This window comes from Melozone crissalis, unplaced genomic scaffold, assembly GCF_028551555.1.
Source record: "Melozone crissalis strain CALT ecotype California unplaced genomic scaffold, PUWL_Pcris_2 ptg000013l_1, whole genome shotgun sequence".
In the NCBI taxonomy this organism is placed as follows: domain Eukaryota; kingdom Metazoa; phylum Chordata; class Aves; order Passeriformes; family Passerellidae; genus Melozone; species Melozone crissalis.
In genome coordinates, this window is record NW_026535791.1 from 61,216,951 (window position 1) to 61,284,526 (window position 67,576).

The 67,576-nt window shown below is 39.4% G+C and overlaps 1 protein-coding gene across 1 annotated transcript; it reads left to right on the forward strand.

The window, feature by feature from the left end:
• Positions 1-7,563: 7,563 nt before the first annotated feature.
• On the forward strand, positions 7,564-48,223 carry MBTPS2 (membrane bound transcription factor peptidase, site 2). The gene is made up of 11 exons (XM_054271881.1): positions 7,564-7,691; positions 12,589-12,737; positions 14,434-14,572; positions 18,343-18,446; positions 20,765-20,892; positions 24,669-24,787; positions 25,623-25,803; positions 28,231-28,325; positions 30,559-30,754; positions 41,027-41,102; positions 42,381-48,223. Exons 1-11 carry the CDS (start codon positions 7,617-7,619, stop codon positions 42,601-42,603), a joined length of 1,485 nt encoding a protein of 494 aa, XP_054127856.1. The 5' UTR covers positions 7,564-7,616; the 3' UTR covers positions 42,604-48,223.
• The last annotated feature ends 19,353 nt before the right edge of the window (positions 48,224-67,576 follow it).

Below are 67,576 nucleotides of genomic sequence, written 5' to 3' on the forward strand. Positions count from 1 at the left end.
TCATAGATTGTAGAAAGAGTATCAAACCTCGGTGATTTTGTCAGAAAAAATATTGTTTGAGGAACTATCATCTACTGGTTGTATATGTCATCCTATTATGCCCAATCTCTATTTCTTAATATCAAGAAAAAAAATCAAGCACTTGCTCTTGAGTTTCTACTTGTACAGTTATGCCAACAACAATAACAGCAATTTATTTAAATAATGAATGACATAAAATAGCATGCAAAAATGTTTGCTGTTATCTAGTAGGCAAGAATTCAATACAAAACATATCTAAATTAGCTGATTTTGTTTCTGTGGCATTTCTGGGCTACTAAATATTAATTCAACTCCTGCACACTCTCTTTCTTTTCCATAGAAAAGCATGATGATTATTATCACAGACTGTCCCATAGAGAAATAATTAGTCTTGTATTAAGGAGATGGTCTCATTAAAGGCTCGCAGTGACCTTGTTCTGAATTCCAGAGTTACAGCATCATTAATAGTGTTGTTGGCATCACCTACCAGTTTGTATTAAGTTCTGAAAACTGCCTTATGAATGCAACCCATACAAATTCTAGAACATCATAGCTTTGACCACTATTACCCAAAAGCCATATTCTCTGTTGCTTGGTATTGTGTAAAATTTCTAGTTATCCAAATGTTTTCAGTAACCAAAAGATGATGATGATGATGATGATGATGATGATGATGATGATGTACAAGCAACAAATTTGTTTCCACTTTTCTCCTGGTAAATTTTAACCAGCATATCTGGCAAAGCTGGTAGCATAAGAAAGAGCAAGGCTAATGGCAGATTTTGAATATGAAATTTAAATTACATGCTGATTTTTGTAAGCATCCTGTCTACTGTAATGATTCAGAATTATTTGGAAAAGAAACCAAAAACATGACACTGTCCCATCAGATATTGTTCTCAGCAAGCGATTTTGACAAAACAGGAACTGACTAAATCACTGTTGAGACTTTCAACAGAGAGACTACTAATTGTTTTCACAAATCAGGATAATTCAAGTAAGCATGTACTATCTTTTTCAATCCCATCACACATGTATTTGATGATGCCCATCCCCATCAGCTGATCATATCAGCTGTGCACTATTAGATCTTGCTGGTTAGGACCTTACCTGACTGCAGCAGGGAATTTTGCTGTTTACTCAGTACAGAGATATATATATGAGAACTAGGTACAGATGTACCAGAGGACTTAGGAACTCAGCACCACAGAAAGTACCTTATTTATCTGCTGTGATAAAGCATGACAAAAAACTGCAGCTATGGTCCCTCTGTGAGCGCAATCATCTGCAGTCCAACAAAAAGAACAGTGACTAAATTCTCCTGATTTCTCATCTGAATGGCATATCGAGAGGAAAGAAATACATGTCTGAGACATCAAAAATCCGTCTGGTAGAAAGATGCACCCAGAACAAGTAAGATGAGGAAATGGGCTGGAGGAAACAGAATTTCAAGAACTGTATAAATAAATTCATGCCTTTCGATAGTTACCAAACTCAAGTACAACTGCACCAACCTGCTGAATTATATGTAATTTATCAGTTGCTATCTTTGGTTTGTACCTGTTGGACAGAAAATAAAAGATTAAAATAGTTAAATCGTGGGTGTGAAGATTTTAAGTGTTTGAATCAATATCAGGACACTAAGCTTAGTTCTCAAGAGTCATAAGGAAAAAATCCTTACCTTGTCACACCTCCAATGTTGTGAGAAACTAGAGCATTAAGAATGATTGCTTTCCATGGTGAAGATATGAATAAGTCATACCAATCTATGAAGCAGTCACACATGATCTCTATTTATTTGTAACCTTTATTTTATTGAATCAAATCTGCTACAGAAACATTTTTCAATTATCTGACCTCCTGCCATACAAATATTACAATGTTCAAAGAGAAATTGCCAAAAGAATTCAGTGTTGGCATAGGAAGACAAATCCTCCAGCTGCTCCACTGGGCAATAATGTTTTCCAATACAATATCAAATCTCTAGAATCAAAAAGTGTTTCTCTTACGAAATTACACACAGTATTTTATAAAATCTTCACATCTTACTTTACACCCATGTGAATTAGACTTGTGGACAGGCAGTATCTTCTATAAAAATAGCCTGGAAAAAGAAACTATGTTAAGCTGTTTCACTCCATCTCCTGTGACTGCACAACACAGCTCTTTAAAGTACAGTTCAGTTTTCAATATCTGGAGCTAAAAGTGATGCTTGAAAATCATTTGTCTTGGAAATTACTTTTGAGAACCCCAGGCTGCTCTGTGTTCCTGTGCCCACCAGCTACTGGTGAGGTAGCTGGTGGGCACAGGAACTGGTAGCTACTGGTGACTATACTCTGACTAGAGTCTCCATGAAGATGTTCCCTGTTTTATTGCAGCCAGCTCCCAAACTATTTGTTTTCATTAGTAAGAAAGGAAATGCTCTTAGCTTAGGCTCCTAACACAAAGGGGTCTGTGTAAGGCAAACCCACAGTTTTGTCATGGAGAGTTCACAGGTGCTCTGGCTGACAAGGGGCAGAGTGGATTTGTAGTGCTGGGACACCAGTTAAAATTAGTTATCCACTGTGTGCAGCACTATGTAATCACAAAGCTGCTCCCCTCTGTCCTTGAGGTAGAACAAAGCCAGTGCTGGTTTAACTGAGTGCTGTGCTGCATGATGAAGCGATTCAGGAGCTGCTTCAGCCATCAGTGAACAGTTCTGGGGATATCCTCACTGTTTATCCTGTGCAAGACATTCCTATTGTTCAGAACAGCCAAGTATCACATATGCACAGATTAATCCAGACTGGATGGGGCCCTGAGCAACCTGGCATAGGGGGAGGTGTGCCTGCCCATGGTGGGGGACTAGAACTGGATGGTTTTAAGGCCCCTCCCAACCCAGCCCAATCTATGCTTCTAAAAATGTTTCAGGCTTTAACAGTCTATGAAATTATGAACTACAGACTACTTTGTCTCAAACTCTTACCTCGCTTTGAATTGCTAATGCTAAGGGCATTTCTTTCCCTTTCCCTTTCCCCTTCCCTTTCCCTTTCCCTTTCCCTTTCCCTTTCCCTTTCCTTCCCTAAGGTTTAAGGTTTCCCTACAGGTTTTGAGGTTCAAAGTTGATAGGTCTAATGCTATCAGGTGCATTTATTTCAGGTTACAGTAGGCATGAAACAATACCTGTTAGACAGAAACTATTCAATTTATTTTGCATTCTGCAGTAGAATAGGTCATTGTGTCCATAAGAACTTCGCAGGTACTTTAAAGCAAAAAAAATCCCTCAAACCTTGAAACAATTTTTTTATATTATGCTCTTTTATGGTCTCCTCCTTCACTGACTAAGCCCTTTATTTCCTGTAATTTAGGTAAACTCACTTTCATGGATAGACTTTTAAATCTGTAAAGGGCTCCCAACATAAGAGCTAACGCTGAACAGCTGTTCTCCAGGAGATTTTCCTCATGTTTAACTTCTAAATTTTTACAGAGGATGCAAGCATGACTATAATCTAAAAATGGGTAGCATAAGCCTGAAACTAGTATTTTTATGGAACTGTATTCTAGAATAATATTCAAGCCACATCTCTCAAGTTCCTCCATTTCCTTTGCTTTTCTTTGATACTTATTTCTCCTTGGAATGCAAGAGCTTTGGAGGACCCTCTCTTAGATGTAATTCCAGCTGAGATTTGCCTAACAGAGTAAACACAGAGGGGTAAATGCTGCAAACTGACAGCAAGTAAGAAAAACCTATAATTTGTTTTGCCATAGGTCAACACTGTGAGACAACTGGTGAAAAGGCATGTACAACTATTATTTTTTGCATCATAATCTAGTAAAAGCATATTTCTAGAACACTTGTGCTTTACCTATGTTTTCATGTGAATAGTGATTTAAGAACAAATTTCATTTGTTTTAAGAATCAAAATCACACCTTTCCAAAAATACCAAGTATTTTTGGTAACCAGGTTAAATACTGCAAACAAATTCTGAACCTCAACAGAGTATTTTGACCTCATTTCTATTTAAATAAAGCAAGACTGTTTTATACTGTAATTGGAACATAAAAAACACCCAAACCAATAAAATAGTGTAACATCCTGCTATTATCTGTTTTAAACAAAGATGATATTTTTTATTTTCTTGTTTGGATTTCAGTTTAAAATATCACACATATCACCTATCTCCATAATTCCCACTACCTGAGTTTCTCCCTATCTTGAGATTTTTTTATACAATAATATTAGGAAGGTAATGAAACCAATTTTCCTTCATACTTTCACAACCAATGCTACACATCTCTGTAATGTGCCAGTCTCTGTATGTCTCCTCCTGTGTCTCAGATTTCTTCTTTATTCTGACTCTTTATTTCCTCCAGAAGCAATCTCCTAACCTGCAGATGTGCTAAATGGACCATCTATTTCATCTTTTCCCACGGATTTCTTCTTTCGTGCATTCTAGTCTGTACTTTAAATTCTCAGGTAGGCTTGGAGGCTCATTCTGGAAACATTCCTGCACTCTGTGAAAGCACCCCTTCACTTTAAGTTACAGAGGCACATAAACACTTGCAGAACCACATTTCATCCCAGCAGTCCTTTCCTGTCCTTAGCTCATCTCTATGCACAACAGTCTAGAGATGAAGACTACTCAGAATATATCTAATATCCCATTTTCTTTCCCTGAGGCTCAAACACTTATCCAATCAATTCATGTTCTGATTGTAGTATCTTTAAACTGGTAAAATTCACAACCTCTCCTTGACAAAATCAACATCTTAGCTGATTTTAGGTCTGAGCTTCTGATGAACTGCAATTGGGTACAATTTCCCTGAAGCCCTGCAAACCCCTCTATCTTAAGTTTTTGACAGTGCTGTTCATGCTAGTTTTACTTTTCATTATGCAACATGTCTTCTATGGTAACATCTGAATAATCACAGATCTACTTCAATAACAGATCAAAGTTGAAGATATTAATTATTAGACATATTGTTAATTAATCTCAAGATAAACGTATTTACCATGTGTAGAAAAAGATGCCTATGATATTAAATCACTAATTGAACTTGAATATCTTAATTATTGTATTATTAACAGATTCTATTTGGTATTTACTTGATAAATTACATTTAATCAGTAGTACTGTTTATGAGAGAATTTTTTTCTTGTCTAAGCTTTTTGCATGAACTTAGATACTCTTGTATGACAACTGATGTTTAACCTTTTCCAGCATTCTTTGATACTTGCCCTGTTGAGGTCCAGCCATGCCCTCCCCTGAGCTGTGACTGCTGACACTGTGACAGCTGAAGGGCTCTGGACAGCTTGGGGACACCGTGCACTCCCATGGTGACTGCAGGGCACTTTGCTCTGGCCCCTGCTTCAGCTCCATAACAGCTCTAAGCACAACCAAGCAGGGGGAGAATGTGTATCAGAGTTTGTGCTACCTCCTGAACCATTCTAAAGTGGGAATATTTAATCCTGAATACCTTTGCTTTAAAATGCAACCACTCTGTGTAACACAGTCCACAACAATTTAACTCCATGGGAACAAGGATAAACTTTGCCTCTCTGCCTTGGGCAAAACACCTGCTCAAGTTACCCAAGTCAGGACTGGGGCTGGCAGCTCACTCAGAGCTGATGGAACTGTTCATCCATCTTCTGCATTTTAGAAAATTCTTATTTTTGTTTTCTTGAGATAAACTTTCCAGCAGTGTATTTTATTTTCATTCCTTTTTTAGTTGCACTTCCAATTTCCATAAAAACTTAATAAAATTCAAGTCTATTTTTATGGTACACTAACTGAATGTAGAAGCAAAAATATAATAATGTTATTTTTTATATATAACCTGGTCATCAACTGGTTTATTTAAACATGTCCATTTTAGTTTGCTTTATTTCAGTGAGGATATGACACTAGGAAAAGTACTTGTGTTCACAATTGTTTGAATACAATTCCACTCCATTGCTTCTGAAGACCACCACTGGTTTACAGTCTGTATATTTATATTAAATTCATGTTGGTCTATGGAACAGCTTGAGTTTTCAACCAATAAGGTGTAGAATAAACCATATTTACATAATTTCTCAATGATTTGATAAATTTGTTAGACTGGGAACCAATGCAGAAAAAAATCATTATCAGATCTCAAAATGCTGTTACTGTCTGTAAGTCTTTTTAGATGCTGGGGACATCCCAAAGTCATCGATGTCAGTGCATAAACTCAAATTCAGCTGCATGCAGGGCTGGATACACTTCCTGTAATTCTTCAGCTTTTATGTCCAAACGAAGTTCTTTCCAACCTTCTCAAAAGGCATCAGTCAACATGGACAGTTTCCATCAAAAAGTGGGGTTGTTAGAATGATGGAAAATCTAAACATAAGGGGAAGATAAGCCCTGAGCTGAGATGAAAGACAAAGGAATTGAGTAAACAGAACAAATGAAAGCCAGCATGCACAACTGGCATCAACTCCTGCTCTGTGCCCACAAATGCCAGCGCTGAGAGGCTGCCCAGGGCTGTTTTCTCTCACTTGCTCTGCAAGTCAAACACTGTAAATAACAAACACCTCCTCCTCCTTTGCTTAGTGTTTTAATGTAATGCCACATGGTATGGAATATCGCTTTGGTTAATGTGGGTTAGCTGTCCCAGTAGTGTCCTCTCCCAGGATCTTGCCCACTGACAGGGACAATGTCGCAGGGACAGCGCTGATGCCGTGCACACCCCGGAGTGTCACCAACACCTCCGCAGTCACCGATGCAAAGCCGTGAGGGAAAGTGAGCTCCGTGTCAGCTCCGTGTCAGCCTGACCCAACACAGGCACAGGGCCCGAGAACTGGCACTGACCGCGGCCTGGGAGGGAAAGTCGGGGCCCAGGAAGCATCTGATAAAAGCCGCGCTCCCAGGCAGCCGCACGGAACGATTTCATGGTGCAACCAGGTCGGTGCTAATTTCTGACAGAACGTCAGCGGCTAAAGAGAACCCCGTTAACCTCTCGTTACTGAAGCGCTTCCACAATGCGCTTTCATCTTGCCACCACAAAAGACTTTTATTCTCCCGCGCAATCTCCTGATCGCTGCCAGTGGAGCCTCTCGGAAGAACCCACTGGAGCAGGCAGGTGAGAGAAATTTAACCAGAGAAGGGGCAACGGCCCTCGGCGCCCTCAGCCCCACGAGGAGGGGGAAACGCCACGATGACCTCAACCCCGGCCCCGCGGAGCCCACGGCCCCGCGGCGCCCTCAGGCAGTCCCGACCCCGACCCCGACCCCGCCCCTCGACCTCGACCTCGACCCCGACCCCGACCCCGACCCCGACCCCGACCCCGACCCCGACCCCGACCCCGCCCCTCAGCCCCGGCCCCGCCTCTCAGCCCCGCGGCGCTCTCATGCAGTCCCGACCCCGCCCCTCAACCCCGGCCCCGCCCCTCGGCCCTCCCGCCCCACTGCGCACGCGCGCTCCCTACCGCCCCGAGCGCTGCCCTGCGCCCCGGCCCGTGACGTCATGCCGCCACCTGCCCTCGCTCTACGCGCCACCCGGAAGCGTCCGCCCGGGCAGCAGAGCCGGTGGGAGAAAGGTTCCGGGCCGGTTGGGTTCCGGGGCTGCCGCGCTGAGGCACGGCGCGGCCCGCGATGATCCCGGTGCCGGTGGTGGTGACCGTGCTGGGCGGCTGGTGCGCCGTGTACCTGGCGGACACGCTGCTCAAGGTGAGGGCCGAGGGCGCAGAGCCGGACGGGGCCGGGAGGAGGCGGGGGCAGCCCCGTTCCCCCCGCGCCGGGCGGCCCCGGGCCCCGCTGCCGAGCCCGGGCTGGCGGAGCGGCCGGGCCGGGCCCGCTGCGCCCCGCGGGCTCTGAGGCGATCCCGGGCCCCGGAGCCCCTCCCGCCCCGCGGGCCCGCCAGCCCCTGCTCCGTTCCCCCGGGGCTGTGCTCCGAACGCCGCCCGGGACAGTGCACGGGCTCCGGTCTGTGCTAAAGGACCGGAGCCGCGGAAAGTTGGGGAAACCAGCATTTAATAGATTGCTTGAGCGGCTCCGTGGCAGCTTAACGTGGTGTCTGGAGTTTATTATTAACTAAACCTAACATACAACCTTGTAAGTCTGCGGTATGCGCCTTATAATGATGATTTTCCTAAAAAATGTTAAAAGCAATGCAATATTTATTTTTTTTGAATGTCTTTAGTTTTACTGGAGAAAACTTGAGACAGAACTCTATACAAATACTTTTTTAAAGAAATAATCTTTGCTCCTTGGAGAGTATTAGGAGACTCATTCTTTTCCTCCTGATACAGGGGGGAATTTTTGAAAAGAAAATACACCAAGACATCATTTGTTAAATCTGGGATGCAGCTGTGCATTGCTCAAGGTTAATTAAGTGGTGTGGCATTGTTTTGGGGTTTTGGGTTTTTTTTACAGATTCAGAGGTGTGATTTCTAAGACATGACCGAAATTGCAAAGAATGCATACAAAGTAGGCTGTGTGCTGGTTAAATATGAGGGAAAATGAAATGAGAGGTTTGATCTGTAATTCTTAATTTTACAGTCCAGGGGCTGCATCTGTTTCTGCCAAGGCAGATAAAGCTCAGTGATACGAAAGTACAAAATGTGCATTTTGTCACTCCTGTGAAATAGAGGAAGAAATACAAGAAAATTCAGGTGCTTAGAAAACTTGGAAAAGTGTCTCCCCCTGCAGCTAATTGGAGTGCAAATGTAGCTCTGTTAGTGATGAAAGCTGATAGTTGCAAAATACAGTCTGTACAATAATGACAATAACAAATACAGTCATTTACCTGAAGACTTCTCAAATTTTCTTGCAGCAAGTCTATGTTAAGTATTAAAAAAAACCAAAACAAAACAGCATTGTTTTGAAACACATGAGGTTAGCAAGGTACCAGAGGAACGTGCTCTGACTGAAGGTCAGCCAGGAGGCTGCTGCTTCTCTTTTGGCAGCAGATTTGTGCCTGGTGGAGACTCCTGGGCTGTGAAGCAAGAACTGAGCTCAGGTGCCAGACCTGTTGTGCCATGGTGCTGAGACCATTTGCATCTCTGAGATTCAAAGATCTCTTTCTGCATTAGACCATAAAATCATTTATTAGACCAAAAATTACTTCTGTAAATAAGGAGAGTTGCTGCATTTCTTGCAGCAGCAAGGGAAGGAAAAAAAAATCCCTGCACTGGAGCCTACTTAATGCCTGGTTTATGTTGATAAAGAAGTGGGGATGCCTAGAATTTTATAGCAAGCATGAGAATCCAGGAGTTAAATTTTAATTCTGATCTTTTAACTAAAAGTTGACCAAGGTTATTAATCCTGAGGAATTATGTGGGAGCTGTTGAGTTTCGGTGGTAGATTTCCTGTACATCTCAGTTGTAAGTTTCACTGTGAATGCCACAGCTGAAATAGAATTTGGATTAAATAACCAGATTTATATCATTAGAAAGCTCAGGTTGCTTGTTTTTTCTGCTGGTACTGTAAATCTCCACTACAGTCACAACCCAAGGCTGCCAGCAACCACAGCAATGTTGTACTGTTTAATTAATTGTACTGTTTGAATCTCAAATCACTTTCAGTGTAATTACACCAAGAGGATGTACAAGGCATGAGTGAAAAATAACATGGGAGCACTTTTCCATGTGTGATCATGTTGATATTTTTGGCAAGAGAAAGATGTGTGCTGTAACTTGCAGTTAATGTTTATTCTGTAAACCTGTTCAATATGCAATATTTTTTGCTCAATTTGTTCCCTTACTGGTTTTGTTCAGATTTTAAATATTTTATTTTGGCATTCTCACTGCTGGACTACAGTATAGAAAGTGTAACTGTATAAATATATTTTTATATAAGTATATACTTTTGGTATAAGTATAAATGTATTTTTGCCCAGATAAATGAACATTTTATAATATTGCTAGAATTAAAAGACATAGTTGTGTCAGGAAACTAAAACTGTGCCAAATCAAGCTGGAATTTTGGATGTTTAGTCCCCCTTGTTGCTCCGTGTTGTACCACTGCCACCAACATTTTCATTGAAGCCTGAATTCTGTGAGAGGGACTCACTCAGACCCCTGAATTCCTTCTCCCCAGCATCCTAAGTCATCACATTTCATCCTGCCTGAAGGATCAGGAGTGGGTGAAGTGCAGGAGGTTGTCCCTCCTTCTGCTGTGGGAAATAAAGGATGCATTAGACACGTTCAGTCAAGGTTGGTTCTTATTTTTTAAGGTCAGGAAGCTGAAATGATTCAGAGCCCTTGAGCAGATTCTGCCAGCAGAGAACAATGTTAAGGACTCCTGCTTGCTGGCAGGTTCCTGTGGAGCTCCTGGGGTGTTTAGCAGGTGTCCAGCATTTTAAAGGCGGCATGAATAAATGGGGCTGCTTTTATAGTAAAACTAATCTAACAGAGATCTCTTAGATCTCAAAGAAGCAGGGCCAAGGCCTGTGTGAAGCAACTTGAAATGAAACAAGGGCGTGAGGGTGTGTGTTTAATGTGGTGATCCCACTGGGATCAGGACAGAAGGAGCAAAAATTTGCAAAGAGCTTTTTAACTTATTTTGTGAAAGTTTGTAGCCATTTAGTGACTATGAATAACATTTACACGACTTGTGAGGAAAATACAAAAGGAAAAATTTTTGGTACCTTTCTTTTCCACATTTGACAGCTGTATGGTCAGTGATTCCATATTCCTCATGGAAAACTTTATATTTATTTGTCTTGCTGGGACAGTGGGGCTGTGATGTTGGAATGAATTCAAAGGGATGAATTTGTGGCAATTCTAGGGAAAAAAAGTGGGGTTTGCGTGAGATAGAAGGAGCACATTTTCAAGTGTCAAATCAGTGTATCTGATTAACTTTATTAGAATAATGTATTTGGGTTGTTCTGAGGTTTTTTTGACTGTGTGAATGAATAGGACTTTTTTTTTAAATTCATAGAAGACCGTTTCTCACATCAGGGGTTCTTAATGATATATGTATTTTTGTTCTTAATTATCTGGTAGATTATGTGAGGTCTTTTTCTTTGTTTCCTTGGCTTATGTATCACTAATTGTGTACAAGTCCAATCATCTTTGTGATCTCCTCTGTTAAAATTAGCAAAAGCTGATGTGATTGTGAGCACTAAACTTAATGGTGCCATAGGGAGTGAGTGGTGTTGATGGGAGTGCATTACAGTGAAAATTTCTGTTGGTGCCCTCAGCTGATGGAACAAAAATGTGGCTGAAATCAGTAGGGTGAAGAAGAAGGAAATGACAGAAATATATAGGCAGAAAGGATAAATGGTGTAATAGGTGACATGTGAACGATGGCTCAAGTAAATGGGTCTCACAGCTGAGCAAATTTGTTATTTGAAATAAACTTCTAGTGTTCAAGATTTAATTAATTTGACAAAATGAGAAAATCTGACAAAAGAGAAGTGTGCAGTATGAGATCCTCAACCCCCAGCACCGCTGTGGTGCAGGGCAGGAGGAATGTGAGGAATTGGCAAGTTCTAAATTTGTTCAAAGGACCACGGACAAGAGCCAGAAACTTGTGGAGTTCCTTGTCAGGGAGAGAAGGGAGCCTGTTGTGAACTACACACTTGGATGTCTTTAGTAGGTGCTACTGCTTGTGGGGATCCTTGGGAACAGTGCTCCACTTCAGACAGCACCAAAGACTTGTCTGGATTTTATCAGAGACACTCCTGCCTTGGGAGCTGCCCAATGTCAGAAGGCTCAAAGCTCATCTGTGCTTTTCCTGAGCTCTGAGTTCCTCCTGTGTCATTCCTTCATCTGGGTTTCTGACACAAGCTTCCATGAAGCAAGTGACTAAAGCCTATTGAGAATGCAAGCACCATAAAATAAAGTTAGCAATTGCAAAAACCATGTCTATTGGTCTATAATTCAAGATAGTGCTGCAGATAGGTATTCATAGGTCACATTTATGGGTCACATCTCTCATCAAGAGAAATCTTTGGAACTACTAGAAGTACCTTGAAATGCTGGGAAGTTACCATAGTGAAACTGCTATTGCAATACAGGTTGATAATTTTAAATTTCTTGTGGTTTTTTGTCAGCCTGATCAGATATTCCAGACCCTCTTTAGGCATAGTATTTGTGTTTGAAAAATACCCTGGTTTTGTCCTTACTAACAGGTATCTGCAATACTGAGCCATATCTCATCTGCATTAGAAAGTTTTTTTCAGCTGGAGACAAAGAAGCATTTTTCATTATTGTAGTTTTTAAAATGTTTATTGGAATGTAATTGCATGTTGAAAGACTACCATCAACAGTCTCTAGCCTTCTAACCAGAAGGTAGAACTACTGAAAGGGATTTAACACTAGGAAAGGTGATGCAAGACCTTGTTTGTCAGATATCTCTGGATACCCAGCCTCTCTCACAGACCTGCAGATGCTGGAAATAACATCAAAACAGTGATATAACTTTTATGACATTACATGTGACATAACTTTTTCACATTACATGTCACACCTACCTATATGTCAAAATGTAAATAAGGTGTAGGACATCTACTTGAAATTATATATCTGTTTTTATACAAACAGATCACATTTACTGCTTGGTCACATTACAAAATCCTCCCAGAATGTTTTGGTCCAGCTGCTTTTCTGTTGTTTTGCAGTCCTCCAACTCTCTGAAGGCGTCCTACGAGGACTGGCTGCTGACGTACGGCCTGAGCGTCTCTCCCTTCCACCTGCGCTGGCAAACCGCGCTCTTCAACCGCCAGTTCTACAGCTGGGGCAGATGGAAACCCAAATTCCTCTACTTATGGTACCACTTCAGCCTCCTTTCTCCTCTGTCAGAGTCAACAAGTGAACCACAGTGGTGCCTTTCAGCATTGAGAAGGGCAGTGGGTAGACATGGATATTTTAATAGGCTAATGATTAAACCAATTGGAGTGGTTGCTCTAATTGTACTGTGCCAGTATAAGTATTTAACCTCTTCTAAAAAATACATAAATGTAATACAAGTTGCATATTGAGCTTCTATAAAACTAGAAATCTTTAAGCTATTTTTATGTGTGGTTTGAAGTATGCGTAGTTCTGAAGAGTACAGCTGTAACATGCAATACTGCATACAGAAGTAGGTCTGAAGGCATTTGCTCAGATCCTAGATCATTCCCAATGGTGTAGACTTAGCTCTCCCAATCACTAGAATTTACAAAGTATTCAGAGCCACCTGTGTACCTGTAGTTAATAATTGCCCAGACATTCAGCAATGATACCTGCTCAGGAGCACCTTGCTTACCTTCTGTCTTTTATCTGCCTACACCTTTCCATGCCAAGGTTGCACAGTGCTGGGAGTGGGTAGATAAGTAGGGTGGTCTAATATGGGTGCTCCTGGACTGGTTTAGAAAACTATCATTCAGTTGCAGTTCCTAGCGTTACTTTGTATCTCCTCTGACAATATAAAATAAGTAAGGTTTGAATTTCTTTTCATTTCCTGTATTGCTACCCTCAGTGAGATAGTAATAAAAGAGAGGTCTGCTTCAAATTGGTTTCTCTAGTATGTAATGATTTTGTAATAATCAGTCTGAAATAGCTCTATATCAATTACAGTTTTTAATGTGTATAATTTATTACAGTATAATGTTTCCACTAGTCTCTTTAATTAACATTACAAGTACATGTTGCTTAAAATAAATCTACTAATTCCCAGTGAGCTTCATTAAGGCTGATAAGAGAACAGTTGAGCTGTTATGAGAGGAGGGAGGATTGGTAGTGAGGTGTATGTGCTGGATTTACATCATGGAAGTTTTTTTTAGTTAGAAAAAAGAGTTATCACATCCTTCAGCTATAGAACAGTGTAAAATAAGAATAATAATATTAATGCTGAATAAAAATTTGTCATTAAGTGGAGTGACATGAGTTGAAATTATTTTCAAAATTGATTTTAATGAAAAATTGGTGAGAAGAACAATGTAGCTTAAGAAATTGGTGTTAATGTGGTCTTGCAGTTGTACTTTTTAGTTACTCTTTAAAAAAGATTGAGTCTCATTTATTGTTCTTTAGCCCATTTTATTGTTTGTGAGAATGCTGCAAAATGTACAAAAGAAGCTTATATATATAAGTGCATTAGCTGCCCCATAATTTGATCCAGGTCTCTAAATATGTGATGCTGTCATGCAACATGGCCAATTATGCATTGTTAGTAAAGTTTCTATATTCTTATAAACTTATATATTCATTGCTACAGGCAAGTTACATGTATTGGGTAACAGAATAAAAGTATTTGAAAGTTGATCAGGATTAAACAAGGAGAATATAAGGTATTTGTGTATATTGTTGTTCTTAGTTTCCTTTAGCATTTTTGTACTGGATTGTTGGTGAATTGTGGTAGCATCAGGTAAGTTTTGCCCTGTGTTTTGTGCAGTAACTTGTGCTGTAAAGCAGAGATTTGCATAGCCAGAGATGACACCCTTTTTCTCTTGGCTGTGCATTGCTGAACTCTTTGCTTCTTTGTGTAGGTTCAGTGTAGGAATGGTGTTTGGAATCATTGCCATGTTTGGCTCTGTTATCCTGCTTGGGAAGACCCTGCTGCAAACACTGACCCAGATGCTCACCGAGGCTCCGAAAGCCCAGAATGATCGAATGCTGCAGGTTGTGGTGAGTGTTCCCTCCTCAGGTCTTTGTTTGAGAGCTACGTACAGATCTAAAGCAGCTTCTTAATGGGGCATGGGATGCCAAAATATTCCTATGCAAGAATAACCCAACTCCTGGTGTTCATCTACATGAAAATGTGCTGGTTTTTTACCAGCCTTAAAAATGGGAGAGTGGGTATAGAAAAAGGGAAAATGAAGGCAAACATGTGGAAGAGTTTATGTTGAAAATCCTCAGGAGTGGGAATTGGATAATCATTTTGAAAAGCCCTAAATTATAGTACTAAGAATAAAATTATAGTACTAAGCATATAAAACTGAGTTAAGAACTTGTTTCCTGTAAGCTGTGCAGTAGCTCTGGTGATCTTACAGTTTGCAGAGCTCATACATATGTAACAAAAGGAGACAAGTTCTGTTTCTTTTAATACAATAGAAGACAGCAGTGGAAAAGGAAAGAAGGGCAAAAAACTTTGTGTGATAGTAGAAGCAAAGAGTCGGTGAGGAGTTATTTTTTGATTCTTCAAGGACTTAGGACTTAATTTACTATGTGAAATTTCAAGTGCTGTTTCTGGCAGTATCAAAGTCCAATGATATATTTAATTGTTCTGTGCATTTCTGGTGCTGGACAATATATTGTATGGTTTCAGAATGGAATATTTCACAGGATGGGGGAGATTTCAAATACTGTCTTTTTAATCTCTTTGCAAGGCAGTAATGGAAGAACTGACATTGCCTTGCAACAGTTTTAACCTGGCAGGATTCCTAGTCACCTTTTTTATACCAGGAGGGCAATGTGGCCAAAATGTATGGTCATTTTCCTGAAATTCAGAAAGTGTTATGGGGTTGCTCTGCCTTCTGCTACATGGCTTAGAGCAGAGGTGCCCAGCCATGTTACTCTAGTTAAGTGCTCAGCTATTCGAGTGACCAGATGTTGAGAATTGTGTGCAGACACAACAGACCTTCCTGCAAGCACCAAACTGACTGCAGGAAGCCTGATTTAGCATGTGCCATAAACACAGTGCCTTTGGATGGCTGGGTGTGTTTCCCACAAGCAGAGTGAATATACAGAGTTCAGTGTGTGTTGGAAAAAGCAGGCAGTGAGACCTGAGGGGGAACCACTGTCACTGCCACTGCTGTCCCCTGTCCAGAGCCTGCTCTGAATTAACTGCAGGGGCAGACAGGAGTGGGCAGTCTGTGCATCTGGGAAGTCATGAGCTCAACATGGGACAGAAAATTTTGTAATTTACATTCCAACAGGATCTGTCCTAACTTTTCTGGAGTTCCTTTCCATCTTCATTTTCTGAGGTGATTGTATGGATCCATCCACTTTTGTGACACCAGAGTAAAGTGGTCATTGACAATATATTGCCTTTTGGAGAAAATAACACAGACACAACCGAAGTAAAGATGAGCCTTTGGAATCAATCTGGTGTGAACTGGAACAGCAAAAGTAGAAATGTAGGATAATGTTCACAATTTCAATGTGGACTTGTTTCCTCAGTGACTGCCTGCTGGTGATATCACTCCATTCAAACCAAGGATTGACTAGCTCTGAAAACAGTTTAATAGATAGGGATAAAGTAATGTCATGTGTGGGGATAAGGTTACTTCTCCTAAGCTGAGTTGTGGTTCTCTTCCTTTCTTACCTCATTCTTTCAGTTTTGAATGGTCACAGTTGTATAATTCTGCCTTTAGCAAGTTTCAGTATTCTTTTTAAGGGGAATGTGCTAGTATAAATTGACACCAAAATGAGATTTATGTGGTTGCAAAGAGGTGAAGAATGAATTAGGAGGACTGTCTCATTTAAATTATTTACTTGTATTTGGCTGTCTGGAAAAGAGCATATTGGTTTAAAAAAAACCAACAAAACCTCACTTTTCTTTGTAAACTTAATTTTAGCCTGTGACATAAAGCTGTTTAGCCTTTACCCTCTGGGTGTGGAGAGAGGGAGAAACAGTTGTACTTATATTTTTTTAAGATTTTTGTATGCTTCCTCTTTTGTTCAGTCATGTACTTGATGTAAAATACTGTCTGTAGGTAACTGGGCTGTTTCTCTTCGGCTGCCCTCTCCTGTGTTGGTTGCCTACTGACAAAAGTAGGAGAGAGGCAGATTAGTTACAAGCAAAGGATCTTCTTATACTAAAGGCATTTCCAGAAGGCCATAAAATACAAGTCAGCATGCTTTTTAACAAAATCCTGCTATTGATTGCAGAGCTCTTCATGAGAGGTAACTTCTGTTTGAGGTGAATCTTAAAATAGCTCCATTGACGTAAAGTCTGAAAGCATCTGGTGCTGTGTTCTAGCAGGCTGCAGTCATGGTGGAATGGAGATGGCAGCTCTTGCTGCTGCCATCTGTCCTCCCACTGCAGAGAGAGGCAACACCACTGAAGTGATGCATTAGTGCCACCAGCTGATGCTGTAATGCAAGCAGTGATGTTTCAGAAATGAAGTGTGGCTGTCTTTCATACTGTGAGTACCACAGCTGAGCCAGTTAAGGTGAATTCCTTGGTCACCATCACACTGGACAGAATTTGTGAGGTGATTAACATTAATGAATCCTTTTGAAGGATTTAATTCAGCTAGATTGTATCAACCAACTCTTGTAGAATTCTGCTACATGGGTAGGTAAATGCATATAAGTGAAGAATGTGCAGGACTGAGCAAAGGTAGAATCCAGCCTACCTAGCTGGATGTACAGCCTTTTGTTTTCCATGATGCTGGGTTTTACAGAGTTCTATAGACAGGCCAGGAGTTTTTGCCCACAGCACCTCTTTTGTGAGGCTGGATTGCAATTCAAGTTGTGTTCACATCAATTGTTGGTGAGCATACTGGAGTGCAGCCTGCCGTGGGTAGAAGAAGCTGCAGATGTGACAGGAGGAATGTCCCAGAGCAATCCCACTGCAGCCCAGCAGCTGAGGGTGATGCAGCTGAGCAGGATGAAGGTCCATCAGGAGGAAGGAGGGGATGGTTCCTCATGCTTTCATTAGTGACCACTTTGAAGCCTGTCTGGAAGCAGTTGGTGTCTCATGGCAAGCACAGTGAAGGACCTGGGAGTGGTGGGAATCCACAGCAATGGGAAGAATATGAGAGGCCTGCATATTATGTCTTAGATAAATTAAAAATAATTTCAAGGTTGGGTTTTTTTTAAGGTTAAATTGCCATATGTAGACTACCAAAGCCTGAAGAATAGATGAAAAATACTTTTTTTTTTTTTTTGACACTGTAAACTGAAATAATTTTGTGATTTCTATAGGAAGAAAGAAGAGACTGACTGTTCAGCTGTCAACTCATTTTTGCATTTTTCGTGTTCATACTTTTTGGAGTGCCTTACAATTTTTATTATTTTCTTTTGAAAGGTGGATCTTTTCTGTAGCTACGTGAGTGGTGGCAGGAAATTGTAAACTAATGCTCACAGTGGCAAGGCTGTTTCATTTGAATGGAAGTCTGTGTACATTTTTATAAGCTTCTCGAGCTTAATATAGAGTAGGATTTGTTTGGTCAGAGCTGTGGGGAATATATAGGGCAGGGAGAGGGCTTTTGTGCCTGGAGAACTTTTTAATGTTCCACAAAATAATATATATTTCATATACTTTAAAATACACTGAATAAGTTGGTAAAAGAGATGCAAACTAATCGTGCTGCATTGAGAACAGCCCCTGGTCTGCCATGGACGTGAAGAAGTGAGTGAGAGCAGCAAATGTAGGAGCAGAATGATTTGTCTTTGTACCTCTTGTTTTCCTCCTGTGTTTTGTTTTGTTGTCATGCCCACATCAACAGGTGCCTGGTGTCAATTTGCCCATCAGCCAGCTGACCTATTTCTTCTCTGCAATCCTCATCAGCGGTGTGATACATGAAGTCGGCCATGGGGTGGCAGCTATTCGGTAATTTCTGTTTTGCTTTTCTGCTACTCTGACAACAAAGCCAAATATTCCAGAGCAGTTACCTAGCCGTGAATGTTGTTAGCTCTGCTTTGTTTTATCTAGAGGGTCTGTTTAGTCTGTAATTCATAGCTTCCTTAGATTTGAAGTTTGTAAGGGTGTAGAAATTAGGGATAGAGTTTTAATGCAGTATCTATTATACAGATCATGAGAAGGGACTTCTGCTGTGCAAATATAGCATCAGGTTTAAAACAATTTTTTTTAAAGTGGCCCTGTTTTCTACACAGCAATTTGATTTCTGTGCCTGTGGCACCTGAACTCGTGCTATTGCACAGTGATACTTTAAAATAGGTTTTTAATTTATTTGTTTAAACATAGCTCATGAAATATGATATGAACAGGTTGAAGCAATAACTTGGTCAAACGTGATTTGTCCCTGTTGACCTCAATGATTTATTACATTTTTAATGTCCTTAACTATGATGATTACTTCACAAAAAATATTTGTGGGATTACTGGGCTGATGATCAGGTGTCTTCCACATTTCTCTTGGGCAGCATCATTCTCTCTTCTTTGAACATAAAGCCCTAAGTTGTTTCTCTGATTTTTCTGAGTGTAGGGAGTCATGAGTGCATTTTAACCCATATGCTGCCTCTTTTGTTCTCACTCAAAGGGGTGGTTTGAGAACCTCTGTGTTTCATATGCTCTGCTTGTCTTTCAGCTTTCTTCCCTCAAATATTCACAGGGAATTTTCTGTGGAGGTTGAACTTTTGCTTATCCCATCACAGGAAGAAGCAACAAAATTTTCTTTCTACTGCATGTTGCTGCAGACTGCAGAGAAGCTAGGAGTTACTACAGCACTCTTTTTATGCAGAAAGGAAGAATAATTCTTGTATCCTAATGGTGTGATATCTTTATTCAAGGTCTAGAGCAAAGGCTTTGAATATTCAATTTTGGATTATATTTTCATCAAAAAATTATTTTCCACTATTTCCAAAGGAGAAATTAGTTGGTCCCATGTACATTGGCAGCTAATGTTGCTGCTGCTGTTTTCTGCTTGACTTTTTTATTCTCCTTCTAGCATAGGTTGGGTCTATAGCGCTGTTACTGTAAATTCTCAGGGTTTCAGCTTCACTAAAAAGCTGTGCTGTGGGCAGATTTTATTATTCTGGCAAGCCACTTAGCCTTCCTGAAATCTAATACACTTTTTGCCAACTTAAGTTCTAGAAAGCATTAGCTGTGAGCTATAAGAGCTTAAATATTTGAGCCTTAGTTTAGTCAAGGTTCATACCAAACAAGTCTTTGTCTTCCTCCCTGTGTGTCTTCTACCCAAGTCATGAAATCCTGAACAGGCATTAAACTGCCTATTATTAATTGGTAGCATGGGCTGATTTAACTCCACAGTATTAGTGTGAGAATTAATTCTGAATAGTTTTGTATAATTGTCTTCTTTTGGTGTATATACACATTAAATAGATAAATGTAAATAAGGAAAAGGTTAGACCCAGTATATTGTCCAAGTAAAGATAGGGGATTAGCTGATCTGTGCCTGGTTTGTCTTGGAACATGATTTTGCCATGCCTCTCTTAAGTCCCTTGCACAATTTCTATCTTAAAAAAACCTTAATGTGTTTCTTAAAAAAAATTCCATTTAAAAGTAATTGTAAAACCCTTGGGAAAAATATATCTGTGTAATAGTGTCAGCTACTAATATATTTAAATAGACTCATTTAAGTGTAAAGGTTTGGAAGGGCATTAGCATTTGTCCTTTTAACCTCCTGACTTGTTTTCATTTTTTCAGATGACAGTTCACTCATTTTGTTAGCTTACAATGTACTCTAAGGTCCATTTATGAAAAACAGAGGAATTAAAAATTCCAGAACTGTGGAAGTATTTCATTAAATGAAAAGCAATTGATTCTTGCAAGTATTTTTACATAGATGAGTTTGAAACTGCTTACAACAGGCTGCCATTTTTTTACTTTAAAGAACAATTACCCTAAATGTTGAAATATATGTTAACATTGAAGTTAGATAGGTTTTTAAAAAGTATTTTATGTGTAACTGTTACCGGGAGACAGAAAAGAAGTTTATGTTTCTACCAAACTTAAAAATGTATACTGCTTAAAAGTGGCAACTAGTGCAGAAAACATCCTTTAGTTTAATTATCTTTCAATTACTGAAAATATAAAAAATAAATTAGTTTTATGATTAAAATTTAGTCATTCTTGTTGTCAATAACTGTGTGCTTTGTAGAATCTCTCAGTTTTTCTTTTGTTTGTTTGCAGTTACACCACTTCACTTTTCTTTCCTTCTTTTTAAGAGAACAAGTACGATTTAATGGATTTGGAATTTTTATCTTCATTGTCTATCCTGGAGCCTTTGTTGACCTCTTCACAACTCACTTGCAGTTGATATCTCCTGTTCAGCAGTTAAGGATATTTTGTGCAGGTAATAGTTTGTGGTTTTCTATTAAATCTTTGCTTAGCACCATTTCAAGAAATCATTGTGAATCTTTGATTGAGTATTTAAGGTTTAGAGTGAATAAGTACCAAAGCTTCTCTTTACCTAATGGTGATCCTTCTGTTCTGAACCTGTGTTGGCATTTGATCATTACTGCCCTCATTGAGCTGCATTCTGGGCTAGAGATGTCACTTTCTAGGATCTTAAATAAGTGCAAATTTCCTGTCTTGAAGAACTTTATTCTATTCTAGATCCAATTCAGAATAGTTGTGCATAAGAAATTCCAGTTGTGTGGTTGGGGAAAAATTGTGGTTTCTGATGTTCCTCTCATTAGAAAGAGCTCTTGCATTAGGTGCAGAAGTTCCTCTGTCTTTTTTTGTTTGTTGTTTGTTTGGGACTTTTCTGCACATTGTATGGCCTAAATAGCAAAACCTTGGAGCACAGAAGCTGGGAAGTTCTGAGCCAGAATGGTGCTATGAGGAAAGCTACTTCCTGTCAACACAGGTCAACATCCTTGAACAATTCATTACTGTTTTCTGCAATAGGAACAATCTGTTTTTCAATAGTATTGTGATTTTCACTGACCTGTGAGTTGTGTTATTGTACAGGTCACTGTGTTTTGATGTTGCCATCAGGAGGAAATAAAGGTTAAAACACAAACATCCAAAGAGAATCGTAGCTTATGGCTCCAGATAACCTCCAGATGTTTTTGAATTGATGTTTTCTGAAGTCTCTGGCTACTGTTGAGTAGAGCCTCATTGCTGTGAAAAGTCAAACTCAGACTGTTCTGCCTGAACCACTTGTATGATTATTTCTAGAGACAAGGTGCCTCCCAAAGAACTGAAATAGAAATAGAAAAGTTATAATCTTGGTTCAATTCTTGATACTGGTGTTTTTTCTGTTGCAGGCTTGCAGCCAGCCTGTTGTAATGTTTAGTTATTAACGTTGTTTCTTGAATATTGTATCTAAAACATCATATAGAGGGTGAACATACAGAAGCCTTAAGCAACCTTTTTTCAAGCTTTCTTAAATCAAGTAGATAATTACAAATATTTCTGTATTCCAAATATCTGAATCAACAAAAATCATTCACATACAATAGGCTAACTTTTAGGAAGCCCTGCTTCTTAAATTAATCTGTTTCATTTCCATCTGCTGGGAACAGAACTGAAAGAAAAGGCATACTGAATTTCAAAATGGTTTGCTTACATAGATTCCTGAGACATTAGCTAGAAAAATAGAATTCTAAGCTGTAATAGAAAATAATTGTTTGCATATTTGATGACAAGCAAAACCTGTAATAATTTCTCATGTTTCTCAGGAAACCTGAAATAAGGGAATACAAGGCAGGAGCAAACATGTTGCAAGACTGGTCAGCATGAATGGCTTGCTTTCAGTTAGGTATATGAAAGAAATGCATTTTGTCACAATTTATGATAGATATGCTTCAGAACTAGGATGTTTGATAATGATAAAATGCAATATTCAATAAACAACCAATTTCTTTTACGTTTATTTGTCAGAACAGTTGAATGAACCTATTCCTGGTGTTCAGAGATCTGAATTTAGGGAGATATGCTCATATTTTTGTATAGCAGCTAAGTAACAGAGCTAGACTAGAGGCCAATACCAAATATTCTTTTTGTAGTCCAGCTATAGTCTGGAGATTAAAAAATATATTTTTGTACAGCAGATGGCATCATATGTTCAAGAATAGGAAATGAGTGTTCTTGTAAGACTTGAGATATTTATAGCATAATTCCATGCCTACTAGATAGATGAAAAGAGATTCTGTGCTGCACCTTCTTGTAATTAGTTCAAGTATTTGTATTACTTTCTGAGATAATTTTTAATACATTTCATCTTGTCTTTAACAGGAGTTAAATGTTTTTGGTTTTCTTTTTTTAATTAAATAATAGTTAATAAATTATTTTAAGGTGTTTTAGGGTTGTGTAAAGTGTCTCTTCTCAGATGTAAGGAATTAGGTGTCCAAGGATGAGGTTTTTTTAGCAAGATGAAGTTGAGGGTAGACTGAGCAGTGTGCCTCTACAGGTATTCTGATTTAGAGCATGTTTATTTTTCTGTGGATCACCTGGGATGAGTTTATAAACCTTTCTGTTTTAGACTTCTTGCTGTATTCCACACAGCAAGTGGTGTCAATTTTGGTAGCAAGGCCCTTTTTTCCTAACTGTTTGAAAATATCCCTTGTCACTCTCTAGTAGTTCCATCACCTCTTATTATTATTTCAAGGGTTGGGATTTTTTCAGTTTACTCTTTGTGGCTGCCACACTGTTGAAAAGAATTTTGTTTCCATTTTACATTTTTTGTCTTTTGTTAAGCTGTTAAGCTGAAAAAATATTTTTAAGATAAAAAGGTTAAAACAATAAAGTTAAAATATTTACTCACTACTTCTGGATTTGTTGCAAATAAATGTGTGTATGTGAGATAAGGAGAAGGGATTACAAAAACATTTCCTGTATCTGAGTGCCTTTCCATGAGATACAATTAAAACTATTGAAAAAAATTACTTTAAGAAGCATGTACCAGTGGAAATGGCAACTTAATTCAAGGACTCCAAAAATGTCTCTCATTTCTGCAGCAATATGAGTGTGAAAGGTGAGGTGAGGTGTGGAGATAGACAGGGAGGGGACATAAGTCTGCCATATGCTATGATTTCTGTGTTATATACACTGCAGGAATGATAGGTTTAATACATTTGTGAATATATTTAATTGAATTCCTGTGCTGTAACTGCACTGTGAGTACAGAATTGAATCCAACTCCTCACAACAGGATGAAGCACTGTAAGAAGGAAATAAAGACTCTTCAACACTGAAAAGTTTTCCTGCATTGTTCATACAAAACTGTTTGTCCAAGAACACAAACGAATGAGAAAATTTGTGTAGTGCTGAATGTGGAAAGCCACAAAGCTTTGATGATGAACACCAGCTGTGCCTTATAATAGTGGTTCATTGCTCTTATGGAGAACCACATACTATAAAGATGGCAATTGCAAATATGTTCCCCAAAACAATGTGTCAGGAAGTGCTGCTATTTGGTTTCTTGATGGGCTTTTAGGTCCATATTTTCTTGTAGAAGAAGCCATTTTTTTCAAATAATTTCCTAAATTCATTTGGCACATATACATGTAATAATTTTAATTGAAATAATGTAGGTTACCATCATAAATACTGAACAACAAGTAAATTTCAGACATCTTGCTCTCTAGGACAAACAGTATTTATTCAAAAATAAGCCCATGTATTGAAATGCTTAATTTCAACAGTTTATTGTGGTAGAAGGTAACACGTAATGTATTTCATTCCACTGATTGTTTTTTTTAATATTTATGATTGAAGACAACTCTGTAGATAGAAACTGTATTTTAATAACTGATTCAGAAGCCCAGTTTCTCTTCTGGGTACACTACCTTCTCATACTTAAAAAAGTAGTGATACATGAAATCTTAATCTAGTAGAATGACACCTTAGAAATGGATTTACTGCTCTCCTTTCTTTTTTGATAGTGTAATTCTCAGGGGCTTAAGAGTTTTCTCTAAAACTCCCTTACAAAGGAGCATTATAGAAGCTAAAGTTTTTAATCTATGTACTCTTCTTTTATACCTGTGTTCACAAATTAACTTTTCATTTATTCTTGCAGTAATAATTTCAGGAAAGTTAATTAGAAGGCAGCTGTAGGATCATTTAAAAACTGGCTTTTTGTTATTAATGTTAATTTAGAACCTTTTTTTGCCTTCTTTTTAGGGGTGTGGCATAATTTTGTTCTTGGTGTTGCCAGTTTCATGGTGTTGTTTCTGCTGCCAGCCATTCTTTTCCCTTTCTATTACACGGGTGTTGGGGCACTTGTCACTGAGGTAGCAGAGGTAAGAAGGATATTTGCTGTTTCCATATTATATGCTTTGTGATCTGAAATGTACTTGTATCTCTGATTATCACAATCAGAATTGGTCAGTGCAGCTCTTTGCAGAATCTAATATAGTGAACTTCTTGCTGAAAGTTTTCCTTTCAATCTCATGTATCTTAGTATTAGTAAATAAAGGAACATGGTGTGAATAATAATAGACTAATTAGCATACTATAAAACTGCTGAGACATTTGAGATGAGTATGCAGGTTTATTTCTGGTTTTAACTTTTTTAGTATTGGCACAAAGCAAATCTACTGGAAATTGTGTTATCACTCCAGGTACTGCTATCTTTTTTCAATGTTAAAGATTATTTTGAGCTGATTTCCTTGTTTGGTCAGCTGGAAGCAAAGTAGAGATAGATTTCTGGGATTCTGGAAAGGAATTATTTTTTTCTGACTTAATCAAATAGAGCACAGTTGAACAGCAGAGCTGAAAGGATTCAATCTTTCTTGGACCTAAAAGTCAATTGATAAAACTCAGGAGAGAGTGACATTTATAATGCTTTATTACTTTTGAAAATATAGGTACGCCTGCTTTCTTGAAAAGTTCAGGGTATTAATTTAAGTTGCTTGAACTTAATATGTTGAGCATTTTCTTAGCATTTTGACCCATATGAAAATAATTACTCAAATCTGAAGATGTGTCCAGGACACTTGAAGACTTCTCTTTCCCTCCCCTTTGCCCCCATTTTTTAGTGCCTTAACCTAAAGATTTCATAGTATTCAGTGAACTGTAGACTAACACTTGTTTATCCTCCTATAGTAATATGATTGACTTCACTGTTCTTCTCAGGATTCTCCTGCCAATGGACCAAGAGGTCTTTTTGTGGGAGACCTTGTCACTAACCTACAAGACTGCCCAGTCTATAATGTGGAAGACTGGAATTCCTGTCTGGGAGACATTTCAGAGAAGTCACAGGTCGGCTACTGTGTAAGTGCAGCCACCCTACAGCAATTAAGCTTTCCAGCTAGAGGTATGACTTAAGGTGCTCTCCTCATTATTTTGTATGTTAATTAATTTCTATTTTAATTTAATCCTGTCTTAAAGACTTTTTGGATTTGGAATTTGTTGTTGAGGTCAGATTTCTTGCAAGTCAAATCTGCTGTCCTGTTTTAAGCAATTACCAATGTGCCATGCTGTTCTGTGAAATCTGAAAGTGAGAGAGTGCTACACATAGGAATTTCTCTTGTCTTTCAGTCATCTTGTACAAATATCCTGTATGATCTGAATAATAAAATTTGCTTCTTCAGGATATTGCAGAACTTGGTTCTTAGCAGTAGTACAATTATCTCCTCTATTTTAAGTTCTGTAAAATAGATCAACTCAGTGATCTTTTGCAGATGTAAATTTCATATTACCTCACAGCTTTGATCAGCATGACATTGCAAATTGTATTATTTAACCCAATGATGTCCTTTATTATGGTAATTTCTTCATATGTGTCTCCCTATAGGGTTTTATGTCATTGCCCATGAACTCAGTTTTGTCTGGATTGCACATACTGCTTCTGGAAGTCAGTGTACTTCCTTCTGTTTCCATTTATACATTAGAGTGCTTGTTGCTATAAGGGCTTATCCCCAAGAAACTGAAAATAAAAAAAAAAAGAACTGAACTGAGCTAGAACAATAAACAAAAATTGAGTAGATCAAAAAAGAACAGTCAAGTTAAATTGGCTGAGTGTCTTGTGACATGCCCTGAAGCTCTCTAAGGTTTCTTTCATGCAAGCACTCATGGAAACTGAATTCCAGAGGTAAGGGGCTGCTGCTGAGCAAAGCTTGTGGGATGTTAGTCAGAGCTTTAAAATTGTCACTGCATTTTTCCATCAGCCTGGAAATAAACAGGAGGTCAGGCAACTTGACTGTCCATGGTTTTGATGCACTACAGAATTTCTGTGGCACTGGAAAAGTTGGTTTTTTTAATTATGTAAAGAAAGTGATCTTATAGCTAATACTGAGATAAATATTTAAACTGGAAACTAGTGGAGTATGGGTGAGAACCTGCTTTTAGAGGTCTGACACTTTGGGTTATGCCTCTGAAGGGGAATGCAACTTTGGCCCATGCTTTCAGCTGGGCAGGGATGGCAAGAGCCAATTCTCAGATGTGGTAGGTATATATATCCTCAGATTGTGCTCTTCTCTGAAGTGCAATTTTGGAGTCATGGGTAATAAAACTGCATATTTTGCAGATGAACTGGTCCTGTTTAGAGTGGAATACTAGAGGCTTACTGCTGGAGATTCAATATTGCTTCCAAGGCTGGTTGCTGTATTGTGTTAGCAGCCCATTGTCCCCATTGCTGCCTTCTAATCAGACCAGTCTGTCTGCATTTTCAGAGTCATAAGCCTCCAGCAGTGAGAAATATTCCTCTGAAATTAAATGAACTCTGTTTGGTCTTGAGCAGCTGTCATTTATCAAAATCTTGACAGTTCACAACTTGACATAAATGCAGAGTATTGATAAAAATGTATATAGCAAATGGACTCCATCTAGTTGAGTATAAAACAAATGGAGAGTGAACTATCTGAGTATTGAAGCTAGAGAGAAAACAATGCCCTAAGGAACTTTTTGAAATTAAAAAAAACGTGGTTTCAATGTAGTTTATAAGAATACTAATTTCATGGTCATTTGCTATTCAAAACTATCTGTGGTTTCTTAGCCTCAGGGTACTTGAAAAAAGGTTTGTACAGTACAGTGCTTGCACCTGTAAGCCCCAGGCATAAAGCTCCATGTCAGTGATTGCAGGTTGTGCAGTGATAAATCAGCAGCCAGTATCACAGGCTGGATCTGCCTGGGAAGGGACTGCCCTTGCTGTGATACAGATCCTTACCCTGACCATTCTTCTGCATCTGTGTGTGCTTAAGCTGGACAGCAAGTTAGGCTTAATTCATTTCAAGAGCACATATACAAAGGTTCTTTACCAGACTAGTTAAATCAAGGTTTAAAACATCATTTGTTCACTGCTGCAGCCTTCAAGGCTTGGAAGGCTTTCATGATGTAAAAAGTATGTTTTGAGTCTTGGCCATTTCCATAGCCAGCCAGTGAAATCACTACAGTAGTAGCTAACAAATTTCTAAGCCAAATATTGGTGCAAGTTAGGGGCAATGGATATAGAAGTGTTTTGCAACTTGTAATACTCAAAATAATGCAGTGGTAGATCTCCAGTATCTCAAGGAGATTTATAAAGGTGAAAAAATCAGTATGGCACATGACTGAAATCATGGGACATTCACATGTTGGTGGTGAAGCTTTATTTGTAGTTGTGACTGAGCCTCAGCTAGACTGTGAATTAGTGTAATTCTTGAAGGCTGCAGGACAATTAATAATATGAATAATAGTTTTACTTTATTCAGAGACTAATTTTTCCAGCAAATAATATTATTTGCTCTATGCCTATGTTCTTTAGTTTACAGAAGACTTGATGGCACAGTAGAATGTTGTAGTAACAACAGCCTCACAGACATTTGCTTTTCATACAGCAATAAGTTGGACAGCCACCTGGTAAGTTACTTAAACTGCTGATTCTCTTTGGTAAATCTTTTTTTTTTTTTGTATTAATTTAGTAATATTTGCCCACACCTATACAGCATACTCAAGTGTTAAAGGGTATCTACAGTTTGTAATAAAGGTGTGCATGTATACAATTTTCCCAATTACAGCTTAAAAAACTACAAAATTCTAGTTACAATTTTTCCCATAATCAAACAGGAAGTCTCTGGAAGAATCATAAAAAATCTTAGACACCTCATTCCTTTAGGCAGAAAGACACCTCAGTCATTTTCAGTATTCTGGATGCACAATACTGGTGAGAAAAAACAACTTTTGAGAAGAAGTCGAAATTGCTTATTTTGGTGTTTCAGTCTTCTAAAAGTATTCAGCACTACAGGGAAAGCAAAGCCCTGGACTGTCTATTCAGTTATTTTGTCTGAAGCCAGCAGTGCTGCTCCCTAAATTTAAATAAAAACATGCAGGAGAAGGTCCTAGAGATTGCCCAGTTTCTCAAAATAAGGGCCCATACTTTAATTTTTTTTTTTACTGTGTTGAATTTCTTGTCACATAGAAACAAAATTTATCAGTAGGATTTTGCCTTCCTCCCTTAGAAAAAGGTTTAGCAGCATTCCAGTGCTTAAAGGGGCTACAAGAAAGCTGAGGAGAGACTTTTCAGAGGGGCATATAGTGATAGACAAGGGGGAATGGCTTTAAACTGAAAGAGGGCAGGTTTAGATTAGAATTAGGAAGAAATTCTTTACTGTGAGAGTGCTGAGCCACTGGCACGGGTTGCCCAGAGGAGCTGTGGATGCCCCATCCCTGGAAATGTTCAGGGCCAGGCTGGAGCTCTGAGTCTTTTCCTGATTTATTTTAACCTGGTCCAAGGGAAGGTCCCTGCCTGTGACTGGGGTTGGAATGGGATATCTTTAAGGTCCCTTCCAACCCAAGTCATTCTATGATTCTATGAAAATACATCAATGTTTTTTAAAATATATTTTCCATACTGACAGTGATGGAATATTTCTGTTGGTTCTTTACAAGCAGAAGAACACATGAATCAACTGTGTAAACTTTTCTACACGTACCAATTAGTTATTGTTCTAACTCTAGTGATAAATACCTGAAGAAATTAAAATAATTTTTTCCAAATCTGCTATGTTTACAGTTTCTACAGTGGTAAACTTCCCACTCCAGGGTATTTAACCACTAAGAGCTGAACACGTTCCAGTGGTTCATTTGAAATATGGCAGTGGCAGCAAGATTTGATAAATCACTATCCCATTGAGCCTGGGCATTCTTAAGCTTGTAGTTGCTACTTTTGAACAAGGAAGAAATGAAAGCATCAGGAAGCTTGAGACCTTGTGACTTTCAGGTGTCTTTAGACTGGCTGTGATTTTTGAACGTTTTTTAATGGTCTTTGCAGTGCTATGCAGCAGTTTTTGGAAGTGTGTCTTCTCCCTCATTAGAGTAGAAGGAATTCATATCAAGGTTAATGGTGAGGGTCTGACACTCATGTGTTAGGGGGAGTGCAATGATCAGGCTGAGAAGGTAGAAATTACTTTTGCTTTTCCTCCTAAGGCGAATAGTAGATTATGATTCCTTACTTCTATTTTTAGAACAAAAGGAAAAGTGTCACTGAGATTTTCCAAGAGACATGAAGGGGAAAACTAATTTTCTGTTCCCTCCTGCTGTACTGTCTTTGGCCCATGGGGAGCAAGAAAGATCTGGTCTGTCAGAGAGTGAAAGAGTGTTACAGGCAGGGATTGGGGCACAGCAGTGCACTGAGTCCTGTGTTCATCTTAGTTGAGAATGGCTTCTTGGCCACCACACACCAGGCATGTTTGTTGGTTTATTTGCTAAAACTTCATCTTGAACAGGTAAGTCACTAGGATGTTGATACAGGCTCTGTCCATTAGAAATCACTGACCTATGTTTAGATGCCATGGTGTTTTGTTGTGCATGTGTGTACTGTGCTAGAAAAAGTTTGCTTTTATCTTGGAATATGTACATGCTCTCTCTTCCATACTATAAAATATGGAATGACAGGTTGAATATGCATCAGGTAAAGATTTGTCAGGATTTCACAACAAAAAACTAGGGGGAAAAATTAGATTTTAGCTCTTCATGGGCTAATATCAGTGAGGCATTTCTTTGCTTAAAAAGGAATCTTTTGTTCCTTTTAATTTGATCTGCTGGAAAATAGCTTACCTTTACCTTTCATAATGAATTTGAATGCCCTTTGCAGTATGCCTGTCTGCCAGCACGAAAAGTTATTGAAGCCAGCAAAGTTTGTCGAACCAACATGGACTGCCAGAAGGACTTGGTTCCAAGCTTTTGTGTGACTCCTTCTTTGGAGAACCAAACAAGGCTCATCAGGGTAAAGCATCCTCCCCATATTGACATGCTCTATGTAGGACACCCCATGCATCTTCAGTACACAGGTTGGTATCATTTATTGGAAGTTTAGCAAAAGCAGTCTCTAATATGGTTTCCTTTGCCTGCCTGCTTAAACCAGGTCTTAGAGTTCTTCTCAGTTAATTTGTTTAAAGCAGAATCCATTTCTTGTTACAGCCAATGGAGAGACATGGACTACTCAGACCTAAAATAAAATGTTCACAGTGCAATGAGTTATGAAGGTAATAGAAACCATATGTGATATGAGATGGTTGTTTTTTCAGAAAACTATGAAAGGGCTATTTCTGGAACAGTTCCTATTCAGGTTAGTCATAGGAACCAGGTGCATGCATTTCCTGGCACATAAATGTCTCAAAATGCTATGGTAAAATCTCTAGAGCACCTTGCTCCAACGCCTTGCCTGGAATATTAGCATGACTGCTTAAATCACACCTAATATCCAAGTATCTGTGACAGATTCCCATGACTACTGAGCCACAAGTGTTATCACAACATTTATTTTTTTCATCTGACTGCCCTAAATTAAGTAACATATAAAATTTTAGTTCCTTTCCTTGAAGTTCACTGTGACTCTCCTTTGGGCATCTTATAGAAATAAAAAGTTATTCTGCTTCTGAAGTGAGTATGGAAAGAATGAACAAATTCATCAACATCTGACTTGATAGCTTGAGTGGCATGGTGAAAATTAGCTGCAGATGGCTTTAAGAAATTTGAAGTGTTAAATTACTACCCCTTCCTGTGAGGAAGGTATCTGTTCCTCACAGACAGCTGAAACTCTTGAGGTGAGTTTAGAAGTACTACCTTGGAATTATCTCCTTAGGAAAGCATTGTACTTTTCTGAATAAGCAATGGAATTAGGTACAAAAGAGTTTTAGAAACAGTGATGAAATCTGGTGAGGTAAATCCAATAACATTCTTGGATACCATATTTTTAATTAATCTATCAGTCTTTATTTTTCCATACTGGTAATTTGATAGTCTGTGAGGAGTTACTTATTTCAACTTTTTTTTATAATATACTCTAATTTAAGCCCAAAATATAATCTTCATTTTTTACTTCTGGCCTTATTTCCTACTTACTTAGGAAAACATTTTTCACTTGTGTGTTACCAACACATACTATTGTATCTGATGATATTTATTTCAAATGCAGCAACATATTTTAAGAATAGTGTTTTGTAATTATTCAGAATTCCTTTTCTTGGTCTTTAACAATACAAACTACTGGTACTGAAGATCAGTTGATGTTGTTCCCTTTTCAATACATCGGAGCAATGGAATTTTCATTGGTGAAATAATTGAACCTGCCAGTCTTTCAGAATAAAAATTGAACCTGCCAGTCTATCAGAAGTCAGAAAAGAATGTTATTGCATTTAAAGGGGTAGTTCTTCTTTAAGAAGTTATTTGTAAAAAACTGTTTGCATACACACGTAGGAGTAGAATTTTAAAGTGATTTACCCTTGGAATTGGGCACTTAATGTATTCATTTGAAAGCTAGAAGTTTAATTTTATTAACAGCTTTGCTGCAAATGTAATCTGTGCTCTTATGTTCCCTTTGGAAAAACAACCAAAATGATAGGATGCTGGCTTGGGTAGCAGGCAGTCTGCTGTGCCATTGTAGAGTTTCATTCCAGTGAAACAACTTCTAAATATTTCAGGCTTAGCATTGCACTGTACAAGACTGGCTGGGGCCAACAGGTTTGGTGTGGGTTTTTGATTTATTTTTTTTCCCCAAATGTGATTGATCAAAATGTGGTAACTGTTTTTTTTACAGTTAAAAAAAAGAAAATAATTTCTTCCTGTACTGTGTGAGCTTTGAAATAGGAATATGTTTTAATGAAATGTCTATTCTGTAGTGTGATCTTTCTGCCTGCAGGAAATATTACTTTTTAGAGTGGTGCTGTATTTAACACACAACATAATATGGGAGTTGTAGTACTAGTGTGTACTATGACTATACTTTCTCTAGAAACGTCACTGAAGCAATCTTTGAATAACATTCTAAAATTATGCTTGCATTATTTTCTGCTTAGGTTTGTATTGTTGTCATGGTAGTCCTGGTTTATGGAAAAGCAGTAATTATTTCATATTTTCATTTGAAGGTAACTTCAGATGACGTGTATTTTTTTAAAAAGTATATCTGTATTAGCTACTTAGAAGAAATAGTCTTAACCGTTTATTTCTATTAAATCTTACTGTTGCCTCAAATTTAAATATCCTAGCAAAAATACTTTTGTTGTTATGGAGGCAATAGATACCACTTGTTTCCAGTATTTAAAAATAGCAAAATTTTCAAGAATTATAATCCTAAATTAACTTACAGGGATGGAGATTTGGCCAAAACTAAAACAGAAGCATGATTAGGAGTGCATGTTGTTTGGGACAGACACATTAATGCTTTTAATTAGCATTTTTTCTGTAAAAAGTATCTAATGTTATCCAATATAAATTCATACTGCCAGTTCAAAACACATGGTATTAAGTCTTTTAAACTCTTCCTATTGCAGGCCAGTTATGTTCTAAAGTCCTTTCCTCTGTTGGACAGTTGCTCTGTAAGGTTGAAATGGAGAGCCCTGTCAGTACTGCCATGCAAATTTGCAGTGCTTCTTCTTTATTCTATATGAGGGATTTTATTCCCTCATGTCATTTCTAATAGTGCAACATTTTTGCTTCCTTCTCTGGCCCTTGTTGGTTGGGAAGAATCTGGTGACTAAGATTTATATTAGGAATTTACACTACTTGAGGAAACATCATATCCCTGAATGTTACTCTTACCCATCACAGACCAAAACTGTAAGATTTTCTTCACAAAAAGAAGGAACTTACCTAGAGATCATTTCCTCAAGCTTGACCAGCCACCTACTTCTGTTGTATCCAAGTCTTTTAAAATAAAAAAGGCACTTCCTGGCTTTGGGCGTGTTTATGAGCAACAACAATCCATGGTGAAGGTCTTTCTGGTACAGCCTCCTCTCTCAGTATTTCCATGCTTGTTTACCCTTATAACTGAGGATGGTCCTTCACTGCTTTTAACCCAGGCTTAAAGGATTACACATACAGTTCTTCAGGAGACCACACAGAAGTATCTCATGCCGTGCTGTCTGTCTCCTCCGTGGCATGCCCTTTCCCCCATGAAGAAGTTTTGAAAAGCTCTTTGGTCAACCTAGTCTACAAGTCACTTCCAATTAAAATTGTATCTGTTGTGACTCCTTCTCGATATTTGCCAACACCATCTAGCATGAGTCAACAAAAGAAATGTTATTTCCAGGTCAAAGGATTGTTTAATTAGAGTGGGAAAACAATGACTGTTTTCTCTCACCCGGGCTCATTGCTGTTCACCTCTTCCCAGCAGTGTCTTTGATTATGCCTGTAGAGCATCATTTCTGTAATTCTCAGAGGACAGATTTGACTTCTGCCATTAGGTTTGATCCATTACAACCACAAAATTCATTGCCTAATATTACAGTCTCTAAAGGTCAGTCCAGCAACTTTCTGAAGAGTTTCTCTGTGTTTGGAGCTTGCTTCAGCAGCAAGGTTTGGAGTTTAGATCCATGCAGGTGGCTGTCAGTGACAACAGTTTATTGTAACAGGAGGGAAGAAGAGCAATGATCCATTCTCAATGTAGACATAATTTCAGGTTCAGGATGGTAGTAGCCATTAGGTGTTTGTCAGGAGGCAGTCAAGCTTTGAAACTCAAGTTTTGCAGTGTGTGTCTTTTGAAACCTTTGAATACACTGGCTGTCTCAGCAAAATGTCTCAGCCATTTTGCTATTTTGGCTCATGAACAGGAGTTTTGATCAGATGTTCTGATACCAGCCTTCAACTTGACAAGTGGTTTGCATTGGATATCACTTGACCTCTGCATACAGACAAACTGTGTAATGCAAGGCTGGAGAGCAGCCCCGCAGGAACACATCTGGGTGTCCTGGTGAGAGGCAAGCTGAACATGAGCCAGCAGTGCCCTGGCAGCCAGGAGGGCCCCCCGTGTCCTGGGGCCATCAGGGACAGCATTGCCAGCTGGGCAAGGGAGGAGGGGATTGTCCCTCTGCTCTACGCTGGGGCAGCCTCCCCTCAGGTGCTGGGGGCAGTTTTGGGCACCACAATATAAGAAAGATATAATGACATTAGAGTGCATCCAGAGGAGGGCTACAAAAAGGGGGAAGAGTCTAGAATGGAAACTATTTGAGGAGCAGCTGAGATCACTTCCTCAGCCTGGAGGAAACTTCATCATGGTCTACAGAGTCATGAGGGGAAGTGGAGGGGCGCAGGCATGGATCTCTTCTCTTGGTGACCAGTGACAGAACCGCAAGAAATGGCCTGAAACTGTGCCAGGGGAGGTTTAGGTCAGATATCAGGAAAAGGTTCTTCACCCAGAAGGTGGTCAGGCAGTGGAACAGTCTCCCCAGGGAAGCAGTCTTGACAGAGACTGTCAAAACACCAAGCTTGACAGAGTTCAAGCAGCATTTGGACAATGCTCTCAGGCACATGGTGTGTCTCCTGGGGATGTCTTGTGCAGGGCCAGGAGTTAGACTTGATCTTTGTGAGTCCCTTCCAACTCTGGATATTCTGATACTATACAAATACTTGTGTGAAGACTGTCCCTTTTATTGAGACAAAAAGCCAATCCCTGAAGCTGTTGGTTGTGTTTCTGTCAGCTCAACCCCTACACTGGCAGGCTCACCTTCAGCTTTGTCCAGAGGGCTGGGCCAGCAGGTTGGGGGGTGGAGGGGGCTGTTTCTGTTGTGGCTGGGGCTGGGCAGTTCCCACACCTGCTTGAGGGCAGCCAAGGGGGGGCAGGGGAACAGGGACAGCTCAGGGATTAGATGTGTGAGTTTCTTAGGGCTACTGCTGGGCAGGTTCAGGTATACTGGTCTGGCTGTCTGAGTGTGTGATCAGGCGGGCGCGTTCCTGCTGGTCTCCAGAGAGTTGCCTGTGGAGAGAGGAGGTGGCTGAGCTGCGGGTGAGGCACAGGGACTCTCCTCCACAGCAGGGCCCAGAGCTGGCAGGGCTCACTGCTGTGAGTGGAGCTGCTGGCACACCGTGGCAGAGGCATCACCAAGCAGAGGGACTCCTTCAGGCAGGTTCACTGGTCAGCAGGAGGTGCCAATGCATCTCTTGCTTTCTAGAGCAATATTACCCCCACTCTTTCTCATCCTGACTTTGTTTTGCCTCTGCCTGTCGCTCATGCGAGCTGTTCTTATCCAGGCAGGCTCAATTTGAGCAAACACTGGCTCTAGTCCAAGTAGGCCCCCCAAGAGAAGACCCAGAAAATAAGAGGCCAGTTAAAGCTGCTGACAGCTGCGAAAGCCTCAGCAGAGTTTTTCAACCAGCCACTAACTTGCTCCTGCACAGCAGCCTGACTAGAAGCACTTTGTGGGTGTGAGCTGCCTTTGAGGGAAGCAGGAGCTGTGAGGCGATTGATGACTCACCGTTTTTTCTCACACCAGCAGATTGCGAGAGAGCACATCAGTATCCCAGCTGTCACAGCAAGCACGACTAGCACTATGCCTACTATGCAGCCTGTTCCACGACAGAAAACACTTTCCATGTGCACCTGGCCATTAGGAGCTTCTTTGGTTGTTTCTCCAGCCGTTTCTGCAGAGCAATTCAAAGTGTTAGCCTGTCTGCTGCCTATTTACCACTTGTGAACTTGCAGCATGTTTGATATCACCAGAATGTTCTGTTTTCTCCCCAGTGCTAGTCCTGAAGGCATACTCCCACCCTTTGGGGATGGTTGGCCCTCTGAACAGAGCTCAAATGATCAGGAGTGGGGGGCACTGCTGCTTGGCCAGTCACTTCTTTGGCAAAAACTCATCAGGAAGTTCCACGAGCAGTTGTCCCTCTCTGGGCCAGCTCCCATGCCCCAAGGGGATGGAGTCAGGCCTTCACAAGAGATCCTCTCCCTGTCTGCCTTTTCCCCAGCATGTGCACCCCTTGCAGCCACTCTCAGGTTTCAGGATGTGTTTCCCCATAAGGGACCCCAGCAGGACTGCTCAGTACCTGCATGCTTTTGGTCTGCTTGAGGAGATTCACCAGCTTTCACATTCTTTTTTTTTCTCCAGACTTTGGTAGTACTGCCAAAAAGCAGATACAGGTAGAGCCTCAGCATGGCACAGGCACTGAGGATATAGGAGGATGAGGAGGTTCCCTCTAGCTTCCTTGCCCAATATACGAGTCAGAACACTAATGTGGACCTCAGCTCATGAGAATGATCCTGCCTGGGGCTACTTTGGTAGCTTTGGTCACCTAGGTACTCAGGACAAGCTCTGGGATGGAGCTGCAGGGGAGGCTATGTTTGTGCAAGAGTCCTGTTTTGCATTGTCTCTGCAATGGGATCCAGATGTCTTGAACCTGACACACTTTCAGTGTAGTTTCTGATGTGACATCCAAGAGTAGGCACTGGGGAAAGAGCCTGCTGCCACACAGGCATCCTGTGCTGACCATAGGACAGCAACTACCTGGCCATGCCAGAGGCTGGCATCAGCCTTGGGATGAATGAGTTGCATTTGACATGGAAGGAAGATTAAAAGGTAAATGTACTTTCTTCTAGCTAACTTACCTGCGGGCTTATGCATATGCTTGGTGGCTGCAGATTTCTGTGAGCCATCAGCCTCAGCATCTGAAAGAAAATTGCTCATTAGTAAGCTATTGACACATTAGTGATAATTATTCTTTCAAAGGAAGGGACATTGAGAACTTACATGGTCCAAGCTCACCCAAGGGCTCCAAACCATCTTTCCTCCAAGCTGCCAGAGAATCTGCTAGAGAATCAGCTAGAAGCAAACACAGAGAAGTGTTTCCATTGTGTGTTGGGATCTTCTGCTCCTGTGTACAGAAGTCCTGGATGGGGGTCATGTAACAGCGTGGGAGCCAGATGTCAGTGGATTGCCAGAGCTGCAGAGGACCTGGGGACCTCTGAGCTGGCAGTTCAACACTCTTCAAGCACAATGTGCAACCCCCCTGGAGGAGAGATGAACCCTTGGGACTCTCTTAACAGGAGAGTGCTCACACAGAGGAAACCCTCACTAAAGCATTGGAGGGAAGACCCCCCTAGCCCATGAAAGGCTGGACCAGTGCTGGCAGCTTACCTGCTTCCTGTGATTTCTGTGGAGCATAGTTGGCAGCCAGAGAATGCAGGACCATCAAGAGAACGAGGAGGGAGAGGAAAAGACGCTGGACGAGGGCCATGGTCCCCCTTCCACCACACTGCTGCTGCTGCAGTTGGGGTTGGGGGCTGAGCAGTTGGTTGGTATGGCCAGTGCAGTGCCATGGAGTTCTGTGACCTCATGGTCTTCTGCAGCCAGGGCAGGGCTGTATGGGGATGGAACTTGGGGTGCTCCTGGGAAGCTGCCCTCCCAAGCAGGGGAGCACATCCCATAGGGCAGCTCCATCCAAGGGCTGGGACACAGCCTCGCCACTGCAGGATCAAGTACACCTTCTACAAGTCTGCAGACAATGCCAAGCTGAGTGGTACAGTTGGCACACCTGAAGGATGGGAAGTCATCCAATGGGGCCTGAACAAACTTGAACCCTCATGAGGTTCAATAAGACCAAGTTCAAGGTCCTGCACCTGCTCTGGGGCAATCCCCTGTATCAAGCTGCAGAAGGCCATAGTGTCTGCTTGGTTAACAATGTAATTTTAAAAATAAGACTAAAAGAGTATTTTAATAAAATATTGCATTTAGTTGAGTAATTCTGTATGTAGAATAGGTAAAAGAAAAAAGATGTATCTTTGGGGCTTTTTTGTGGTTCAACAAAGTTTTTACTTGATACTAAAAACTGCTCAAAAACCACATAGAATGTTTCAAAGAACTTCCCAGTTGTATCTCTGATAATCAGTGGCTTATCATACAGGCTTTCTTCTAGAAAGAGATTAGATACAATAAAGAAATTCTTCACTAAACATGGTGAGGCACTGAAACATGTTGCCCATAGAAATGGTGACTGTTCCATCCCAGTATAGTGGGTAGTGTTCAAGGCAAGGCTGGATGGGGTTTTGAGCAACCTGGCCGGTGCCAGGGAGGTTGGAACAGAATGATGTTTAAGGTCCCTTCCTACCCAAATCATTCCATGATTCTGTGATTGACTTGACTTTCTGACTTTCTGAGCTGGGTAGTGTCCAAGATTTCTGTCTGTTGTGGTCTTCACTCTGTCATCCAACAGACTTATTTTCTCTCAGTTCCCCTAAGTCAAAGGTCAGTCTTAAGCTTTAAGCAAAAGCATGACATTCAAGCACACTGGCACTTTGGATACTGAATAGCTCTCTGTTTGCTGCCACACCAAGCCCATTCTTTTTTTGGTTTTCCTTGCTGTCCATATCTTTCCAACCCATGGTGTGTTTGTTGGCTGGACTTCTCAGAAGAGCATCTATTAACAGAAGAAAATATCTTTATGTGGCTGAATGGACAATATTCTCTGCCTTACGTGACTTTAGAACTGCTTTCCCCTGCCTTTGTTACTGTGTCCTTGAATTCTTTAGTGAACCTGAAGAAATCTGATCTCACTCTTAAGGAAGACATACTTAGCAGTACTTTTGGTATGTTATGTTCCCAGTGTTCTCTTAGCCTATGGTTAAAATTTCTCCAAGGGTGGGTTAAACTGTCCTTGGAAGTTCCTTTCCCAAGGGGTGTTTGTATTGAGTGAATTTGAACTCTTGCCTTCAAATATCTCTCTGTGAGGTATATATTTCTTATGGTTATAACTATTCTCCACATAGGTAGGGAAAATTCAGGCCATTGTGGCTGGCAACTCACATCTGAAGTCATTCTTTAAAGACAGAGAGTATTGGTGATACTCTGCAAGTTTATTCTCAAGGTGGTTTTCTAATTCTGCATTAATTTACCCTAACCTCTTCCTTCTGGGGATAAGAGCCTGCTGTGCCTTCCTTTTAGTAGGAAAGGCATTCTTCTTGCAGCTATCACAGAATGGTTCTCAAATGGTCCCTTGTGCTGGCAGACCCTGAATGGGTGGAACATCCCTGTACTAACATAGTGCCTTCTGGCAGGTCTCAAACTGCTGCAGTTGCCCTGAAGAATGTCTCAGAAACATTTGACATGCAGTCTACTGAAGGTTCATGTACACCTTCAAAGAACAGTGTGCACAGTAATAAAGTATTCAAGATCATGTGATCCTTGACACTGCAATTTTCCAGTCACTATTTTTATGGATGCCAAGTCCCACCTTCCAGGTTTTTGAGTTGCACCAAGCTATATCTTGAAGTCACTTATCATCTGAACAGAAGAGAAGCTACTTATGTACTGACTATGATGCCCTGTGAAGGCTGATCTAAAACAGAGGCTAGACAGAGTTAAAGAATAAAGTAGGGATTTATTAAAAGGCCTCAATGGATCCACCTTGGGCAGTACAAGAGCCCAGCCAGGACTACACCCAAGATGAACCTAAAATGGTCACATAATGGATGACAGGTCACAAGGTCTCTCACTTTTATGAATTCTGGTCCATTGGCATATTGGAGTTAATTGTCCAATTATAGCTTTAGATTATGAAGTCCTATACTGCTTGATTTTCTCTCTTCATTCCACCATTGTTTATGCTCTTGGGCCTGAAATTTGGGTCTGTTGTCCTTGGTCCCCAGCTAGAGAAGGAATTGTTTTGTCTACCTACTCTGTGAAGAGAGCTTACCATCCCTTAATATGAACCCTAGACTCAGACCCATACACTAAAGCAGTACAGAATTTGAAAAATATAAAAGCTAAAACCTGAGGCATCAGCTAACTGGTGTTGTGTGATGCAGCTGTGAACCCCTTGTAGCCTTTGCTTTCTCAGAGGGACTCCAGAATTCTGCTCCCCATCTCCCCCTCTCCTGTACACCATGAGCTCAGCCTCATGGGCTGGGGGGATCTTCTGCAGGTACTGCCAGAGAAAATTTTTTCTGGCCAAAGAATATACTCACTGTGTGCACCCACTGTATGCATGTGGACTGCATATGTTGAAAAAGTCTGGTAACTATAATCTCTTTTCTTTGAAAAATACTGGAGTCATACAATTGGGTCTTTATGACTAAAGATGCCTCTGAAAATATGTACTTTAGATCTAGTTTTACTGAAATGCTGATTGTGCTTTGTGTAGTGACTTTATTGTGACAGTGGCCACATTTAAGAAAAATATAATAGCTGCAGTCTTGTAAAAACAAAAAAACCTAATCAAACCCTTATTGAGATTGATTATTTGTCCTGGAAGAGGGTCATTTCACATGTGATTTTTCTGCAAAATTATAATCTAAAATTCATAATGTTATAACCCTGGAATGACTTTTCATGCTTTGTGTATTTTCATTTCAGTAAGTCTCAGCAGTTTTGTACCACGACAAAACTTTCTAAGTATTGATCTGCCTGTGGTGATAGAGACATTTTGCAAGTATCCTTTGAAGTATGTTTGTTCTTTTAAGGTAAGAAGGGAATTCAGTGACCTACAAAACTTCAGTTGGATGTCATTTTAGACAGGATGCCCTAAAATATTTCTGTAGAGATTTGACATCTTTATCCCATCTCTGCATTGATTATTGTCCATGTGCCAAGCTAAAAATGAAATCTCTCACTTTCTTGTGCTTAAGAGCATATTTTTGATCAGTGCATTTTTTTAACTATTGAGGGTGAGCCTTAACAGATGTGACAAGAAAGCCAAAGTAAGCCTGAATTTAAGTCAGGAAAAAAGCTGTGTGCTTGCTAGCTTTGCAATATCAGAGTTTTATTATTTTTGTGTCATTATACTGAACTAAATAAGAGGATATGGCAGTTTTGTTTTTGTTTTTTTCTTCAAAAGAAAATAGAATAGCTGTTCAAAAAACAGGATAATTCAATTAACTCTTGCTTATTAATGAACAAGATTATATATATACACATACTTATAGATTAGTAGACTTGAATGTGGGTAATCTAGGAATCCTTAGCCTTAGGAACTGAAATGTTTATGCATGGCCATAGAATAACTAAACTGTGTAGTTCAGTTTGATAAAAGTCCATAGAAGCAGAGGAAAGGTACCACATAAGCTGCTGTTTTCTGAGAGCACATCAAGGTTCACTCTGCCCCAGCTGCTTTCTGTCTGTTCAGGATGGAGGTGAGTACTGCAGTTAGCAAGCCTTTAACCAGCAGTGAAAATTGCCTGCCCGTGCCTCATTCCCACGTGCACACACATGTACAGAAATCCACTCAGCTTTTCTGCCTAACAGGTAGGTAGGAGAGATAGGTCAGATTTCTGATGATATTCTAGTCATTTACTAGGGAGTGTTTTGGAAAATATTCCTAATCATGATTTCATACTTGGGTCTAGAATACCTTCTTATTTCAGGCATGGCATCAGAGCTATAAACTTCCTCCAAAACCACACAAAGCAAGCCAAGATGGTGGTTTTGCTGTCTCCTGCTTTCACTCAAGTTGTGAGGAGTGCAGGTTTAAGTATCCCAACTTAGCTCTTAAAAAACAAAAATCTGTAAAGGCTGTTCCTTGAGTGGGTATGTTATGGCATAAAACTGATTTTACTCATATAAGTTCTGTGAAACAGAATGGTAGCTAGAAAAATAATCTTTGTATGTCTCTCTCTGCATACAAGAAATACAATACATATATCTCTATTTTTTATTAATTTTTTTAGCATTTTCTCAGATACTTTCAATGAACCTTAACTAATTCAACCAGGTACCTCATCTCACTGTCAGGAGCACTGGCAGTTATCAACGCTGTGCCCTGCTTCGCTTTGGATGGTCAGTGGATATTAAATTCCTTCCTGGAAGCCACACTGAGCTCCCTAATTGTAGAAAAACAAAACAGAGAGCTTGTTGGCTTTTTGATTTTGCTTGCTGGGAGTGCACTTTTGGCTGCCAATGTTGCACTGGGACTTTGGATGGTGACGGCGCGATAGAACATCGGATATTCTTCCATCAGTTCTCAAAGTACACAGAAATAATGAATGCATTACATTTCAAAATGTGTCCAGTACTGAGACTGAAATAATTCCCTTAATATGACACTGAAAGAACAATCAACTGGTGGTTGCTGTTTTAATTTAAAACTTTATAACACCATGCCTGTGGTCATGGGAAATGTAGTAGGAAAACGTAGGGGCCTTTTTATTTACTCTTTAAGCTCTGTATTTATTCTGGAGAAATTTCATTTTAAGATTTCATAGGAAAAAATCAGACTTCATTAATTCAGATCTCAAAATAAGGGAATTATTTTGCCTCAAACATTTGTAAAGTGGGAGAAAAAACAGTTTTATTTTATAATTTAAATAATTGTCTGTGTAGGCTTTGATAATTTCTCAATCAGCATAGTCTTCAATGACTTGTTTTGTTTTTTTTTTCAGTCTGGTATTCTACCAAATTGGATTTTAAGAAGCCCTAAAGTCTGTTCTCAAAATGGGGAAAAGCTAGGTAAATGCTTACCATGTGTTAATGGGGAGAGAGCAGCCATTTGGGTTAATGGCTTTCCTTTCCACCTGGCCAAAATGACTGGAGGAATGTTGTCCTCAGGATGTAGATGAGGGGTGCCAATGTCTGCTAAAAATGAAGCATGTGGGGGGATAACAAAGCCCACATGTTTGTGTTGCTTACACTTTCAGTTGTGTGTTATCAGACACAGCTGAAGTTTTTTTAAAGGCAATATTTGTCAGCAATAGCTACAAGATAACTGAAATTTAGTTTCTGAGTGCTGAAGTATGCTGTGCACATTTTTCCTAAGTGATGTGTAATGTTTGTGGTGTTTTACTCAGAAAATAATACTGTATTCTACCTGTTCACAGTTGAAAGTGAAACCTATTGTTTTTATGGTGTCCATCTTCTAATGCTATGCATGCAATATGTACAGTAACTCGCTGATGGTTTTCTGTATTTCAAAGGGTAATTTTCCTTTGCTAGGATTCATTCTGTTCAAAGATAGCTAACAAAGATATTTAGCTTGTCTTAGACATGAATTATTTAGAGGAAGAATATGATTGAGACTTGTAGTATTTAAACATTTGGCTTTGCTTTCTGAGATGAATACAGACCATTTCCTTGTTCTTAAATCAACAGTGGAAGGATAGTCAGTGTTTTACTGACTGAAATATGTCTGATGTGCTTTGAAGTTCTTTAGGTTTGCAATGTTTTGTACCCAATAGGATTATATATTTCATCTTTTCCTCCTGTGATATATTGCCTAGTTTATCTAAACCAGGTTCAGTCAGAGTCTTGCCTCAATATAGGCTGATATCTAAACAAAAATCCTCTGGTTTGGGAGCCTAAATATTTGGAATAGAAAATTTTAGAAAAATACCCTGCAACTTCTGCCTCATACAGTGTTCCCCATAGGAGCTGCTGCATCTCAGAGTTCCTTTACAGAATGGCCTTTCCACCAGGAACTGAAGTGGAACCAAAGCTCACAGATCCTGGCTTGCAGGGAGCACTGAAACATCCAGGACCAGGTAAAATAGATTCCTCTGGCACTTGAGGTGAAAGCCTGGGTATTTTCAAAGGGGGCTGAGCTCAATTCCTGGTGTTGCTGCACAAATTTATAACTCTATGATGTTTGCATTTGCCCACTGATGTGTACTTTTGCACCGTAACTTTCACACTTCAGATGCACTCCTTTCCTACAATGATGCAAGCAGTAATGATTAAATAAACCATGTTTATTTCTTTGTTGTTGGCTAATTCACATCCCCTTCCAGCACTGCCACAGGCTGGGTGGGCCCTTGAAGTTCACCTCTGTGGGGTGGCTGGCCTGTGCCTCTCCTTTTCAGTCATTTTAGCCCAGGCAAACTGAGACAGGTCCTTGTAGGAGAGAGTGAACTCTTCAGTCCAGTGTGAGCTGGCCCCTTTGGGGGCCATTAAAAGTAAAACAAAGTGCAAGAAAGGAAAAGCAAACTACACTCTGTAAGTCTAACTTGTCATCACTCCTGGAAACACAGAGAGGATTCAGGGTAGCAGATGGGCCACTCTGCCATCCCTCAGTGGGCAGGAGGACAGGAGCAGCCTGGTCCTTGCACAAGGCCTGGCTCTGAGACTGTTCCAGACTGCCCTCTCACCTCAGTGGCTGTTTACTGACCTGAGCTCTTCCTTTCAGTGGCTCTATAACACTTTCCTCTGTATCATCCAATCTACAGTGCAAAAAATTAATTTGGACTTAGAAGTTTTAATGTAGTTTAGTAAGACAGGATATTGACTTTCAAAACTTGTCAAGTTTGATATTTATTTATTCATGTTGACTACAATGGCTTGGAACAATCCTTTAGCATAGTGCCTCTCATGGAAATGTTGGCAACAGATTTGGGAAAACCCAAAGCTTCTGAATTGGCATGCACAAATTTCATCTGCTATAATGAGGCTGGCTGGCTGTTCCTGGTTATTTAATGTGCTACCAAAACATGAAGTTTTACCAAATGAAGCAAAAGCCAGTGTACTTTACACAGTCAGTGAAAGCCACAGTTCTGCTGAGTAGAACTTCACTCTGTGTCTGACCTCATAAGGAAGAAGAGGGTGGAGAAGACATTGGTCCTGGCTTTAGCAAAACAGACCTACTAGTGCTCTGTAAAGACCCTAGATACCAGGTATGGAAGAGAGAGGACTAGAAGTGCTTAAAAATAATTCATGAGTCTATTTCTCCACATGCTAAAATTTGACTGAGTAAGGGTTGATTTAGGTATGTACAGGATCTTTGCATAAAGACTTCAGGCAAACTGAGTATGAATGGTGACCCAGCACATCTTAGAGTAGTGTAGATTAAGGTAATAGTCAGGTTGGACTGCTCTCTTAAGAAAAAGTTGTTCAGTGGGTCCATTTCATTCTCTATAATCCTGACATATGGATTACATTCTGATAAGCATGTGCCATATGTACATTTACTGGGATGATTTTTCCCTGGGTTTTGGCCATTTATTTAGCAAGAGAAAACACAAAAGTACAGAGTGATTTTTGTGTGTTGGATTTTTACATCAGTATTTCTGATGTGTGTTTTGTTTTTGTAAAAATAGAAAGTCTTTAAATTAAATCCTTCTACATCTTATTCTCATTAGCCCCTCAGAATCTTTACTACAGAATCCATCAATATAATTTTAGGGCATATTGACTGGACTATAAAACACAGCACTCTTAAAGATTGGATGGCTGCTATTATTTATGTATATACTATGCATTTTAAATCTGTATCAGATGGAAAAAGTAATGTCTAAGATTCAGAAATGTTATACTTAGCTTTTGTTTGAAAATTTCCAGAAGAATTCCATAATTATAATCATTGTTCTACTTTTTTTAAATGAAGTTGTTTTTTTATATCAGCAAATATTTACATAGCATTTTCTGATAGTGCATGATATGACATGAAAATGGCAAACTCCTTAGCATGGGGGACATTACATGCTCTTTGCTAACTTAGGAATTTAAAAGCAGCTTGCTTCTGTACAAATTAAATTATAGAGGCTTCAGTAGAAAAAGTATAGGCAAACTTGCAGATTAGTCATCCCAAATTATGAGCCACAGTGGAAAATGTGTTAACTCATCCTTTTTATTTAGAATGAAACAACCATGTTATTAGTTTCTGTGACAACCGTGTTAATAGTTAATGTGATAATTTTACATTTGTGGATATGTGTGTACACATACACTTGTGTAACAGATACATACATAGCCATAGGGTGGATTAGTGCTTTTTTAGGGATAGCTTACAGCAATCCTCCATATCCTGCAATGTAGGCTTTTGTTTTTCTTTTTCCACCTCTCTGTGAATTCTCTCTATGGTTTTCTCTGGATTTAAAAAGAGAAACTTATGTTTTCTTCCCAAAAGCAATTCTTAACTTCTTTATTAACAGAAGACAAGTGATGGGTTCATGATGTAACCACAGCTGCATGAGTTTTGTTCAGCTGATGTTTAAAGCATGTTTTTTATTTCTGTGAAGCCTCAGCTGCAAGCATGGTAAACACAACTTTTTCAGGGCAACTAAAAAAGGTCAGCCTTCACTCTTTACTGCTGCTGTTTGTGCTGTTCTGGAGAACTGGGATGAACAAGGCTCTGTAGAGCATAGTGAAGAAATAAAGTTTTCAGGACAGAACTCTCCATGGCAGTCAGGGTGTTTCAGCTTTCTTTTAATGAGGATGTGTTTTGTTCAGTTTAGCACATCAGCAATCCCAGCATTCCCATAGCTTCCCATACATGTACGTGATGCCAAAGGGTGACCTGTAGGAATATTTTTTAAATAAATTATGTATGTCTTACAAATTCAGAGCTTTCATTCAGATCTGGATATCACTAATGACAGATGAAGAAGGCTTATAAAGCTTTATATAGCCTTATCTGTATTTAACTGTTTTTAAAATACGTGAGTTAAACTCTAGATATAAGTAGTTATTTCTAAAATATGCTTTCTGTACACCTGCATTCAGACCAATTTCCACAACCAGTCTTGCCTCATCTTTGTTCTTGTAATTTTTTGAGTAAGGTATCTTGAACCTTAACACAGGTAAGACCCAATATTGGCAAATATTTTATACCCTCTCGATCCTGAGCTTCATGTGATGTGTTCTATTGATTAGTTATTTATGTGACTGAGTTACCTGGGATACACACCCTGCACAATGCAGCATTTGGGAATATTGCACTGAGGACTGCCACAGAACAGCAGCTCTGTGACTCCTGGGCCTTGGGCTCATCCACTCCATCATGTGAAGAGCAGATGGCAGCGTTTAAGGGCAGTGAAGGACTTGAGTTCATGGCAGCTTTATGAAACTTTCATACTGCTGACCTGGTGTGAAAGGACAGGAACAAAGAGCAGGATATGACACTGCAATTCCTTTCATTCCATTTACATTGTCATGAAACCTGAAAAGAACTTGTAATTAACATTTCAGAGCAGGAAGATATGTTTTCCAGCCTTTCACTGAATCATTCAGTGACTGGTGGTCAAACTTTTTTCTTAACACTTTGTCATTCCTTCAATAAATATGTGCTGAAAAGTAGCATGAGTAGTTGAAGCATATTTTGTAAAATGGACTTGGGTATTTCTCACCTCTGGATATTCATCCTGGGATGGTTTTTGTAGCATCATAGTATAATTGATCTTCATTGATACTGGTTGAAAGTTTGGAGGCTATTTCCAAGTCTGTTTGGAAAATCTATTTCCAAGTTGTTTGTTAATATTTTAAATTCATCTTTTCCTTACATTACTTTGTTTTTAGATTGCATATACTCAGTTGATCTTATCTGAAGCCTGTCAATGGAATATGTATTGTTTAAAAATTCACTGTGGGATTTTTTTTCCTTCTACATGGCCTTATTTTTCACACTGACTCACAGCTGTGGAATGTTAGATTTCTAGACCCTTTGTTCCCACTATGCATTGTTCATGATCATGGGTTTTTTAAAAAACAGGAAAAAAAGAAAGCTTCATTTTGAAAATGTCAGCTAACAAATATATGGAACACTGAATAATGTATTGTGGTTTTGTTTTGCTTTTTTTCTCTATTTAATTAACCAAACAATAAGTATTGTTTTCTATGTATGATAAATGTATCCTGCAAATAAATTCATTGTCTGATTGTTGATGTGCTTAAGTCTGTTTTTAAAAATAAGGTAGAGTGACATAATTCCTTACGAGTGGCAATTGCCATATTCTGTCATATATTCTGTTCTCTTCATGTGTGATGCATATATTCTCTCTGGGTACCAACAAGATACCCCATCCTTTTCAGTATCTGACCACCTAAAAATAATAACTATAACTTTACTGTCCCTTATTTATCAGCTTATCACAGCAAGTAGTAGTTGAAATATTGCATGCTGGATGTCATGGTCAAGGTAAGCAAAACCACTGCTCTGGCCAGTCCTGTGTGAAGAACTTAGAACGTCAGCTCTTCCAAGGTGAACTCACATATGGCAACCTCTGATTTGTTTATCCAGGCCAGCCCAGAGCTGGGCACATCCCCTGGTTCTGGACAGGTTTCCTTGGGTGTCCAGGTGGTGTCTGGGCTGTGCTGGCACCCGGCTCTGTGTGGGAGGGAAGTGTTGTTGCTGTTCCTTGAGCAAGCTCATCTGGAGGCAGCCAGGTTATTTGTTCTGAGAACTGAGCCAGCCTTTGTTGCCTATTGGACACGCTGTTACTTTATACAAGCAGAGCTGTTTCAGCAATTGTGGCTTTGTTCCCAGATAAAAGATTGCCGTGACAAATGGACACAAAGCACAGATTGGACACATTGGTAGGATTTCCCAGATAGGTTGCTATGCAGTTTTTACAATTTTCCGAGTTGCATTTCTCTGGCATGAGGAGATGAGATCCCTTTCCTCCTACCCATGTTAAAGCTAGATACAATAGCATTTTTTTTTCTGAAGCATGTAAGCTTTTAGGAGAGTTCTGAGGTTTTTCAGTTGGTTTTGAAAAGCTTTTCCTTTATTGTGATGAGGTATGTTCCTCTTGTAATCTGGAAAAACAATCAATTATATCCTAATGTCATCCTGAGGAATGTTGCCTTATTCACTAATGTAATTTCAGGGTAAAATTTAAAAAGAAACCCTGTATCTACAAGTCTTATTGCTGGTAACTTTATAAAGGAAGCTAAATATAATTCTTCCTGTGACCATACCAGTTTGAACCACCAAGCAGAAGCATTCCTAAGTATCTGCAGTAGATCTGTATGCACTGAACTTAAATATTTTTAAAGTATTTTTATGATCTTCTGATATGACCTACACAACAAAATAAAATTTAAGGTTTGATTCTAATCTTAAACAAATAATTCACAACATTTATGAGGACTTAGCTGATAAATGTCTTGTAGCTGGACCAAAATTTCCCCCTTTTTTTTACCTCAGAGAGATGTGGGTCTGGTGTTTGCTTTCATACTTTTAAGGCTCTGCTGTTGTTGAAATATAGTTGGATATTAATACCAATTATGTATCATATTATTTACATCTATGATTAGTTCTACCTCTTTTTAGTTCTTTGCAAGTATATTAGTGGCTGCATACTATATCACTGCCACTTCTGCCTGTCTTGAAAACACATGGTCTTACATCCTTTTTGATTTCCCCCTCAAAGGAATCTTCCAAACTGAAAATAAATACTTTTTTCCCTTTTTTTCTTTTTAATGTCATCCTTTTAACTTGCTATTGCATTACAAAAGTTCCTGTCCTTTTACCTTTTATGGCTCTTTGAGGACATCTATTAAAATATTACCAGATATTTTTTTTAAATTTCCCCAAACCAACTGAATTTGATTCAGTTGTCCACGCAGGCATCTGTTGTGGTCTGAGAAATCCTAAGGTGTTCTTAGGTTAAAAATCTGACTTGAAAGAACATTTTGAAACTCATCCCCCTGTTGTCTCCTTTTGTCTCCTGGTGGATGAGTCCCAGGGTTTCTGAGACCTACACATGGGGCTTCCAGATGTGGGTGAGACCCTGCAGGAGATCAAAGACATTCTGGACCAGCTGCTGGATACTTGGAAAGGTACCTGAGGGCATTTTGTATCACACCAGATGCTTGCACGTGGGCAACAAATCAAGGCAAACTGATTCCTTTCCTTCCTTGCATTTTTTTCTTTTTGGCTCATGAATTACAGTAGACTATGAGGCTTTTTGAGCAAGTATATCTGACATAAAATTCATCTAAGCTTTTCTGTTTATGCAGAGCAGTGTGATCCAGACTGTTACAAGTGTCAGGCTGGCAGAATACATTTATCCTCCTCCTGCACTGACCTGAGGCCTGAAAGCAGCAGAAATTAGTGTTGGTGCCTCACCTACAGCAAGAAAAAGGAAGGCTGATGTTATGAGGAAAGTCCCATCAGTCTCAGGCTGTGGAGGCACCAGGTAGACACAAGGCATTGAGGGGGCTGTGATCATCTCTGCCAAGTGCCACAACTGTCCATTTGACTGGATTTAACTTGCAGGAGAAGAGAAGGGAGACTTACAATTAAAAATGTGATAAAGTCAGGGAAGGCAGTGATAGAAATGTGTTTTTTTCATTTACAGAATCATTAATAACTCCACAGTAAGCATTTTTACTGCTTTTTTTTTTTCCATTGAAGCTTTCGTAGAGCTGACCTGCAACTAGAACTAACTTCAGTCATTGGTAGAAACACTTTGGTAGCAGGATCAGAGGGGCAATAAAAGCCTGTCCTAGACAGCAGTTCAGGGTGTTCAGACTTCAGAGATTGGTCCCTCTCCCTGACTGAGGATCAGGACCAATCTGACTTTCAGTTAGTCTGGATGCAAAGTCAGAACTTTTCTCCTCCTGTTTCCAGAGTCCCCCTTCAGCATGAGTTAACCTTACAAATGCAATTATTAAGAAAATAAATTTTTTAAATGTTTTGCCCCTTGGCTCTGTTTTCATTCCTGTAGCTATTTGAATAACTAGCAGATACTTGGCCAAACCACCTGTATCTCTACCACTACTGCAAAATCAACAAAGATTATGAATGTGCATTATAAACCACAAGTTCCTGGGTACTTGCCACTGGTTATACCAACATTTTTTTTTCCTTCACTTTGACTGTTTACTGCTCTTTATTAGATGCTTGAATTTATTCCCTGGAAATGTTCTGGCACTTGCAGTGCTAAACGTGCTGCAGTGCTGAAGGAAGGAAGGAAAAAATGGGGAACCCAAACTTGCATAGTGTGCTTTTACAATGAAATTCACTGTTGTGTTTAGTGAACCAACACAAATAAGATTATTTTATCATAGATCAAAGCTCTGGTTATTTTTCCAGCATTTATATTCAAGGGTACTCCTAAGGAGAGCACTTCAGTAGTTAACCTAACTGGCCTCTGTGTATCACTGACCTCTGCAATTAAATGGAGCTGAACCAGAAGTTAGACCAGAAGTTAAAATATTACTGTCATTGTTGTGAAAACTTCAGCATATTATCAAATGGTAATTTTTATCAAAATGCAGAAATCTATTGTTTAGTTGAGATTTTAAGTAACTGGAACTGCACATTTTTTTTTAACCTCTTTTTCTTTTTTCATTTTGATTGAAAATACCAAAAGCCATTCTGAAGAGAATATTTCAGCTTTCACTTAGAGGGTTACTTTAGAGGGGTTCTCTTTTAACATGTTCAAATGATGGTGTAAAAATAAAAGTGCATAATTTATCAAAGTGATGCTAAATGTTACACTAAATGTATAAATCACTCTGTTCTTATATATGTGGTCATGAAACAAAACCTGTCATGTTTTGATGTAAAATAGCAAAAATAACCCAGAAAATTAATGGTTATGCAAGTTTAAAAGATAATTATTTTCATTATTAATTACATGTAAGTAAATAAATTGAGGGGGAAAGCCCCTTGAATGAAGGCACTCTTCTAGATCAAAAAGGAGTTAAAAGGCAAAATGAACCTCTTGTCTTCTGCCATGGGTTTGTGCATACACAGAGTTGTGAATTTGATAAGCACTTGAGTAATTTCTGCTGGCCTGCACTAGCATCAGTTGAGATAAAAGTAACGATTGCTGGTGTCCTAGGAAGGCTGTGAACCATCCAGGCTGTGCTGCAGTGAAGTGGCCCTGTCAGATCCATAAAACACAACTTGCACTGAAGAAAAGTGGTTGAGCAGCTCTGTCTGGGCCCGGGATGTGAGGCCACCCTGCAGGACAGGAATCCATCCCGCTGTGCTCCCCTGTGTGACCCTCAGCCCCAGCCCCAGAAAGGCACCTGAGCCCTTAGCAGGGACTTAGGCCAGTGCATCTCACTAAGCTCTACCATTAAGACCTTCCTTGCCCTGAGGTCAACAACCCTCCAGAACAAGCTCATATTTTTACCCAAAATAGCCCCAAGCCCTTGTGCGCATGGCCAGCCCTGGCAGGAGAAGAGCTCACATCCAACTTCCAGGCTGGGGTCTGGCAATGACATGTGCTGCTCCTCTTGCTTGAGGCTCAGCATAGCACTCAGGCTCAGTGTGAAATTCTATAATCCAGCATCCCACAAAAAGCAGCAGGGGTTAGTTCTGTCTTTGTAAATGCTGTGTGCAGGGGTGGGAGCAGGATACAGCCGATGGGACACAGCCTGGTACAATCCAGTGTCTGTTTAGTGAACCACTAAACAGTTTATGTAATACTGTAGGTGAGTTCAGTATCCTGAGTGGCCAGGACCTACTTAAAATCTCAGGGACAGAGCCACAAAGTTTCCAGGAGTGTTTTAAATTGTGTCTTGGTTGATGGTTTTTTTAATCTTTGCTATATCTGCAGATGCATACAAACCATGTAAGAGTGAGGTGCTTTCTTGTTGGAGAGGAGTGTTAAAGAGATGCTGCCAATTTTGGGCTTTGGGGAAAAAGCTTTTATTTTAAAGAATAAATTTGCTTTGATATTTGAAAATCTATTCTGCTTTTCTACAGAATTTGCTGAAATACCTTTTCAATGATTAAAAAAATATTTTAACTTTCTTCCAAGTCTAGGGAGTGTGCAGCTTGGGCCATGGAAGCTTATGAACAAAGGAGCTTTGAAATGGGCTGTCTCCTCTTCAACTGCTCCAAATGTTTAACCTTGTATCAGCACCAAAAACTTGCTGTTGTGTAGCTGTAAGGCAAGTCAGCTGTTAACTTATTCGTCAGTTGGGCATCTGAAACCAGAAATTTTTGCTTGTGCATCCCAGGCTTTGGAATGCTGTCCTATGAAATCTAACACTGCAGCCAGACTATTCGACCTGATACCAGGAAATTGTAGGTCCAAATTAAATTGATTTCTTGAAGTAGACCCTGAATATGATGTGCATGTGAAAACAGAGCTATATTGTGCACGAGCAGTAAGACTCTTATCAATATGGAAAGGTGAAGGAATCCTTCCTTCCATCCCCATTCACCACAGACATGGTCTGGCTACACTGACCTTAGTGGGAAACATCCAGGCCCTCTATGGAGGGGAGTATGGAGTGTTAAAGTGATAGCAGAATAAGGAGGCCTAAAGAACGGGGTCAGAACTGGACTACTTAAGGAGGAAAACAGTTGCTTCAATGTACAGAATGAAGCAAGGAGCTTCCCTTGTAGTTAATGCTTTTTGCAAAGCTCTTCACTTCTGTAGTGTAAGGCATAGCCCTATTCTTCAAGCACATCTTGTAAAAGTTATTTTGTATTGAAGCATAAGGATGTAGCAATCAAATGGAATTTGGAAGGTTTTTTTGCTTTGGGCTGTAATAAGCTTTCAAGGCTGCTTGTTTGATTGAACATGCTGCTGCTGTGAGGGGAGGAATTCAGGGACTGAACCCCACCTAGCTTGAGTCACTTGCTTTAGGCATTTGGAAAGTCACCCTGGCCTCTCTCTAGAGTTTACAAAGACAGATATACCACCACAGATAAACCATGTGAGGAGCACCAGGCTCTGGGGCTGCTTCTCACCCAACACACTGCAGACCCAGCCTGGGTGAGCAGCCAGGGCACAGCCTGCTCCAGCCATGTTGCAGAAGGACTACATTAATGGATAGGATTGCTCAGAGCACCTGCACAGGCAGTACAGAGTCAAACAGAATAATGAGTTTTGGTTCCTACACTGACTGATTTCCTCTTTCTTTCTTGGGCATGTTATGAATAAGAAGTTTTGTGTGAATAAACACTGGTTTGTGGCTGATTACTGTGTTCAAAAGGTCTTTATTCATGCACACCACTTTCTTCCAGAGAATGTTTTAGAACATGTTCTAAATCTTGTAAGTATTGGTCTTAATCATTCACAATTTTAAAATATTTTAGTCTAGTGACACAACATCTCTTCTTATATATGTGTGTGTCTTTAAGATCACTGAAACATGATGATGAATAATTTCTAAATGCTAGGTATCTGGAGCTAACAATCTCTTCTTTTTTTTTTTTTTAAGTAACAATTACAATAAAAAGAGCTTTAAAGGTAAACAATAATGCTTAAAAGTACTAATGATGAAGATAGTGATTTAAAAATCAACCTATCTAGAACAGACTTAGAAATAAGCCAAATGTATGCCTGAAGACAGGCATTCTCAATTACATGTGTGGCCTCACATCATCCCTGTCCATCTCCCACACCAAACATATCTGCTGTAGATGTAAATAATCACTTTTTACCTTCAGAATTGCTCAGTAGCCTTTTCTCTGTCTTTCTGCCAAGATCAAGTTTGAAGGCTGGAAAGCCAATTAGAGATACAACTCCCCTGTCACAGCTGACTGCCCATGCATTCACAGGAAAGGGACTTTCCACAAGGGTGCACAGTGACAGGACAAGGAGGAAAGGGCATAAGTTGCAAATGGCACATTTAGGTTGTGTATTAGGAAGGAATTCTCTGCTGTGCAGGTGGTGAGGCACTGGAACAGGTTGTCCAGGTTGGGATGTCTCTGGAAGTGTTCCAGGCCAGACTGGATGGGGCTTTGAGCAACCTGGTCTAGTGAGAGGGGTTCCTCTCTATGGCAGGGGGGGTGGGATGAGATGATTTTTAAGGTCCCTTCCAGTCCAAACCATTCTATGATTCTATGATTACCAGTTTGACACTGAATTCACAACCTGTACTTCTTCTGCCTCCTGCTTTTCCCAGCAGCTCCCTCACCTCCTCACTTTGACTTCAGCTTCTCTGACAAATCCAGAACCACATTGCAGAGTTATTAGTATCTGCCTGCCTTTGTTTTGTCAGTAATACATAATTTTTAAATGAAAAAGTGATAATTTCTCAACAAGTCGTTCCTATGCAGCCAGGAGGAAGCAAAGGAGGAGCATGGCATCTGTGTTCTACTCTTGATTTAGCTGGGGACTTAATTAGCAAATGTATTTGTCAGACTTTCTGGTTTTTACATGTCTTTAAAAGAAATGACTGTGCTGATATGATTGACAAGGACTGCTTAGAGAATGATGACTCCCTATGTAATTATGTGCAGTTTGCCAGCTGTGGCAATTATTTGTAAGGCTGCACTTCTGGCCAGAGATTATTAGCTTATATATCCCAGGTTACATACTTTCATACAATCTATTGCTTAATGCTTTATCTCCCTTGAGGTCATTAGCAATATTAGGTAAAAACCTGGATTCACACTGAAGGAAGATTTGCTTTAGGAAGGAACATGTTTTTACAGTGAGTAAGCATCACATGCATCATGTAAAGATCCAGCCAAGATTCTGGAAAGCGATGACTGAACTTGGGTAAATTTCTAGAATTCTCAGTCTAAAGGATTTATTTTTCCAATGCAAGAGAACAGAAAATGAAGTCTTAGAAGAGCCAGCTTGCACACCAGAACCATTGCTCACCACACACTAACCTTTGTGTTTGTGTATGTGACAAAGCTTGATTTGCTTCCCACTGAAAGAAAAATAAAATGGTTGGAAAAACTGAAGACAGGTGCTAGTAAGGGCACTAACCATATTATCGCACACAATCACACTAGTTTCCTAGACAGCTGAAATAATAGCAGCCTGGTTTAGTGCCTTGGACCAGTTTCTACTGGATGACTGCACTTCACAGTAAAGCCTGCAATACATCTGTCATCAAAATTGACAACACCTTAAATGTGATGCTGAGTAACTATGGCAGGTGCTGAGAAAATCTCCACAACTGCCCAGACTTGGTTTTACTCCTTGGAGAACCAGGGAGATGATGGTTTGAGTAACAGAATATTTCCACCATTAACAAACTGGACTAAGTTTCACAAGACCTGAATTAAACCTTCAGCAAAGAGGAGCAATAATGTTTTGGTGTTTTGCTGATCCCTTTTATTTTCAGTATTTGGATCATAAATTCTCTGTGTAGAAACTCCCTTTTCTGAGTGCAATGATGTGAGGATATAACTGTTTGGAGAGAGGGGCTCCAAGTACTGATATGAAGATGGTTTGAAAGTAGTGTGCACTGGAAAAATTGATTTTTAGAAAACAGACACTAGGTCTAAAACATGATCCCTGTCACACAATCCAAACTCCAACAGCTGAATGTATTTTCAAAATTTATTCAGTCAGGAAGTCAGCAACAGTGCAGGCAGAGCAAGAAAAGGCAGTTGTAAACGCCAAGGAAATAAGAAACTGAGGGAATGAACATCCTACAAAGGACTCAGCAGGAGAGAATTCAAATGATGGTATCAAACAGAATAAAAGATGGTTTAGGAGAAGAAGAAAGGAAGAAGCACAGAGAACAAACAGTGCTGCATTCAGAACAGGTCGGGCAAAAGTGGTTTGAATGGGAACGTGGAGAAAGCTCTGCTTATTTCGAAATAACAGATCAAGATGCTGAGATAAATGAAAGATATTAAGGTAAATTAAGTATCAAAGAGCTGTAGAGAGAAGCAGGGCTTGAGTAGCATGCAGCAAATGAAAAATCAAGTTACTGGAGGGGAAATAGTTGGGAGAGTATTGAAGAACGAGGCCTCCAGTCAGCAAAGATTTAAAGTGATGATCACAGGAAAGAATGGAACTGAGGGACTGGAAGTTATAAGGGGGAATGGGAGAGATGACTGGGAGGACTTGAAACTGCAGAAAGAGTGTAAAGATTAGAGAGAGGCCATATAGATATCACTGCTTCTCCCTCATTCTGAGGTATTTTGTGGTTTTTTATTATTTCCTTGTCTACTTACTCATGCAGCACTTTTTGTATTTACACCAGAGTTGCACTACACATTTTTAAGATTCGTTATTTCAAGCAGCCTGCAATATGACCTTAGGGGAGGTTTAAGGTTTTATAGCAACCTTTTACCTATCCACCCCCTCTTCTCAGGAAATTTCCAGTTCATTCCTGCCATGACTGAAATGCTGCATGATAGCATCTTTACAAAGCCTTCAGAAACAGCACCAGGCCAAAAGCATCTTATTGCTTCTCAGCATTCTCTCAAAGTCAGTTTAATCCCACATATTTAGTGCTGCAAGCAAGCAATTTCAGAAAATTAAACTGGAATTTCCCTATGTGTTTATAATATGGCAGTAACGATAGATTTTTATTTGTAGTTAAATATTATCCTGCAGTGTTTACCAATTAAACATTCAAGGCACACAGGGAAAGTGATTGTGGGCTTGACTGAAAGCCAGATGAAGGGAGAAAATGTCATTGATTCAGCTGTGGTTTAGAATTGATAAAACCAGCCCAGAAAATGATTTGTGAATAAATGTGGTCATTTCACTAATACATTGGAAGTAGAAATGCTTGCTTTTAAGGGCTAGAACACTTATGAGACATTTAACTCCTAAACAGTTTATAAATAGAGCTCTGTGTTGTTTTCAGCAGAAGGATATACTGTAAATGTGTTCCTGGAGGCTACCATTCAGACAGAGTGCACATGATCCAAGCAATGGAATATGCCATGCCTGATGGATGTCATATGGATAGGACTACTCTGGCAATAACACATGCACTATCCCTCACAGTTGAGCTCCACTAATTATTATCAAGGTATAAGTGAGGCTTACTAACAGAAGTAAGCCTAAAGCTAATGCTACTCACAAGATACAGTTTGACCAGAATTACCCACAAGCAGAGAATTATGGTCACTTTCCCATCAAAAAGTACCATTTACATTTTGAACAAAACGCAGGAAAACAAATTTCATATGTTTTTATGTTGATATTATTCATGAATGAGAAAGAAAAACAATGGGAAAACAATAGAATGGTTAAGGCTGGAAAAGGCCTTTGAGATCCTCAAGTCCCAACATCAACCGAGTCCTACCACCATGTTCAACATTAAACCATGTCCTCCAGTGCCCTACCCACATGTTTTTTTAACACTTCCAGGGATGATGACTCCAACACTTCCCTGGCTAGCCTGTTTCAATGCCTTGCAATGCTTTCAGTGAAGAAATTTTTTGTAATATCCAATCTAAACCCTCCCTGGTGCAACTCAAAACCATTTCATCTTGTCCTGTCAATTGCTACTTGGGAGAAGAGACCAACTCCCACCTGGCTACAACCTCCTTTCAAGTAGTTCAACAGAGTGATAATCTCTCCCCAGAGACTCTTTTTCTCCAGGCTAGAAAACCCCAACTCTCTCAGATGCTCATCATAAGACTGTGCTCCAGACCCTTCTCCAGCTCTGTTTCCCTTCTCTGGACTTGCTCCAGCACCTCAAATAAATCTAATTGAAAGTAAAGCAAATTTGTTGCCAAGTGGTCAGTAGTCTAAATGGTCCTACATGCACAGTAATAATGGGCTTGTTCCCTTGTTCACAAATCAAAGAAATTTTTCAGAGACCCTTGGGTTTACCCTGCAAAACCACAATCAGGTGGTCCCATAACTAGAAGGGATCCAACAGTAGAAATGCTGACAAGAAGGGAAGAAGAATACTTAAGGAGTAAGGTGCTTACTGGTATTTCCTCTGACCATCTTGGCTTCCTCATGCAGGTCTATTGCAGCCCCTCCCAAGTGATCCCAAGTGTTTCCATACCACTAGGAAGCACTACAGCAAGTACCATGCCTGGGGATCAGAGGGACCCCAGACTCAGTCCTCAAGCCTGGTTTATGACAGGATAAGCTGTTATCCTCTAGGGCGAGTATTTTAATCCATCTACAGAGTTTCAACGCAGGACAGTGAGTGGGAAAGCAGAGCTGGGTGCTGCTTCTGTACTCCTGCAGTGCTGCAGCCAGCAAAGGCTCCACACCAAGTCTGGCTGCACTAATGCTGCCCATAACACAAAGGAAAACTGGCCCCATGGACCAGGAGAGCCTCCTTGTGTCAGTGCTCTCAGTGCCACAGTGTGACCATGGCAGAGCGCAATAACATCTGTGGAAAAGTTTTCTGGAAGAATGGAGTCAGGCAACTGCATATTTTGTTCCAAAAAGTCTGCATGACATATAGTTAAAGTTTTACAGCTTTGTTTGACATACCCAGAAGTGGCTGTCACACTGAAAATCTATCTTGTCTTTTCCTGAGCCATTTTTGTTGCAAAATCTGTTATTCAGCGTTCATTGGTCAAAAAATGAATTCATACACTTTGTCATTAGTTCCTGCACACTTCCTAAGCAAACAGTAAAAGTTAAAGGGTGGCAGTTCTGTATTGTTTATTGTTACATGGGGCTCTCTCAGTTTGAGTATGTGATGAAGAGAAATACAATAGTGCACAATTTAAAACAGGAATCAGGAAGAAAATATAGTCCAAGAGTTTCACTTCAGCATTCTCAAATATCTTTTTGAATCAGTGTCTTTTGGCATTGACAAGACACCAGCTTGAGCTCTATTGGCACAATGAAACACAGTATCATTGATTACGACAAATGAAGCCCTTGAAAAGAAGGCAAAATAGAAAAAAGGTCAGGAAGTAGTGAGCACTCAGAATACAGCAGCTTGAATTCATCAGAGTACAAAAGCAAGGCCACCATATCACTGCCTAGATCAGAAGAGAAACCTAACCAGGATTTCTAGTACCCTGCAGGTACAACAATACATTCTTTTCTTCTGACAGCTTAACCCCTGCATAGTAGCAATCCCAAAACACTGAAAGCATGGGAGCCAGACCAAACTAAATTACCCACGATTTGCTTTAGGTCATAAAAGCAACCTTTCTGTCAAGTTTTAATTGAAAAATTAAAATGTTTCCACACCAGAAATTCTAATGACATTACCTATTCACTTATGTTTTTAATTTTGCATGTCATGCTGGTCTAGTTGGGATTGGGAAATCACAGGAAACAAAACAGCTTCTTGCTTTTTTTTCAGGATTCATGCACTCACAAGAGTAAGACCCTGAACTGATAAACTTTAAAATAAAGAAAGTACAATTGCATGTTATTCCACAAGATACTTAAGTTCTTAAATTACAGAATCCTGTATGAATAGCCTTCCTTTGTGTAGCTGAACAATCTTTGTCTATTGAAGCAGCTGGCATCTTCAGTGCCTAGGCTTTGACATAACTCTCATCAAGGGAGTTTTTTGCTTCCTATTTTGTCCAGAAAGAAGAAATGAATGGTGATTTGAATTCTGTATAAGAAATTATTTTGCTCTATCTCTTTTTCCAAGTCTGAATTTCTTTCACCATTTTCAGCCCAAAAGTCAAAGTAGATACAGTACCCAAGAGACTTGCCCTTGAAAATTATCCTCAGGTGTTACCAGTAGCTGCAGGTTCTATTGGAAATCCCCTTAAAAATTTTAAAATCTTCCCTCTCAATATTTTCACCTCTCACCTCTTTGAAGAAAACCTTCCAGAATTCTGGTGCTGGGAAGAAAAAAAATCCACCTACATTTGAACTTTGCATATGGTAAGTATTCCTATCTGATTACTTTTCTGATTTTCTTGTATTTGAGTTTAATGTTGCTGGCAATAATAGTCATTATATAAGTGTTGCAGCCAAAAGCTCTAAGCAAACTACATGTTATCTTTTGAAGAACCCCTCACTCATTGACAATATCTTTACATGCCATTCTATGTTCTGCAGAACTTCTTTCAGTTTAAAATTAACAGAGTAAAGAAGAAAATCTAAATAAGAAATCTAGACTATCCTGTTAAATAACTGGAGAATATATTAAAGACTGTGTAAGGCATCATTCAGATAATATAAGGCAAGTAATAAAGAACCATTATGGAAAATTTGTGTAGAATACCATATACATTATTCACAACAGGAATTTAGAGCTACCTGTTGAATTTGCATTTTTTAAAATGTCACAGCTGAAATGGTTTTCATCCTCATGGGGTTTCATCCTCATGCCCAAACTAACAGAGAAAGAAAGTACTGTTACCACCACTTTTTGGGTGGAATAAGAATTAGCAGCTTAAGAATTAAAACACTGATCTCCTGACTCCCAACCTACTCCTCTAGTTTCTCTCAAAGTATCAGCTGAGACATTTTAGTAAAGACTGAGCTGGTACCAGTGGGGACTAACTTCTGCAATCAGTATATCTTACCTGACAAACTTCTGAGTTGCAAGGATACATAAATTTTCTGATGTTTACAACAGGCTGTTTCAGACTGAAGATTTTAATGTCATTTCCAAAAGGCACTTTGCTGTAATTACTGTCAATTACTACTTTATTAAGTTCTGGTGAAATTTTGGTAACAGATTGCAATATATTATTATTTTATTACCTTGTTAATGGGGTCAGTATTTTTCCATAGGTTTTGGAGGATTAACTACTAGACTTTTGTACTTTTCTCCAAATTTGGTTTATCCGTTTTAGCTCTAATTGTGAAAGTACTTAGATGAGCTATAAGATCAATAACTTTGGATTATATTCTTGACTCTACATTTTGATTTACATTGCTTTTAAAAAACATACAAATTAATGATTAGATGTTACCTGACAACTTCTTAGAGGAACTGACTGTGAAAAATCACAGTCTTTCACAAAGTCCTTTGGACTTTTTTTCTGTGATGTTATTTAATGAACTCAGAGATGGTCTGACAGCAAATAAAATGAGATCATGGCCAGCTGAGTTGATCGGTATTATTTTACTGTATTGGTTTTTCCCCTAGGAAACTCATCTCCCTTTCCTAAGCACATGCTGTTTCTTATTTACAATAGAAAATGGAGAAGTTGGTACAAAAGTTTCTGCTAAGGAGAAAACTCAGAAAAAAGTAATCATGGCTCTCATCCCCACATGGCAATTCTTATTGCATGTTGACAGTATCACTGAATAGAAGGAAATTAATTCAATCTGTTCAAAGCCCTCCAAGAATGTGGGATTCACCTGAACTGTTCATAGGCAACAGATAGGAGCAGAACACATTTTATCTGATCTGGTTTAAACTGCAGATGAGATGAACTACATCTTAAAACTGGCTCTCTGCTGTTTCTGAATGCAGTCAAGACAGCCAGATCAAATACTGGCTTCTGGATTGTAGATATCTGAGTTAGAGGAGATAAGTTAAGTTCCACGAACAGGGTGCACAGGAGAGCCTGATGTGTAACAGCTTTTCTGCACTGGCATGTTGGCCTATTTAGACAGGCACCTTTCTTTAATCTGGAAATCTCTTTGCAGAAGAGAGACCATTTTCTGACTTGGAATTCATATTACACTTGAAATGAAAAGGTTCGCTCATGACAGGCATAATGGTAATACCTTGGCTCACAGTAAGAAAACTGAACTCATCAATACAGTAAATAACCCTTATAGAGTTCTGAGGGGTTGAGTTGAGTTTATGGCTTGATTGTAGCCAGTATAAGTTAGTGACATGTATTTAAGCATTTTGTTCATTCTCCTTGGTTTTTTATTTTCAATGTTGTTACATACAATTCTCCCTGAAAAATAAAATGACCAGATAAAAAAGAGTATTGTTCTAACCTTGTCTGCAGTGCACCAGACCAATACTGACATTCTGGCTCCCTTGAAGATGGCATTAAGTCTGTCTTTGACTTCAGTGGCAACAGAATTTCATGAAAGAAGCACTGAATCCACTATACAATACAGATGTGAGAAAAAAATTCACACTATAATTTATCAGCATTTCTCAGAGTGCACGCTGAAGCATCATCACTCAAAAGAGAATTGGGAAAGGTAACTAAAAGGAACAACTTCATGAGAAATACTGTAAAACATGCTTATAACGTACATATTACTGATGTCTAGTTAAGGTAAAACATCTTTTCTATTGTATTTTTTTACACTCCCTCTCTTTTGCTCATTTGTTTTATTGCCTCCATTCTGTCTGGATGAATTCATTACTCTAATTTTAATCAATTTACCATCCATTCTTCTCTGTGCAGGGATTCCCTCCCTCCCTAAAAAAAACCCAACTTTGATCAGAAAGTATATTATTTTCTTCATGTTATGAGAGGCTAGGATTACAAATTATTCCCCCATGTATATTTTTCACTAATATAAAGAATTTTACAAGGTATAAAAGAAATTATTTCACCCTGATCAGATTTTCTATAATATTTACATTGTTTCAACTGTAGCAGCAGACAGGAGAATGGTGCCCACTGGATACAGAGTGCTGTGATGAAAAAGAGGGGATTTACCTATTCAGTGTGTTTTCTGATATCTAGGGGTAACCTCTTCCTGAAGTCACCTGCATACCACGGGAAATTATAATCAATAGACAGGATGCTGTAACCTGAAGGGATTGGGGAAACCTGCATTAGTGTTTTTGTGACAGTAATTATTAGGACACATAAACAAAACAGAAGGAGAACAGGGGGAAAAAAACCAAAACCCCAAGAAAACAACCAAAATCAGCTTACTGACAAATGACTCTGTTGTATTGCTGCTGGAAACAAGGTCTATCATGAAGTCCCAACCATGTCACACACAGCCACCCCTGGCACTGGTTATCTGACCTCACCTGAGCTTCGTGTGGGGGGAAATGAAGCATCACAATCCAATTTTTTTCTGTTCTATTTTTTTGATTATGAACCACAGGTCCTGTCCTGTACTCTGTAAGTCACCACTTGGGAGTGGTTTAGATATTCTAACAAGCTGATGCAGCCATCAGATGTAACTTCTATAGCTTAGGTCATAAAGGAAGACTTGTACTGGCAGGCCCTGTCAAAGCCTGAGGAGGTGCATCCAGACAATGCGACAGGCATGACAGAAGGTGGGCAAGCCAGACAAGTCCTTTGGTTGCTATCCAAGAGGATGATAATCTGATGTGTTACTGGGAATCACCTGATGGGCTGCCCATGGGATCAGATGATGACTGGGGACAAGGAGCGAATAGGGGAGATTATCTGATAGGAGTTATAAAAAAGGTTCCTCAAAGGCTATTTTCAAACACCAAGAGGGCCTTATAGGCTGTAATTGTTCTGATATTACACAGATGTTAAAGAAAAGCTTGATCAAATTTTGCTGCATCATGTGGTAAGTTCACAGGCAAGACTGTGGTTGGGATGGAAAAGCAGTGTTCATCTAGCCTTTTATTTGGTTTGGGGGTGAGGAAATACTCATCAGGATTCTGGAGAATTCTATTGAATGGTCAAACATCTAAGAGAAACACAGAAAGAAACTCTGTTATGTCTGTGGCATTTTGGCAGTCAGGAAAAACCCCAACCCCAAACCTTACAATATGTGCAGTTAGAGGTACAACATGGGCTAAGCTTAGAGGATGCTAAGGGAAGGCAAAGGTAAGGAAGGGTCTGTAAGGGTTTCTGTGGCAACTTCTCATGGTTATCAAAATAATTCATTAGTTTCTGTCAAGACTGAAACCTGATTAGTGAGTGTTTTAATGCAAGTAAGGAGTCCCTGAAGAAGATGTGCAGGATGACCAGGATCCTGGGATGACTGAGCTTGAGGTCTCACCTCCATGGTAAACAACCTCTGCCCAAAGGAAACAGACCAGGGTCTATCTGGACCAAAGGAAATCCCAAGGGTTCACACACAGCACTCTGGCTAAAATCCAGCAGAGGGTTCTCAAAAAGCAGGGAGTATAATAGCTGCTATAATTTATGGTAGCACTTATTTAAGTAATTAACTCTTATCTGAGTTTGCTAACTTCCTGAAATTGTTCTCTTGTTCTGTGAGAAGTCTTACATCCTATGATATAATTTGACTCTCCAGGGTCTTTCTTTGCAGAATGAAAAAAAAAGGGAAAAAAAAGGAGTCTTTATTCATCTTGTAATCTACCTGAGTAAGTTTCCTGTTGAACTCAATATGCTTGTTTTTAAAGTTATGAGATTTTTCTCATAATTTCCAGTAAGATGTAGACTCCAAACTGCCTAAATTTAATTTGAAATGGACAGTTTGCTCTCTCTTTTTTTAAGCCTCTAGAGCTATGCCCCAGCAAGCCTACATATTAGATAGAAAGCATCCAAGAGAGGCGGGATAAAATGTATTTGTTTTAGTAAACAGTAACATGCTCAGGCACAAAAGTAGAAATAAGAATTAAAGAAGTAAATTCATTACAATAATCAGTTCTCATTTTCTTAGCTGTATTAAACAGTTGTTCACCTCTAGAAAACACAAATTTCATCTTATATAATAAGATGATAATGCTGTTTTGCAAAGTGAATTTCATGTTTGGTCACAATTGTGATACCACATTGTCACCTCAAATAATTTCTAAAACAACCATTAACTTACAAGATCCTTTTCCATCCCACCCCACCAATATTTTTCTAAAATGAAGTATTATCTTCCCTCTCCTACCTCTCAAACTTTACCATGACTTCTGTCAATGATAAGCAAATACTTAAGAACTAGAGCTGTGTTCAAAAAACAAAAATTTCTAGGGAAAAACTGATCCAAATGCACAAACAATGAAGAGGATGAAAGCACTTTCAGGGGTTTATACCAAGTTCTACTCCTCTTCTGTTTGCAGCCCCTGCTTTTCCCATTTTGGTAATATCTTCTAGCAGGCACTTCAGCTTGGGGTAATATGTTTGGACATGTTATTCTGCTTATTTAATTGTATTGTTTTGCATTAATGTTTAACAATACTTTGAATTTGCAGAACCAGGCATGGAGAGAGAACTCATGTGTATGTATATTTTAGATAGATACATTTAATTTCAGGATTTCAATTAGCATTGTGAGATGGCCACATTATTCCCAAGTGATAAAGCCATGAGATATAAAAGTGTTTCTAAAAAAGGGTGAACACAACCTTTGTGAACTCCTGTCTTACATGTGTCATCACTTTAGAAACTTTTCAGCCATTCAGGAGAAAAAGTCTACTATTGTTAAACAACCCTAGTGAGCCCTAGGCCAGACTCAGAACGACCAGAAGTTAATGAATTTCTGAACAGGTTATAAGCATGAGGAAAACTAATCTTTTTCTTAAAGGATGTTTCTTGGCTGTGTATGAGCAGTCTGGTTTATCTTTCATTCCCTGAATTTGGGATTGTGGCAGTTGTAGGTGAAATATCTTCAGAACAGTGAACAGAGATGGATGTAGTCAGAGAGGATGAAGAGGGAACCTATGGTTAAAAATTACACCCTGCTTAAAAACACCTGTGACTTGAAACACTTGGTATTTCAGCTGCTGTGGTCCTGCATGAAGGACAGAGGTTATGCAGGCTAAACCACACATCAAGTGCAGGTTGTTCCCATCAGCTGGTGTTCTTTATCTAATCTGTCCAATCTACCTGTAGAGGGTATGGTCTCTGCCCTTGATTTTCAGCCCAAAGCTTTTCAAACACTGGTGTCTCAACCTTTTTTCCCCACTTTTGCAGTTTCTACTGGTTTCAAAATACACAGGTAACCTCACACTAAATAAACTCTTTCCAAACAGTCTGTGCTAATCTTAACAACCTGATGTCATCCAAACTCCACAGCATTTGTGAAACATGTTTTAATATTCCAGATCTTTTGATCTTGTCTCATAAATCAATCCCTTCATCTCTTTAATTACTTTAATTGCTCTTTTTAAAATTCCCTTCAGTGTAATTTTCTAACAGGAAGATTCCCAAAAATATCCCAGGCATGACCTAGTTAAGTAGTGTGCACATAGTAGTCACACCAAAGAACTGTTAGAGAACGGTGTTAGTTCCTTCCTCAGCAATGGGATCCTTCGCAAGGAGGCTTAAATTCTGTGGGCTTTGTTTTTAGCTTTTCTGTAAAACCCTATGTAATTTACTGTTTGCTTTCACTCCTACATACTGATAGTGCAGGTTTCTCTTGTTGGATGTTTTCCTACAGCTCTACCAAAGTTTCCAAGATGAACCTCTTCTTTTTCTTCTTTTCCAGTCTTTATTGAATTTGTTCATGTTGTTTTGCCAGCTTTCCCAGTTCCACCTAACCCAATGAGCAGATGCAAAAGCCATTTATGCATAAGAAATGTCCTTTAAGTCAAAGTTTGACAGTCAGTTTTCACACTCTTCTCTGTAATAATTCATTAGCCTTTTCAGCTCTTCAGCCCACTACAAAATCATAAAATTCTCATCATATAAAAAAGAACACAGTAAAACCAGTGTTCTTTGTTCCATGGCAAATTTAATTAAAAAGATGATGTTTCAACTTTCTCTAAGTGCCAGTCTGAAATGGTTGGCCTTCAATTGCGAAACTAATGCCAGGAAAAGATTAGGATGACATATTGATGTTCCTTTTATTTTCCTTCCCTGTAAACCCAGGAAAGTTATTC

Coding starts and splice junctions, on each gene's coding strand:
- MBTPS2 (XM_054271881.1), top strand. CDS start 7,617: ATGATCCCGGTGCCGGTGGTGGTGACCGTGCTGGGCGGCTGGTGCGCC. Junction 28,326..30,558: donor ATAAGTTGGACAGCCACCTG/GTAAGTTACTTA, acceptor TGCCCTTTGCAG/TATGCCTGTCTGCCAGCACG. Junction 30,755..41,026: donor CATGCATCTTCAGTACACAG/GTTGGTATCATT, acceptor TTTTCATTTCAG/TAAGTCTCAGCAGTTTTGTA.